The sequence below is a fragment of the Dendrobates tinctorius genome, unplaced genomic scaffold (assembly GCF_039654945.1).
Source record: "Dendrobates tinctorius isolate UK_male_01 unplaced genomic scaffold, ASM3965494v1 ptg000044l, whole genome shotgun sequence".
Taxonomy (NCBI): Eukaryota; Metazoa; Chordata; class Amphibia; order Anura; family Dendrobatidae; genus Dendrobates; species Dendrobates tinctorius.
In genome coordinates, this window is record NW_027361712.1 from 34,887,804 (window position 1) to 34,959,892 (window position 72,089).

The 72,089-nt window shown below is 45.2% G+C and overlaps 1 protein-coding gene across 1 annotated transcript; it reads left to right on the forward strand.

Moving 5' to 3' along the window:
* The first annotated feature begins 33,324 nt into the window (after positions 1-33,324).
* On the forward strand, positions 33,325-34,272 carry LOC141089257 (taste receptor type 2 member 40-like). Its single transcript, XM_073575563.1, has one exon. The coding sequence runs from the start codon at positions 33,325-33,327 to the stop codon at positions 34,270-34,272; it is 948 nt and encodes a 315-aa protein (XP_073431664.1).
* Positions 34,273-72,089: the final 37,817 nt, after the last annotated feature.

Sequence of the window (72,089 nt, forward strand, 5' to 3'; positions counted from 1 at the left end):
AGGTCCTTCTCCAGCTCGGATTGGACCATCAGGAAGGTCCCGGAAAGACGCTGCTGTAAAAGGTTTGCAGGTTTGCAATTGTATCTTGTGTGAGTGATGATGGACGCAGGAAACTGGTGACTGACTCATTATGACTCCCCTCCCTTGGATACGCATGTTATAGGGCTATAGAGTTAGAGTCAGCGCCTGTCAGTGGCTTGGTCTGCGCCATGGTGCTTCCACATCTCAGCACCTCACTCAGCGCCATATGGTGCCATCTAGCTCTGGGCACTTTCAGTATCGCAGTTAGCAGCTGCATTCACCAGTGCAACACCATGCGCAAGTCTAATGCTTTCCCACCTTGTCCAGGTGGTTAGTGGCATCCGCCAGAGCGGTGCAGTTCGCACATAGTGCGCTTTATTTATTAATTTAGGTTCTTCTTGGCACCACAGTTGTGGTGCCGAGCACTAGTGTGACTAGAGGGACTCTAACCCAGTGTCTCAGGGGTAGAGTTCTGTGTCTATACACCAGTGCTCACATTGCCGAGCTCCGTGAGCATAAACAGGCTGCGGCATTTGTGTTTGGCAGTCGGACGGCTCTGTGAGGTAACAATCCGCCTCTGTACACACTAGGTGGAGTTAACCCCATGTGTTTTTCTATTGTACCACCATATAACGTCCACCATTACCGAGCAGCAGTTGCCATCTCTGCATGGTGGACCCCGGGATGTGAACGCACCTTATATATTGCTTCAAAATCGGATCACTAGTCAAAATAGACCAGTGTTTAGAGAGAATTTCCTGCATCAACTGCCACTAAGAATGATATTCAGTGATGAGTCTCACCTTATTATCCACTTTAGGTGCCTAATTTGTAAAAATTAAATTACTATATTACTATATATACTCGTGTATAAGCCGAGTTTTTCAGCCCCTTTTTTGGGCTGAAAAATACCCTTTCGGCTTATACACGAGTCATACACCTGAAAGCCAGCGTGGGAGGGGGAGCAGGAGAAGTGATACTCATCCTCCAGGCATCTGTATATCCGGCTCTGCTACATCTCAGTCCCGGCTGTCTGCATCTCCCTTCCTGTCTTCTTCCCATAGGGGTGGAGCCGCATATTCATGACTTTAATGAGCGGTACCATGTGACCGCACAGGAAGAACACAGGAAGGGAGATGCAGACAGCCGGGACTGAGATGCAGCAGAGCCGGATATACAGACACCGGGAGGTAGAGTAGAATTGGGGGAGGGTGAGCCAGCCATGCCATATTCACCTCTCAGTCTCCCGGGTCCTACAGAGAGCCGGCAAAGCTGAGGAACAGCGGGCAGCTGATGAGAGGTGAGTATGTCATTTTTTTCCTAATAGCAGCAGCATCAGGAGCATTATATGGAGCATATATATTAACATGGAGCATGTTATGGGCCACCAATAACCTTTGTGCAGCATTATTATATGGGGCATATATATTAACATGGAGCATTTTATGGGCCATCAATAACCTTTGTGCAGCATTATATGGGGCGTATTTTACTATGGAGCATCTTATGGGGCCACCAGTTTACTTTTATTAATATTTATTTTTATTTTTGAAATTTACCAGTAGCTGCTGCATTTTCCATCCTAGGCTTATACGCGAGTCAATAAGTTTTCCCAGTTTTTTGTGGCATAATTAGGGGGGTCGGCTTATACACGGGTCGGCTTATACACGAGTATATACGGTATGTCTCTCTGGTTTTAAAGCCCGATTAAAAGCCTTTTTAATACATCTGTGGTTGTAAACATGTTCCAGGAACCTTTTTTCATTTCATTGGACCTCATTTTTAAATCATCAATAGAGGAACACAAAGTTTGGAGTCTTAAAAATTGACCAACTGGTATCGCTCCAATGACATTACCAGGATGAGAAGATGAAGCGTGTAAGAGAGAATTGACAGACTTTTTTGCGAAAGAGGTCTGTCTGTAAAGTACCAAAATTATCTCGTCTAATGATAACATCCAAAAAGTCAACACTATGGATATCATGATGACAAGTCAATTTGAGGTTGAGTTGGTTATTATTTAAAAATTTGATAAAATCTAAAAGTTCCACAGAATTACCACAGCACTTTTTATAGTGTTTATGTTTACCACGGCTTATCATGGTTTGTTGCACTGTTGCACTTTTTTATAGTGTTGATTAACCCTTTGCACTCCAGCAGTTTATATTATGGTTATATAAAAAAAATTAAATTTTGGAGTTTTTTTTGCTTTTTATATATTAATCAATTTTGCACGTCAGCATGTTTTTGGTAATTTGTTAGTAATTATAGATTTATTAATTTAATGGTGCATATAATTGTTTATTAACATTAATGGCAATAATTATGTTATTATATTGCTGTGCAGGTACCGTAATTATATAAAATTTCTTTGGGCAATTTTACTTGGATGTTAGAGTATATTTCTGTATGAATTTTATGAAACAATACTATTTTAAACGTGCTCCGTTTCATTCAGCTACTTTTATTTTTGCATTATTATCATATTTTCTATATCTAATAAAATATTTATATATTATTATATCTTTTATTGTCTTTAATGCAAATTTTTTTTATAGGATTTTATTTGAATTAGTGCTTGACAAAGTATTTTATATACAATTTGTTCCATTTCTGATAATTGTACTTTGCTGTGTTTTTCTCAAAGATTTTGTGAATTTAATTGTATAATGGACTATAAGGCCAGAGAAGCCACCTGGCAAACTCAGCTGACTGGCGTTTTTAGTCAGGAACAGGGTAACACAGGTTCTGATTAGAGTTGAGCGAAACGGGTCGAAAAATTTCAAAAGTCGCTGACTTTTGGTAAAGTAGGGTTTCATGAAACGAAACCCGACCCTAGGGTGAGGTCGGTCACGGGCTCGGTGACTTTAGCGCCAAAGTCGCGTTTCAAAAGTTTGTTTTCCACCCTTTTTCAGCCAATCAGGATCCACGGACACTGTGGGCAACGTGATGACATAGGCAGGGGTCACCACCATCTTTGAGAAGGGCATGCAAGTGATTGGCTTGCTTTGGGGGGCGTCACAGGGGGTATAAAAGGGCGTGCACGCCAACCGCCATGTTACTCATGCTGATCTCAGAATAGGGAGAGCTGCTGCTGCTGCTGATTCTGTAGGGAGAGCGTTCGGCAGGGAAGAAGACACCAAAAACTGCTTCTGCTAGCGATTTTGTCTGTACAACACACGAGGCACTGTGTGTGCAGTGCAAGTGGAGGCTATATTTTGCTGGATCAGCTGTGTTGGTTGTTAGGCTGCCTTATAAGGCTTCCTGATAGCTGCATTGCTGTTTTCCCACTGCTCTGCAAACTGCTTTTTTAAAAGCAATCCAAATTTTTTTTTTGTTCTGGTGAGGTACTGAGCGTGCATTTTTTCACACCATACAGCGGTGTACGCTCCTCTCTCAGTACCGTGTAACGGCTGTTATCACGGCCACAGTGAAGCTATCTGTGTGTGACTCTGTAAGAATAAGTCGAGGACATGTTCCGCTCTTACAGACCTCCACCTTCTAGTTTTGTCTGTTTTTCGAACAGTTAAGTATATTTGCTGTTTGATCACATTCAAAACTATAGAGAGACAGCGTGTGTCAGTCCGTATACTTAAAAAACACAGAGCTTGACAATTTTACGGACACCGGACAGCGGTGTATGTGCACGCTCCTCTCTCAGTACCGTGTAACGGCTGTTATCACGGCCACAGTGACGCTATCTGTGTGTGACTCTGTAAGAATAAGTCGAAGACATGTTCCGTTCTTACAGACCTACACTCTAGGGAGATTCCTATTCTGCCCAATTCTATATACATCTTGTAGTTTGTCATACACTAGCCAATTTCTGCCTGTGACATAGCGGTGTGATATTCACTGGGCCTCACACAATCCAACAGTGTCCACAAGTGTGTTCAGAAATTCTACATCTCCCTTGTCCTATAGTGACATTTTTCACACCTACGACATTGAGCCTGTGACATAGAGGTGAGATATTCACTGGGCCTCACACAATCCAACAGTGTCCACAAGTGTGTTCAGAAATTCTACATCTCCCCTGTCCTATAGTGACATTTTTCACACCTGCGACATTGAGCCTGTGACATAGCGGTGTGATATTCACTGGGCCTCACACAATCCAGCAGTGTCCACAAGTGTGTTCAGAAATTCTACATCTCCCCTGTCCTATAGTGACATTTTTCACACCTGCGACATTGAGCCTGTGACATAGCGGTGTGATATTCACTGGGCCTCACACAATCCAACAGTGTCCACAAGTGTGTTCAGAAATTCTACATCTCCCCTGTCCTATATACACCTTGTACCTTGTTTTACATTACTATATAGTTTGTGGGATTTTGTGTACATTTTTACCAAAAATGAGGAAGGCTGGTGGAAGAGGCCGTGGAATTGGGCGGGGGTTGCCAGCTGGTAATGATGGTGTTGGTGGTGGATCTGATGGTAGTGGCAAAAGCAAAATAGGACCGAATGCAGGAGGTGCTGAGCCTGCGTCATCGTCTGGCTCCACAAGACCGCGAAGGCTTAGTTTTCTAGAGTTGGCAAACCGCTTTTAAAGCCAGAGCTTCAGGAAAAAGTTTTGGCTTACATTGCTGACTTAGCCTCCAGCTCTATCGCCTCCTCTTCTGAAGTTGTAAAAAATAAAAGCACTGAGTCGTCATTGGAGGCTCATGTTCATGAACCACACCTTTCCTTGTGTCCTTCAACCCAACCAAGATTGAAGGATGACGCAGGCCATACAACTGATTACTCCATGGAGCTGTTTTCACATACCATGCCTGGGTTATCAAGTGAAATGGTGAATTACCCAGGCCAAGATGAATCTGACATGGAGTGCACTGATGCACAGCCACTGATAGATGATTCTGCTGGTACATTCACTCAGAGCACTACATTGTCCTTGCAGTGTAATGAGCCAGATTCTGACCCTGATGAGACTCAGGTGCCCCTTCCCGCATACTATACCACCATACACGGTGACACAGAGGAAGGTTCACATGACATTGAAGAGGAGGTGATGGATGACCCAGTTGTTGACCCAGATTGGCATCCATTGGGGGAAGAGGGTGCTGCTTCCAATAGCTAAGATGAGGAGGAGGAGCATCCACAGCAGACATCGACATCGCAACAGCTGTTATCTGGCAGGCCCGGAGCACTCCAAAGACAGGTTCCAAAAATCAAAAGAGTTGCTGGACAGCTTGTCCAGACGGTCAAAATAGCACAGCGTGCTAGGCCGCAAAATGTCTTCCAAAGTAGGAAGAGTGCAGTGTGGCACTTTTTTGAACAAAATCCTCATGATCAGGCCAAGGTTATCTGTAAGAAATGCGCAAAGACCTTTACCCGAGGGAAAAATCTGAAAAATTTGAATACCAGTTGCATGCTTAGACATTTAACCAGCATGCACTTGCAAGCATGGACACAACACCAAACCTCAAGTACCACATGTGCAACTGATCACAAAGAAGGTAGTCAGCAAAGCTACATTGTTTCCCCCACTGTAAGCCCACCGGTTAGCACAGCAGCAAATGTTGAGATGTCATTGCAAGGCCAAAGCAGTCAGGGAATCCCACTGTTATATCAACGAAAGACTGAATCTAGGCCATCAGAAACAACACCAACTCCATCACCATCATCAACCCTCTCTCAGTCCGCCCTGTCCACCGCTAGTTCCACCATATGCAGCTCTCAAGTCCAGCTCACCCTCCCAGAGACTATGAGTAGGTCAAGAAAGTACTCAGTCTCTCATCCGCGTACACTGGGTCTGAACGCCCACATTGCCAAACTAATCTCATTAGAGATGATGCCCTATCGGTTGGTGGAAAGCGCAGCTTTTCGCGAACTCATGGCCTATGCAGTACCATGCTATGACCTACCCAGTCGCCACTTCTCTCGCAAAGCCATCCCAGCCCTCCACCATCATGTGAAAGACCGCATTGTCCATGCACTCAAGCAGTCAGTGAGTGGAAAGGTGCACCTCACAACAGATGCATGGTCCAGTCGGCATGGCCAGGGCCGTTACGTGTCCAGCACTGCGCACTGGGTTAATGTGGTGGATGCAGGGTCCACAGGGGACAGCGGTGGTGGGACAGTGCTGCCTAGCCCACAGTATAGGAAACAGTTGGCTGTAGGCGTTCGACCCTCCTCCTCCTCCTCCTCCTCCAGAAGCGAAAGCTCGTCCACAGAGCGCAGTCGTACGAGCACTCCATCTGCAGCTACCACTGTTGCACACGAGGTGTCCCCCTATCGAGCAGCTAGTGGAAAGCGTCAGCAGGCTGTGTTGCAGATGATGTGTTTGGGCGACAGACACACAGCGGAGGTGCTGGCCGAGTACTTTCAGCGACAAACTGAGTCAAGGCTGGGCAGTATACATCTTGAGACAGGCAAGGTAGTTAGTGATAATGGCCATAATTTTGTGGCAGCCATAGCCCTTTCAAAACTCAGCCACATACCTTGCTTGGCTCACACCTTGAACCTGGTGGTGCAGTGCTTCCTCAACAATTATCCAGAGTTAACAGCCCTGCTCCAGAAGGTGCGAAGACTGTGCGCGCACATCCGCCGGTCGCCTGTACACTCCATTCGTATGCAGAAGCTGCAGCGATTGCTCCACCTTCCCAACCACCGCCTCATTGTCGACATTGCAACAAGGTGGACCTCCACCCTGCACATGGTTGAGCGGCTGTGCGAACAGAGGCAGGCCATAATGCATTTGTGGGAGGATACACGGCCAGGCACTTTGAGAGCAGACATGGAGTTGACAGGTGTGCAGTGGTCGAAGCTGAAAGACCTCTGTAAAGTCCTTCAGTGTTTTGAGGAATGCACACGGCTGGTAAGCGCAGACGACGCCATCCTAAGCATGAGCATCCCACTTAAGCGTCTGCTCATGCAAACTTTGATGCACCTTAAGGAGCAGGCGTCTGCAGCCAATGTTGATGAGGAGGAAGAGGAGGAGGGAATCCTTGATGACATTCAGCCATTGTCTGCTCAGGGACCTCTCCTGGACGAGGTGGAGGAAGAAGAGGAGGAGGAGGATGATGATGGGGATGATTACTTAGGGGAGGAGGGTGCATCTCGTGGGGCAAGTGAAAATGTTGGCGTGGCAAGGTCTGGTACAGGGTTTGTGCGTGACTGGAGGGATGTGGATTTGCCAGAAAGTGCTCCTCCACCCAGCACTCGCAGTGCATCATTGACACCGGGAACATTGGCCCACATGTCAGATTATGCCTTGCAGATCCTAAAAAGGGACCCCCCGCATTGCCAAAATGATGAACGATGACGACTACTGGTTGGCCAGCATCCTGGATCCTGGATAAAGGCAAATTACAAAACATCATGCCACACGAGAACCTTGACCTAATATTGGCTAATAAACAAGCAACTCTGGTAAACCGGTTGGTTGAGGCATTCCCAGCACACAGCAGCGGTGATGGTTCTCACACAAGGGGCAGCTTGGCAGAGGTGTTTGTGGTGCACACAGCAGAAGTGGCGTTGGAGACAGGGGTTTCATGACAATGTTGTGGACTGATTTTTCAAGTACCGCTCACACGACTGGTAATACTGCATCGATTGAAAGTGACAGGAGACAGCAGTTGTCAACTATGGTTACAAACTACTTAGAATCATAGAATCATAGAATCGTAGAGTTGGAAGGGACCTCCTGGGCCATCTGGTCCAACCCCCTGCTCAAAGCAGGATTCGCTAAATCATCCCAGTCAGATGTCTGTCCTGCCTCTGTTTGAAGACTTCCATTGAAGGAGAACTCACCACTTCTCGTGGCAGCCTGTTCCACTCATTGATCACTCTGTCAAAAAGTTTTTTCTAATATCTGTGTCTCCTCCCATTCAGTTTCATCCCATTGCTTCTAGTCTTTCCTTGTGCAAATGAGGTCATTCACATCTGACTATTGGGCCGCTAAACTGGACACCTGGCCTGAATTGGCACAATATGCCTTACAGGAGCTCGCGTGCCCAGCTGCAAGTGTGCTATCGGAAAGAGTCTACAGTGCAGCTGGATCAATCCTGACATAAAAAAGGACTCGTCTGTCAACCCAAAATGTGGATGATCTAACCTTCATTAAAATGAACCATGCATGGGTTTCCAAGGATTTTGTCCCACCTTACCTTGATGACACATAGGTTGCCAGAAAAATGGTTTGCTTTGGTCCTCCTCTTCCTCGGAGTTGACCAATTTCGCCTTTAGCAGCAGGTGAATGTCCCACATCAACATATGCCATTTTGTAAACCTCCCTAACTGGGCTACCACCCCCCCCATGGCCGGGGTCACTACCTAGCACACGCAACGTACGAGTGCCGTTGCCCTGGACAGGTGGGTAGGCCAACTCTTGGGTGCGGGCTCTGGCACAGGGTCCCTCATAGTGCAATCAAGTGTCTCTGACGGTGGTGGTGCACACCCGCCGTCAGACACACCGCCGTACTATGAGGGGCCCAGTGCCAGTACCGACGCCCATGAGTGTGCCCCCCTTGCTTGGGCAGGGCCACAGCATTTGCAATGTTTACCTCTCCCTGCTCCTCCGCTGTGTAGTCTGGGCTGTCAAATCCTTCACTGGGACTGCCACTACAAATTTGTTGAACTGATAAATGATGGTTAAGACGTAGCTATGCCCTGTCCCGCTGGCCGGGCTCTAGCTTCAGATTATCAATGGCTTCCATTTCTTATGGACGTTGACTCACAATGACATGCAGTGGTGGTTTATCATCAGCTTTCAGTTTCCTACTCACAGACGTGTGACATTCCGGCGCACATTTTTAAATGTGCCCTCTCATGCCAATCCCATAGAATCGCCTACGGCCTGTGGCTTCTGTCTTTTGCACTCCAAAGTTACGTGACAGATCATGATAGGCAATGAGCACCATGTTTACATCTCTCCCTGTGATAAAAATTTGATGGAGATAAGTAACGGTGATGGGATCAATGGTACTGCGATACAGCAACACTTTCTTCACAAAGAAATATTTTCGCTGTCTCCACACACAAATTAATTGAAGGTCAGCATCGCCTTTGAGAATTGTGATGGAAGTTTTTCCCATGATTAGTAATTCCTAGATTTCTGCAATCACTAGACTTTATGTCAGTAATTGTATGCATCTCATTTCCTATTGTGGAGAGGCTGGACTGTCTTACTGAGACAGAAATATATATGAAGATTTAAAAATACCACCAAAAGTGTATACTGGTGTACGCTTCAAATACATTTCCTTTTTTCTACTTTTTAGATTGTTGTCTAATCCATACTGAGAACACGGACATTTTACATGTTTAAACTATGCTATATATACCTGCTATCCAGTGATAATGTACCCTTTCTCAACTTTGTACAATCTGGTCAAATCCATACTGGGCCTGAGAACGTCTGAGTCTGCCTCCTGATCTATAGACATATATTTTTAATGTGTAAACTATGCTATACATACCTGTAATCCGGTGATACGTTACCCTTTCTCACCTTTGTCCAATCACGTCTAATTCATACTGGGCCTGAGACCGTCTGAGCCTACCTCCTGATATATAGACATAGGTTTTTAATGTGTAAACCATGCTACATATATACATGTTATCCGGTGTAACTGTACCCTTTATCAACTTTCTACAATGTTGTCGAATCCATACTGGGCCTGAGAACGGCTGCCGAGCTGTTAAGCAAGCTACAGCACCTGTGGTTTGGACTCGTAATTTTTTCATTTTTTCAGGAATGCCGGTTAGGCCTAATTCCGGAATTGCGTTTGACCTGCACTTACTGGGAAATCACCATTCGCGGGGAATAATTGGAATCCCAGATCCCCATCACTAACGGTGTTCAACGGGTTTTCTGCACCTGTAAGCGACAAAAGCTGATCCTTTCAGTGTAGCGCGCATGCAGCCCCGGACATGTAAGGGCATGATAGACCTGTTATTGCTCGATTTCGCATGCCAGAGCCTCGCGTATCCCTCTAGTAAGCTTGTCGCGTACCATGGGGGCATGCCGGAGTCTCGGTCGTTAACAGAATAAAGCTGAGAAATCGCTAGCACAACTACAAACGGACATACCACACCACACACAGAATCGACAAAGCTTTCAATGTGTGCATCTTTTCCTTAGGTGGCATGGTTGTGGTTTCCCAGGTGGAGTCCAATTAAGCCACAGGCTCCACTCCTGGTGGTGCCCTTTTGGACATTCCTTTAAGATTCAGCTTTGCAATCATACTGCCCCTGGAAACCAAACACTTTGCCTTCATGGACGCTGTTTGGAGGTTCGTGGGAAGAACGCCACCCGATCGGCAGTTGGCATAATTTATTGGTGGGAAGTCCGACGGTATATGATCGTGTTCGAGTTCAGAAATTTTTTTTTTTGTGTTTGTATTTTACATTTTTATTCCAGCCTTTCTTGACTTCATAAGGGCATGACAAGCCTATATCTGTGTCTCCTCCACCTCCTCCTTTTACTCCTCCACCTCTTTTCTAAATGTAGTTGCCCTTTTCCATATGTTATTTTTGTCTTCTGAGCATTTTGTCTGCTTTGGGTCACCTTTGAAGGTGTTTTGTAATTGTTTTCTATGTGTTTGTATGTGTTTGTGCTTGCCTGCCATTGTTTTCAATGGGGTTCGACGGTGTTCGTTGAACGTTCGACAAACATTCGACGAACTTGCCTCCTGTGCGACGTACCAAAACACTAGCGAGGTGGCTCAACACTACTCCTGATATATAGACGTACATTGTTAATGTTTAAACTATGCTATATGTACCTGGTATCTGGTGATACTGTACCCTTTCTGCCAGGAAGTCCTCCTCCAACCAATGCTCTAAGTGTATCATTGACACCTGTAACATTGTCCCACATGTGTGATTATTTCTTGCGGATCTTCTTGTTATATTGTGGTGTGATCCATCCTGAGCATGTGAGTGTCTATGGGTTACTCCTGCAATTTAGATGTACATTTAAAAATTACCCCAACACTGTATACAGCTCTATGCTTGTGATACATTACCCATTTACTGATTGTTATATTCTGGTCTAATCCAAACTGACCAAGTGAGAGTTATTTTCTGACTGTGGAAATAAATACTGAGATTGACAACTGACACCTACACTGTGTACAGCTGTACTCTTGAGATCCATTACCGTTTTATGGCTTTTTAGATTGTGTTGTAATCCAATACTGAGCCTGAGAGTGTCTGTGTGTGCCTCCTCAAATATCTACGGAGATTTAGAATGTTTAAACTATACTATATATACCTGCTATCTGATGATACTGTACACTTTGTCTAATTTTTATATTCTTGTCTAATCCATACTGAGCCTGTGAGCGTCTCTGTGTGACTGATAGAATATATAGGGAGATTGACAATTATCCTCTGACTGAATAGAGCTTTACACTTCTGATACAGTGCCATATATCTGATGTTATTTTGGGTCTATTTTCTGCAAAATTTTGAAGTTTGGTGGAAGAGGCCGCGGACGTGGGGGGCCAGCTGGTGCTGATGGTGGTGGTGCATCTGCTGGTAGTGGCAAAAGCACAATAGCAGCTAAAGCAGGAGGTGTTGAGCCTGTGTCATGGTCTGGCTCCAGAACGCCTGGAAGGCTATCTTTTCTGGGAGTAGGCTAACTGCTTTTAAAGGCAGAGCATGAGGAACTGGTTTTGGCTTACATTGCCGAAACAGACTCCAGCAAATATGCCCTTCTCTTCTGAAGTTTCAAAAAATGCAAGCACTGAGTCATCAAGTGCTGGCTCCTGGTCAAGAAGAACCCCTTTCCTTGTGTCCTTCACCCCCACCAAAAGTGAATGATGCAGCAGGCCACACTTCACATTAGTCCATGTAGCTCTTTCTATCATACCATGCCTGGGTTTTCAAGTTAAATCGTGAATTCCCAAGTCCAAGATGAATCTGACATGGAGTGTGGGTGGCCAGCCAGGGCAGTGGGGTTAATCAGTACCGGGCCGGTGTCTCACAGGGATGTGTCACGGTGGTGGTGACCCGTTCCGTGGCCCTGGGCGTCCATGCAAAGGGGTGAATTACATTTATAGGTGAATGATATGTGATGCCACCTGTGGTTTCTGATTAGTTTGACCAGCGCTGCAGTGTCACTTCTCTGGGACAGATATTGTGGTGCAGTTAAGATGAAGAAGCCCTGCACAGGTAGGGCTGTAGTTGCTGGGCAGATGAAAGAGTTGGTAGATGGTGTGCAGTGCAGGATGTAGCAGAGCCAGGCGCAGGAGAAAGATGACAGACACAGTCGTGCAGTTCCTTTACCTGTACTTGGTAAGTGCCGTCCAGGACCCAGAGTACAGATGGAGAAGGAGTTGGTCAGCCTGGAAGCCAATTTCGAATTCTCTCTCTGCAGACAGGTAGTGTGGCCTCCGTTCTAGCGCTTATCTGAGGTACTCGCAGTGCTGAGTTCAATGAAGTTCCCACTGTTGACTCTCTTTTGGAACTTTCTCGTATGGCAGGCAGCCGTAGCCTTTTCCTTCTGGCTCCCACACGTCGATGCTGGGGCCTCCGAGCCTTAGTTGGGTACAGAGCATTTACAGCTGCTACTTCTTCCGGTTTCTGCTGCAGGAACGTCAGTGTCCCTACAAACTCGGAGACCGGAATCTGGACCATGCGCTCCAGCTAGGAGTGAGCCTTAACTCTGCTCAACCTCCAGCCCCCCTTCTCACGTCCACACACTTCCCCTTCCCTGCACAGAATGGCCTAACTTACCTCCTCCCGACCACAGAGAGCAGCTCCTCAGCAGTCTGGTTCAGAGGTCTCCCTGCTGGCCTGGAGTGGGAAATGTGTTGTGTGTTGGTTTAACTGCTAGAGAGATCCTTCTTTGCTCCCATGCATGACATCACACTCCCTAGGAGGAAGGTAATGCCACTGTGGCGACCGTACTCCGGGGGACGCCAAAAGTGAACTGATGCCCAGCCACTGCTAGATGATTCTGCTGGTACATTGACCCAGACCACTACATTCCCCTCACACTCTACACAGCCAGAATCTGACCCTGAGGAAATTCAGGTTCCCCTTCCCACATACTATACCACCTTACACGGCACAGGGCCCCTCACAGTACAGAAAAGTGTCTCTGCCGGTGGGAGGGGGAGGGGGAGGGGGAGGGCCCACCCGCCGTCAGACACACTGCCGTACTATGAGGGGCCCTGTGCCAGTGCCATCGCCCATGAGTATGCCCCCCCACCTGCTCAAGGAACCTGCATTTTCATCTTCACCTTCCTCTTTGTTATCGTGTGAGTGGGCCCCCCTGCTTGCTCAGGATCACAGCACTTGCAAAGTTGAAATACTTACCTCTCCCTGCTCCACCGCCGTGACGTCTTCCGCGTTTCCTGACAGTGACATTCTGGTCAGAGAGCGCAATGACATCACGTCTGTACGCCATCTGCCTAAACAGTCCAAGTGCAGAGAGATGGAAGATGGGGACGACGAGGAGTCCAGACCAGTACAGGGATTCCCTAGCAAGGAGACTTATTTAATTGTTTTAAAGGTTGGGAGCAATTTTTGGGGAGCACTATACTCTGGAGAATGATATATGGGGTCCACCATTCACTGGAGCATTCCAAAAGGTGGACATCAGGCACTGGAGCAGCATTTACAGGGCCCATGATACACTGGAGCATTAGAAATGGGGCCAATTATATATGGAGCATTATTTGGGCCCATAAGACAGTGGAGCTTCATCCATTGGGACTAACATATACTGTAACATTATGTGGAGCTCATCATATACTGTATTGAACATTATATAGGACCAATGATTCTGTATGGAGAAATATATGGGCCTCATTACTCTGTATGGCGCACTATGCGGTGGCCATAATACTGTATGGCGCGATATACTGTCCATTTTTGGAGCTATTGGAGAATTTAAAATGGATATCAGTCATGTGATGTAAGAAGTTAAGTATTTTTCATTCTATACCGCTATTTCTCTGCCATATCAGAGGATCATGAATTGTGGCATGTGTTAAAGGAGCCCATTGACACTCTTTGGCCCTGGGCCCACGAAATTCTGAAGCCAGCCCTACCCCCCCCCCCACAACTTTAGCCAAATAACCCCCAGTTTTCAATGCCTAACTATTATTATAAAGTAAATTAAGGTTGACAAGCTTAAGTAATAAGAATTGATGTTTTTGGCATTAAAATGGGCACTGTAGGTGTGCTTCCTGTCCTCCACTCACTGCCGACTTTTCTTCCCCTTTGACTTGCATTGGGTTTCGTGTTTTAGTCGGCCTTCGACTTTTCATGATAATCGGCCGATTTCGTTCGACCCGACTTTTGCGAAAGTCGCGTTTCATGAAACCCGACTCGACCCGAAAAAAGGCAAAGTCGCTCATCTCTAGTCTAGAAGAAATCTTTAATAAAAATGTGAAGTTTTGAATAAAAGTTTGAATCAGGTGATGAACCCAGAGCAACGGTTGTCACCTATGGGTCTAGAAGAGTAGAAGTAACAGCAGAATGTGATAATGTGAATGGCAAAGGAAAAATATGTTGAAGTAAAGATAGTAGGCCCTGATCTGGCAGAGAACTTCTTGGTAACGGTTACTGCCAATAGCACTTTAAAATAGGTCAAATGATAAATTGTAGGTAGTCTGTTAACTTGTTCTGCAACGTTCAAGAGTCAGTGCCTCCCATATTGGGAAGTTTAGTTTAAAATTGCTTACTTGTTAAAATGCATTTTTAAAATTTTTGTATGTTCCTTATGTAACATCTTAATTATCTGTTTACAGCCCGCGGACATGCTGTGGTTAATGGAGGAGGTATGTGGCGCCCCTGAGGGTTCAGTCACCACAGAGGTACTGCACCTCCTCCTAAGGTGTAGTATCCCACTCTCCAGGTAAGATGGTAACACCTGACCAGCCTCCAACACCTGCATCCCACACACACCAGTAGTGTAGCAGAGCAACCTTTGTGGCTCCCTGCTTGGAACGCGAAGAGTGCTGGGCGGTGGGTGGAGCTTAGACTGCACAAGAGAGCTGGAGAATGTTAGGAAGTAGTCAGTTGGTGAGAGAAGATCCCCAGAGAGGGATGGATGAAAGCAAGTGCTGCAGCAGACTCCTGTGACCTGGAGCTGCTGGCACGGGAAAGAGCAATAGAAAGCCTGATTCTTCAGAAGAAACATAGTTTAGTATGGAACATAAGGAGAAATGAACTAAGGACTAGGGTCAGAGCAGAGCCCTTCCTCAAGTTCAGAGCGCATGGCCGTGGTCTGGTCCCTGAGGCTGTTTGTGAAGCTGATGTTCCTGTAGCAGATACTGGAGGAATAGGAGTTGTGACCACTCTATTCCCCTTTGAGATTCGAAGACACGGTGGCAACCTAAGCCGGGACATGACGGATGGAGTCCCTGAAGCAGTCTACAATCACTTGTCATGCAAGTGGAGATTGAATAATATCAAGAAGGAGGAACTTCAGTCTAACTCAGTACTGCAAGTACCTCAAATAAGTGCTAGAAAGGAGACGTTCAGAACAGGCACACGAAAGGGAGAGCTGGAAAGGTTAATTCCATCTGCCTGGGAGTTGGCTGAGCCCCTGATCTGGAGACCGCGGCATTGAAGCGGGCACCGGTTTGTGCTGAGAACGTGAGTAAAAGAACTGGAACTGCACTTAGCTGTTTCATTGCCTTCTTCCTGTGCCATCCCCCTCAGCACTGCTACATCTCTGTGCCTCACACTGCACCCTCTTCATCCACACTCTACTGCCCTGGGACTACAGCTCTACCTGTGGGGAGCTATTACATCTTGCTGCCTTATAACATCTGTCCCAGAGAAGCAGCCCTGCAGCACTGGTCAAACTGACCAGGAACCACAGGTGGCGTCACGAATCAGCTCAGTCACTTTATCCCCACCACTCTACCCCTTTTACATTGACCGCCTGAGGCGAAGGACCGGGTCTCTGCCACTGCGACATCTCCCATTGAAATCAATGGGCCCAGCATCGAGTACCCCACTGCCTCTGGGGCGAGCCATATGCATATGTAAGGAGGAAGACCAGGCTGCAGGTACCTGTGCAATGCCAAAACTGTTGAGGTGGAGTCCAGTGTTGCCGGGGGAAAAGAATGGGGAACCGGACAGGGCTCATGACCTGGTGAGAGGGGGCATGGTGAGACCAGGGAGAGAGTAGGAAGGAGGGGAAAAGAGTTCAGTTTCCCGCCGGCAGGGAGAGGATGCAGAGGTGTACCGTACTCCGCAACGAGAGAGAGAGTGCGGAGCCACTTCCTGGGACAGGTTATGTGAGGACCCCGATAGTCAGTGAGTGTGCAGGGTGTCGGGCACTCAGCCAAACATTGTGCGGTGCATTGAGAAGCGTGTGCCAAGTGCAGGATCATGAGGTGTGTTCCCCCTCCTTAGCAGGCGTCCAGTGGAGAACGCACCGGGCAGAGACTTCTATGGCACTTCCCATCTCGGCGTTACAGATTGATTTACTAGGGGCTCAACAGGGAAAACAGGTGACCGCCCGTTGCCGCCAGAAACTGGACTGTTTGTTGACAAGTTGAGCCTGATGACGCCGTGCCGACCACTGACAGTATTACAGCTCTAATCGAACTGCATGCGGTTAAGGACAGAGAAGTCATGATAAGTGAAGTTTAATAATAAGACTAGTATCATAATTCTATTGTTAATTAACTGTTATTTCCCTGCGAGTAGTTCACTATTGTTATAAATTAAACCGCACTGTGTTAGACTTTGTTCTGCATTCCCTGCGTTACTGTATCCATGCACCTGCTTAATCATAAACAGAGCAGCATTTGCAATTTAACATCAGTGATCTGTCTGCAGCAGGCAACAAACACAACCCCGCATTGCTGTTGTGGAGGAGTGCTGGACCGACGAGCTCAGTGATTAGCAAATTTGGATGGCAGAAAATAAAATTGGTTAGACAGAAGAATATACAGCAGCAGCGAGTACACAGAAGAATAAGGTGAATTGTATACTTTGATTAACTTAATAAACCAGAAAGGTGGGGATTGTCATGAGCACACAGGAGAGGGGTTGGATTAGAAAAATCACAAAGTCAAAACCGCAGTTGAGGTAAGATTTTAAGGTAAAGGTCTCACCCATTTTCATGAACGAAAATACTTTTATTTTGTGGCCAATGCTGGACAGCATTCACATCTTTTTGTCTACAGCTATAAAAAAAACAATTAGGAAGGTGAAGACGTGTTTCACTCTTAGGTTTTCTCCTGAGGTGCCAATCATCCTGAGGTGCACTGGGAATCTATGTTTAATGAAACATGCAATTAACCTTGAAGCATTGTCCCTCCTCTCCATAATGACATGAGAATAGACTGACATATATATATATATATTTGCCTTTTGTCCAGATCCTGAAAAAACAGAGAAAATTTCTGGAGATTACAAAGTTGGCAAATACTGCAAAGGAAATCACCAATGTGTATTTTATAGCCAACGTTAATGTTCTACGATCTGCTACTAAACAGAAGTTGTGATGGCGCCATCATGTTTTGCCCTTTTAAACATTTTCAGAAGGTAAGAAATGATAATGACAATGCTGTACTAAAACTCAGGCAAGTCTCATCGCTAATTGCGGATATGACTGGCTCTGTGCGCCGCTCCGTGTGCAGGACCTGGCTGCTATCTTTACACATCTGTATGCTGCAATTTTTTACCACACAGACTGTTGGTCTGTTTGGAAAATCGGCCATGTGCATTGGCAAATTAGATGTAGTGAGTGCTCGTGCTTTCGGGGTGCGCTCCATGGAGCACACATCCATGTAATATGCTCGTCTGAACAAGCCCTAATAGTCACATGATTTCTTTGACCTATAGCGGGGCCTTTTGGGTTTCTATCAGGGTGAGTGTTTTAAATTGCAATTATAGTACTGTTGACTGCTCTGTACCTGCTATAAAAAGATAGTCAGAAACCCTCGGAAACTGTATAATGCATTAGACAGTAGAGACTATTGGTCATTAACCCCTTCACGACCTTTGACGTATAGTTACGTCATAGTTGTAGTGCAAGTACAGGAGCTGTGCCCGCACGATCGCTGCCGGGAGCTACAGTAGGCAGCGATCGCAACTGTCATAGCAAAGCCCCCAGCTGTTTAACCCCTTAAATGTCATAATCCTAGCAATTGGGAAGCTAGGATAGAGAAGTGCCTCCCTCTAGGTCTGATCGGCGCCCCCTGCCATGTCATCACAAGGACCCAATCGTTGTCATGGCAACTTGAGCTCATCATGATGACCTCCAGGTCTGCCAGCTACAGAAGCCTGTTTAGACAAATGTTAGCAGCATGGTCTAAGTGGCTTCTGCCAGTGTAATACTGACAGGTATAATGCATTGCAGAGCTGGTGCATTATACTAGCGATCAGAGCAATAAAAGTTAAAATACCATAAAGGAACTAAGTAAAAAAGTAACAACAAACTTTTTTTTTTTTAAAAATATCACAAAATACATGTAAAAAAGAAAAATATTATACCAATAAATAGATATGTTTATGTAAAAACAAAAAAAATACACAGCTTTGGTATTGCCATGTTCGTAAAAATGTCACACTATTTAACCCCTTTAGTGAGCACCGTATAAAAAATAAAGAAAAAGCGTGGCAAAAAAACTATGCCTTTTCATCATATTTGCCAGCAAAACGCAATCAAAAAGTGGAATGGAAATAAAGATGATATAGATGAAAATGTCATCTAATACCGCAAATAAACAAGCTGCTATACAGCATCATAAGCAGAGAAATACCACTTAGAATAGAGCGATGCAAAAACAATTCTTTTTTCTATAGAATAGTTTTTATTGTGCAAAAAAAGAGACAAAACGTAAAAACATTATATGAATGTGGTATCGCTGTAATTGTACTGACCCGAAGAATAAAACTGCCTTATCAATTTTACCACACACGAAACAGCATAAAAAAACTATTCCTGAATTACAGGTTTTTGCTCATTCGGCCTCCCTAAAATCGGAATAGAAAGCGATCAAAACATGTCATGTGCCTGAAAATTGTACCAATAAAAACGTCAACTCATCCTGCATAAAACAAGCTCTCACAGGACTGTCAACTGAAATCTAGAAAAATTATAGCTCTCAAAATATGGGGTTTTGCTTAAAAAAAAGCGTTTTTCAGTGTGTGATAGTAGCCAAGCATAAAAAACTATATACCATATATACTCGCATATGAGCTGAGATTTTCAGCCCATTTTTTGGTGCTGAAAGTCCCCTTCTCAGCTTATACGTGAGTCATATAGCCAGAGGGTAGGTGGGGGAGGAGGAGCAGGGGTGTCAGATCATACTGACCCCCCCTTGTGTGTCTCTGCAGCCCCCCTGCTTGTCCCACGGTCTCCTTTGCTTCCTACAGCAGTCACATGGTACCGCTCATTAAAGTAATGAATATGCACATATTTATGACTTTAATGAACGGTACCATGTGACCGCTGAAGGAAGGGAGGGAGACCGTAGGAGAACAGGGCTGCAGAGACGCGCCAGGGGGAGGTAAGTATATGCTATATTCACCTGTCCCGGTTCCAATGCTTCTCGCCGCTGTCTGCCCGCTGGGTCCCTCTGTCAGTGACGTCCACGCAGCAGAGGGTGCAATGACGTAGTCAGTGCTCGCCCTCTGCCTGAACAGTCACTGACAGAGGGACCTGGCGGGCAGACAGCGACGAGGAGCGTTGGAACCAGGACAGGTGAATATCTCAGGTGCCGAGTCCTGAGCCAGTGGCGATACCTGTCCCCCATAGCGCGCCGGTGTCTCCGTCTGCTCAACACACCGGCACCTGGCCCCCAGGGACAAGGGGTGAGTATGTCTTTTTATTTTCTTTAATATCAGCAGTAGCGGCAGCAGCAATATCTGGGGGCATAATCTATGGGGCATCTTATGGGGGCAGCATATGGGGGCATAATCTATGGGGCATCTTATGGGGGCAGCATATGGGGGTATATTCAATGAAGCATCTTATGGGGCAGCATATGGGGGTATATTCAATGGAGCATCTTATGGGGGCAGCATATGGGGCATATTCAATGGAGCAACTTATGGGGGCAGCATATGGAGGCAGCATATGGGGGCATATTCAATGGAGCATTTTATGGGGGCAGCAGATGGGGGTATATTCAATGGAGCATGTTTTGGGGGCAACGTATGGGGGCATATTCAATGGAGCATCTTATGGGGGCAGCATATGGGGGTATATTCAATGGAGCACCTAATGAGGGCAGTATATGGAAGCATTTTCAATGGAGCATCTTATGGGGCAGCATATGAGGGTATTATTCAATGGAGCATCTTATGGGGGCAGCATATGGAAGCATTTTCAATGGAGCTTTTTATGGGGCAGCATATGAGGGTATATTCAATGGAGCATCTTATGGGGGCAGCATATGGAAGCATTTTCAATGGAGCATCTTATGGGGCAGCATATGGGGGCATATTCAATGGAGCATCTTATGGGGCAGCATATGGGGGCATATTCAATGGAGTATCTTATGGGGCAGCATATGGGGTCATAGTCTATGGAGCATCTTATGAGGCAGCATATGGGGGCATATTCTATGGATCATCTTATGGGGGCAGCATATGGGGGCATATTCTATGGAGCATCTAATGGGGCAGCATATAGGGCATAATCTATGGAGCACTTTATGGGGTCTATTCTATGGAACATTTTATGGGGCAGCTTATGGGGCATAATCTATGGAACGTCTTATGGGGCCCCAGGGCATATTATTCTATGGAGCATCTTATGGGGCCATTATTAACCTTTGTCCAGCATTATATGGGGCGTATTTTGTATGGAGCATTTTATGGGGCCCATCATGAACTGTATGGAGCATTATATGGGGCTCCTGATTCAATATGGCTATTCAAAAACATTTAACCTACTGATGTCTCAATTAATTTTACTTTTGCTGGTATCTTTTTTATTTTTGAAATTTACCAGTAGCTGCTGCATTTTCCACCCTCGGCTTATACACGAGTCAATAAGTTTTCCCAGTTTTTTGTGGCAAAATTAATGGGGTTGGCTTGTACACAGGTCGGCTTATATGCGAGTATATACGATAAATCTGGTATCACTGTAATTGTAGCTAACTGAAGAATAAAGGCATCTAATCACTTATACCACAGGAGCAATGGCGTAAAAAAATAAATAAAACCAATTCTTCAGGGTTTCTGTGTGAATCTCTGAAATATGTGATTTAGACGGAACCTCCGGTGGAAGATTCCCTATAATGAGGCAGATGGAGGCATTGTGGACTCTGTCCGGCCTATGATTCAGTGATATCCGTGTATTTAAGCGTGCATAAAAGTGAGGATACTTACAATTTTGTGCACCTCTGAAAAGAAGGACACCGCTGAACGGAGACCAGAAGGAGTCCAGAGTAATGCTGTTGCCTCATTATAGTGAATGGATCCCTGATTTAGATGGAGAATCACTGATGTAAGCGCTCAGATAAGAGCGCAGGATAAATGTGATGCAAATTGTTATTTAAAGTATTCCCAATAAAAGGTTCAACTCAATCCACAAAAAAGCAATTCCCCACTCAGGTTCATCTGTCAATGGAAATATAGGGGACTTCCACCTTACTGGTAGTACAAAAGGTCTATGTCTCCTCACTCCCCCCAAAAGCATCCAGTGAATTCTGAGCTCCCAAATCCAGATGCCCCCTCCTTCTGTAATGTAATTAGTTTTTCATCATTGCCCAATGGTATAAATTTCTGAGACACATCAGTGGTGTCAATATGATCACTGCACCCAGGTCACTTGTGGGGATTTCTGCTTCTTTGGCATGTCAGGCGCTCTTCAAATGTAACATGGACTCCGCAATCTGTTCCAGCAAAAATTGCGCTCCATAATTCAATTGGCACTCACTCAGCTTACTAAGTGTAAACATATATTCCCATAAAAGCATAAAACTTTATTAGATATTTTATATAAAATTCACCACCCAGTGCAAAAAAAGTGTATATACCACAAAAATAAGTTGATAACATTAACCTGATGCCCTATTATCCCTACCTGACTGTGCAGGTTGGCACCCTAGAAGAGACAATTTTTTGGCGCCCCCACTCCGCGATGGCTGTCCCAAACTGTCCTTAATGGGCCTTAATATAATGCAGGTGGGAAAACAATAAGCAATAAAAAGAGATGAAAGGATATAACTTATTGCCTATACAATTAATAAGGACCTCAGGTTAGTAAGATACAACAGTGCTCATATAAATCAAAAAATGGTCCTTCCCTGAAAAAAGTGTATACCTCTAAAAATATTGCAAAAAGGTAAGATCACATAGCAAATTATTTAAATCATCAGTATAGCCATGTGTAGCTCTGAAAGTAAGAGCCAACAACAGGGATAGGACCACATAAAAGATTTTTACATCATAAATATGGCCAAAGAAGCTGTTTTGATAACAAAACATAACTCTACTCTCTCAGCGTACATAACCTACTCTCTCAGCGTACTAAGCAGAAATCGCACAACAACCAGGGCTGCTGAGTGGAGATGGAAAAGATCCCTCTCCAATGAGGACTTCATCGCATTCAAACAGTCCCTCACTACTTTCAAGGACACACTTGCTGCAGCAAAACAAACCTACTTCTCATCTCTCATATCATCCCTGTATCATAACCCTAAACAGTTATTCAACACCTTCAATTCTCTCCTCTGCCCCCCAGCACCTCCTCCCTCCCCACTCATCTCAGCTGAAGACTTTGCCTCATTTTTCAAGGAGAAGATTGATAACATCAGAGACAGTTTTGGTCAACAACCCCCAGAGCCCTTCCTCCTAACTACCCTGCCCTCCTCCTCCAAAACCAACTTCTCCACCATTACAGAAGATCGACTCTCCACTCTACTCTCAAGATCACATCTCACTACCTGTGCACTTGACCCGATACCATCCCACTTCACCTCAAATCTCACCACAGTCTTCATCCCAACCCTAACCCACCTCTTCAACCTATCACTAACAACTGGTGTTTTTCCCTCAAGCTTTAAACTTGCCTCAATCACACCTATCCTCAAAAAGCCCTCTCTTGACCCATCCTCTGTATCTAGCTATCACCCTATGTCCCTTCTCCCCTATGCCTCAAAACTACTGGAACAACACATCCATCTTGAACTGTCCTCCCACCTCTCTTCTTGCTCCCTCCTTGACCGATTACAATCAGGCTTCCAGCCACACGACTCCACTGAAACTGCCCTAACTAAGGTCACCAATGACCTACCAGCCACCAAGGCCAAGCGACACTACTCTGTCCTCCTCCTCCTGGACCTGTCCTCTGCCTTTGACACAGTGGACCATTCCCTTTTACTACAGGCCCTCTCATCTCTTGGCATCACAGACTTGGCCCTATCTTGGATTGCGTCATACCTAACAGACCGGACATTCAGCGTCTCCCACTCACACACCACCTCCTCACCACGCCCCCTATCTGTCGGATTCCTGCAAGGTTCAGTTCTAGGGCCCCTGCTCTTCTCCATTTACACCTTCGGCCTCGGACAGCTCATAGAATCTCATGGCTTTCAGTATCACCTCTATGCTGATGACACACAGATCTACATCTCTGGACCAGATATCACCTCCCTACTAAACAAAATCCCTCAATGTCTGTCTATTTCATCCTTCTTCTCCGCTAGATTTCTAACACTTAATATGGACAAAACCGAATTAATCATCTTTACCCCATCTCACGTGACCACCCCAATGGACCTATCCATTAAAGTGAATGGCTGCCCACTCTCTCCAGTCCCACAAGCTCGCTGCCTTGGGGTTATCCTTGACACTGATCTCTCTTTCAAACCGCATATCCAAGCCCTTTCCACTTCCTTCCGACTTCAACTCAAAAATATTTCACGGATCCGTACATTCCTCAACCAAGAATCTGCAAAACCCCTAGTCCATGCCCTCATTGTCTCCCGCCTTGACTACTGCAACCTCCTGCTCTGTGGCCTCCCCTCTAACACTCTCGCACCCCTCCAATCTATTCTAAACTCTGCTGACCGACTAATCCACCTGTCCCCCCGCTATTCCCCAGCCTCTCCCCTCTGTCAATCCCTGCACTGGCTCCACATTACCCAGAGACTCCAGTTCAAAACCCTAACCATGACATACAAAGCCATCCACAACCTGAGTCCTCCATACAACTGTGAACTCATCTCCCGGTACTTACCTGCACGAAACCTCCGATCCTCACAAGATCTCCTCCTGTACTCCCCTCATATCTCCTCTTTCCACAATTGCATACAAGATTTCTCCCGCGCATCCCCCCTACTCTGGAACTCTCTACCACAACATATCAGACTCTTGCCTACCATGGAAACCTTCAAAAAGAACCTGAAGACCTACCTCTTCCTACAAGCCTACAACCTGCAGTAACCACCGATCCACCAAACCGCTGCATCACCAGCTCTACCCTCGCCTACTGTATCCTCACCCATCCCCTGTAGATTGGAGCCCTCGTGGGCAGGGTCCTCTCTCATCCTGTGCCAGTCGTGACTTGTATTGTTTAAGATTGCTGTACTTGTATGTATTATGTATACCCCTCCTTACATGTAAAGCGCCATGGAATAAATGGTGCTATAATAATAAATAATAATAATAATAAAAAAATATTTTCAGGTCCATTTTCTCCTGTTACCCTTTGGAAATTGCAAAATTTGGCGCTAAAGCAATATTTTTATGGGAAAAAGTAAAATTTTCATTTTTTCCTTCCACATTGCTTTAATTCCTGTGAAACCCCCAAAGGGTTAATAAATTTCTTGAATGTGGTTTTGAGCACTTTGTGTGGTGCAGTTTTTAAAATGGTATCACTTTTGGTATTTTTTATCACACAGGCCCTTAAATTCACTTCAAATGGAAAACTGAGAAATTGATAATAAACTTTAATCCTTTTAACTTCCTAGCAAAAAAGAATATGTTTCACAAAATTATTCTGATGTGAAGTAGACATGTGTTCAATGTTATTTATTAACTATTTTGTGTGATATAATTAAATGTTTTAAAGGCATAAAAATTAAAAGTTTGAAAATTGCAAAATTTTCACTTTTTTTTATCAAATTTTCTGTTTTCATAAATAAAAGCAAATCATATCAACCAAAATGTACCACTAACATGTAGTACAACATCTCACAAAAAAAAAACAGTCTACGAATTACTACCTTTTAAAGCAGAATATTCAGAATTGAGAGTTCTCAGTGGTTGATACCTTTTAATGGCTAACTGAAAAGATGGTAACAAATTGCAAGCTTTTGAGACTACTCAGGTCTCTTCATCAGGCATAGGCTAATACAACATCTGAAGAGTCACATATTTATTCACAACAGAGCACAGAAAAGATGCAATAGATAAGACAGGTGACGTGAAGCAGAACTATCATTGTGGGAGAGGAAGAAACATAAATATTGGACCAGTTCATAGATAAGGAGTGAATGTTTTATTGTCCTCTGATTGGGGTCTCCTAATGTGTTGTGATGCCCCCACAAGGTCTTAGGAGCAAATTCCTTAATTGATGTAAAAGACATAAATCCATGCGACACATTCATTCCTGTATTGAGAGTCTCAAGGGTAATCATGAGCTTGTACTACCAGACTTTTCTGTCTCTCTGAGATGTAAAGTTACCTTTCAATACCAGTAATTTCATATCAATGGTGCTGTGATCAGGCATACAAAAATGTTTTGCAACACGTAGATCCATTCTTTTTTCTCTTATTGTGTGGCGATGAGAATTCATCCTTGTTCTCAGATTTTGCCCTGTCTCCCCCATATACAGACCCCCAGTTGGACACTTAGTACAAATTATTAAGTACACCACATTAGATGTGACGCAGCTGAATGTACCTGGGATCTTGTAGTCCTGATGTGAATTGGGGATTTTTATCTTGTCCATAGTCATTATATAAGGACAGGTTTTACATTTTTTCTGGTTGCAAGGAAAGGTTCCTGCAGCTGTTGGAGAGAACAGGGAGCTTCTGACAATGATGCTTCTTAGATTTGGGGGCTACCTAAAACACAGTAGTGGGGGGTCTGGAAAAATGGATTGTAATCGGGCATTTTTTTTGTAGTAAAGGTTTTAATTTCCGTGCAGCTCCCCTTAGCACCTCCTTTGGATTGTAGGTGATCTACTGGCTAACACGGTACAAAGATACACATCTTTCCTGAACCTCTTAAAGTGACACTGATCATAATTTTTTAAAAAATGGTCTTGTTAAGAAGGTAAAAACAGGCTGGGGGAAGAAGGTATTACAATACAAATTCTACAATACTTTGACTCATTGTAACAGTTAAAAAAGAGAACCTTTTCTTAAATGTTTGACCTTTTTTAACTTGTTTGAAAATCATAGCGGGTGATATTCTACTACTTGAGGATTTGAGATGAAACTAAGTCTAAGTATTAGCCATTGCCATTAGAAGAATCAAAATAAGTCAATGGAACAATTAGTTAGAAATAGTTGCCAGAAATGTAAAATATTAGTATGAGCAGAGCTTAAATAGTTTTGTAGGCACAATTTCTAGAAAGTTGTAGTAGTGACACACAAGGTATCATAGAAAATTAGTCGCTTAAAAAATAATTTAAAAAAGTACTAAGATCCTTTAAGCTAGCAGCCACCTCACTCAAATAATATTTTCTAAGACGTTGATCAGAATTAATTGAAATATATATTTTTTTTTTTGCAAGGACGTCTTTTTTAAGGATAACATCAGAAATATGCCAGACATAACTCCCTGCTGTAGATGCTTCACTATTATGATTACTATGCTTCACTGTTGCTATCAATCTGACAATCGATCTGCTTCCTCCTCAGGTATGTCCACTGGCTGCTGCAATACCATAGCCCATCTTTCCTGATCCCAATCACCCTGCATCTTTGTATTACTGATTTGTCCACTGGCTGCTGCAATACCATAACCCATCTTTCCTGATCCCAATCACCCTGCATCTCTCTATTACTGGTATGTCCAATGGCTGCTGCAATACCGTAACCCATCTTTCCTGCTCCCAATCACCCTGTATCTCTCTATTACTGGAATGTCCACTGGCTGCTGCAATACTGTAACCCATCTTTCCTGATCCCAATCACCCTGCATCTTTGTATTACTGATTTGTCCACTGGCTGCTTTCTCACCTTATTTCCTTGATTCTAACACACAATTTGGCCTTATCTGTCCATTCGAATCTATCTCCTTTTGCATTTTCTCTTCTGACTTCTAATTAATGGTCTCCTGTGTCTGTGGCCAGTCTTCCTGCTGCTCCTCCCTTCTGATCACACCTGGGACTTTTCATGTGCTGTTAAGTTGCTATAAATTCAGAGGCACAGGGCTGTCTAGACCTTGGTCTGTCTTTTGCAAGGATGTCTTTTTTAAAGATAACATCAGAAATATGCCAGAAATGAGCCAGAAGTGACCAGAAGGTACGACTACCCGCTGTGTTTACATGTACTAAATTTCTTTTGCCTTCAAACTTACTCTCACCATGCTGACATACGCTCTAACAGTTTTGGCTCCATTACTCCTCACTCTCCTCCGCTATCCGCAAACCCCTGCACCCACTGCCCAAATAATAATCTCTCCTTCCCTCTTGCCTCCCCACCTGACCTCCTCTGCTGACCTGCTCCTTGACTTCAGAGCTCTCCTAATAAAAATCAAAACAAGCCACCCACCCTCCCTCTCTCTGCTTCTCCTCACTGCTGGCAACATATCTCCCATCCCTGGACCCCCACAGCTCATACCTCCCATTATTACACCCTTCTATCAATACAAATACAAACACAAATACAATACAAATACAAACACCAGAAATCTTTCCCACCTCAAATCTGTGCCCTTGACAACCACCACCCTGCTCCCACTCTCTGGATCACTCTGGAATGCCCGCTCCGTCTGCTATAAACTCCATGTTAATCACGACCTCTTTACGTCTCGTAATTTCCCCTTCCTTGGCCTCACCAAAACATGGCTGACACCCTCCCACACCACCTCCCCTGCTAAGCTATGTTATGGTGGCCTCCACTTCACCCACACTCCTCGCCCTGGCAACAGACATGGTGGAGGAGTGGGCCTTCTCCTTTCTTCCAACTGCACCTTCAACCCAATCCCACCTCTTCCCTCCCTAATCCTCCCCTCTTTTGAAATCCACTTTGTCTGCATCTACTCCCCCTCCAATCTCCAAGTGGCCGTCATATACCGACCTCCGGGCCCAACCACTGCCTTTATTGACCAATTCTCCACCTTGCTCCTTCACTTTCTCTCTGCTTACATCCCACCATCATCATGGGCGACTTCAACATCCCCATTGACACCCATCAGTCAGCAACCTCCAAACTCCTATCCCTTACTTCATCTTTTTTACTTACTCAGTGGTCCTCCTCAGCCACCCACACAGACGGACACACATTATACCTGGTCTTCACCCGTCTCTGCTCCCTATCTAACTTCACAACCTCCCCTCTCCCTCTATCTGACCATCACCTACTCACTTTCTCATCACTGTCCTCCTCACCTGTCACCCATGTCCAGCAACATGCACACCCCCGCTGAAACTTCACACTCTCTGACTCTATTCTTCCACTGTCCTCCATAGCTTCACTTCACGACACTGACACTGCCACTAGTTTCTACAATGCCACGCTTGCATCAGCCATCGACTCGGTCGCCCCTGTCATGCATAACAGAATGAAACAAATCAATAGACAACCCTGGCACAATAGCATCACTAAAAAGCTTCGTTAAGCATCCAGAATTGCAGAACGGCGCTGGAAGAAAACACATTCGCAAGACGACTTCACGGCACTCAAACAAGCAACACTCGCATTCAAATCTGTCCTCACCTTTGGTAAACAGGCCTACTTTACATCCCTTTTATCTTCCTTATCCCACAACCCCAAACAGTTGTTCAATACTTTTAACTCCCTCCTCCGCCCACCACTGCCCCCTCCGACTTCCCTAATCTCTGCCGAGGACTTTGCCGCACACTTCAAAAGCAAGATAGACCAAACACGGCAAGTCTTTATTGCTCAACCACCACAACCCCTTTGCATGCCAGACCAATGCCCAAGACCCATAACCTCCCTACCTAACATCACTGAAGGGGAGCTTGCTCATCTTCTCTCCAAATCGCACCTTACCACTTGTGCACTTGACCCTATCCCATCCCACCTCATCCCCAACATCACCACCACTCTTATCCCATCTCTAACCCACCTCTTCAACCTATCACTAACTTCCGGTACCTTCCCTTCTGCTTTCAAGCATGCCAGAATCACGCCTATCCTTAAAAAGCCAACCCTCAACCCAACAGCCATGTCCAACTATCACCAAATATCGCAGCTCCCTTTCGCTTCTAAACTCCTGGAACAGCATGTCCACACTGAATTTTCCTCCCACCTTTCATCTAACTTGCTCTTTGACAATCTACAAACTGGTTTCCGTCCCCATCATTCCTTTGAGACAGCCCTGACCAAAATTACCAACAACCTACTTACAGCCAAAGAGAACAGACAATACTCTATTCTCCTCCTTCTAGACCTGTCCTCTGCTTTCCACACAGTTTACCACTTCCTCCTACTACAGATCCTCTCCTCCTTTGGCATCAAAGACCTCGCCCTATCCTGGATCTCCTCACACCTTTCCAACCGCACATTCAGCGTCTCCCACTCCCACACTACCTCCCATCCCACCCCCTCTCTCTTGGAGTCCCCTAAGGCTCTGTTCTAGGACCCCTACTCTGCTCAATCTATACACTTGGCCTGGAGCAACTCATAAAGTCCCATGGATTCCAGTACCATCTTTATGCCGATGATACTCAGATCTACCTCTCTGGCCCAGACGTCACCTCTCTGCTGTCCAGAATCCCGGAGTGTCTACCAGCCATATCCTCCTTCTTCTCCTCCAGCTTCCTCAAACTCAATGTGGACGAATCTGAACTGATCATCTTTCCCCATCTCACAGATCTTCCTTACCCGACCTATTTATAACAATTGACGACATCACGCTTTCCCCTGTCCACTGCATCGGAGTAACCCTTGACTCTGGCCTGTCCTTCAAACCGCACATCCAAGCTCTCTCCACCTCCTGTCTCCTCCAGCTCAAAAATATTTCCAGAATCCGTCCCTTCTTCGACCCTCATTCTACTAAAATGCTGGTACATGCCCTCATCATCTCCAGCCTCAACTATTGCAACATCCTTTTCTGTGGCCTCCCTGCTAACACCCTCGCACCTCTCCAGTCCATCCTTAACTCTGCCGCCCAATTAATTCATCTCTCTCCTCGCTACTCCTCTGCTTCTCCCCTCTGCAAATCTCTTTACTGGCTCCCACTCCCTCAGCGTATCCAATTCAAATTACCGTACTAATGCTGACCTACAAGGCCATCTATAACCTGTCTTCGCCATATATCTCTGAACTAATCTCCCGATATCTTCTCTCACGTAATCTCCGGTCGTCTCAAGACCTCCTTCCCTTCTCCTCACTTATTCGCTCCTCACCCAACTGCCTCCAAGACTTTTCCCGAATGGCCCCCATCCTCTGGAATTCTTTGCCCCAACACGTCCGACTATCAACCACAATCGGATCCTTCAGACGGAACCTGAAAGAGATCTTCAGGAAAGCTTATAGACTGCAATGATCCCCGCTGCCTCCTCACCACTACTGGAGCTACCGCCGCACCATCACTGGAGCTGCTGCAACCCCCCAACCTACTGTCTCCTTCCCACCATCCTGTAGAATGTAAGCCCGAAAGGGCAGGGTCCTCTCTCCCCTCTATATCAGTCTGTGATTGTTAGTTTGTTTACTGTAAGTGATATCTGCACTTTGTATGTTACCCCTTCTCATGTACAGCACCATGGAATCAATGGTGCTATATAAATAAATAATAATATTTTGTGTTTAGCTACTTTAATGTAGCACACGTCACCTTTTTAAAACTTTAATTATTATCTATTTTAACATTAAAAGAAAAAAACAGACTTAATAAGTAGAATAAAATAAAAAAACAAGATGTATAAACAGCATTTCCTGGGTCCAGTTGCAAAAACTTTAACTGGGCCGCCACCTCATTGCCAATGATTTTACAGACCACTGCATGATATGATGACTTGCTATATAGAATCCGTATGATCATCTCTATATATAAATCTGAATGTGTGTGTTTGTGTGTGCATCACCAACCAATAACAAAGCAGCAGAGTGGGACACCAACCAATCACGAAGCAGCAGAGTGGGACGCGGTTGGAGAGCAGGGCTGAGGACAGATACAGCAGGACAGTGCATGGGGAGCGGGGCTGTGAGCAAGACAGTCATCAGGACAGGGGCCAAATAGTTCCGGCACCCTCCCAGCCCTGTCCCGGCTCGGTCGGTGCTCCCCGTCGCCAACTGCGCTATCCCCCCTCTCCCCTGCAGCATCCCGGCCTAAATTTAGTCCCCGGCTTCTACTGCGGCCTACTACAGCGCTAGGCCATGCCCCCCACAGGCCGCCCAATCACACGCGCTGCAGCTCTGCTCTAGCTCCGCCCAGCTCCGCCCGAACAAACAATCTGCGCACCTCTCTCTCCTGGCCCTGGCATCACCGCATGTGGTGCATAGAGAGCGGGCCTGTGGAGGAAGGAAGACAGCGGGGCTGTAGAGCAGGGGTCTCAAACACGCGGGCCGTATGCGGCCCCTGAGGCAGGAATCTGCAGCCTGCGGTGCACCACATGTCTCACTCCCTGAAGCAGGGGGAAGGCACGCATTCCGGAGCGGCAATGGCATTAGCTATTCTGTGTGCACACACTGCACAGGACCTGTGATGAGGTCACAGGAGGGGGAGGAGTCAGGAGTCACATGATCAGGGGCCGCAGTGTGTGCAGGAGGGACGCTGCTGTCTGTGTGCTGGTTGTCATGGTACTGGATGAAGGTAAGTTTATGCGTGGGGTCAGGAGGGGTTAACAGGGTGGATGGAGCAGGGCCCTGTGTGTTCGAGATGTATGGTGTGGAGCCCTGTGTGTACGAGGTGTATGGAGCGGAACCCTGTGTGTACGAGGTGTACAGAATGGAGCCCTGTGTGTGCGAGGTGCAAGGAGCAGAGCCATGTGTTTACGAAGTGTACGGAGCCCTGTGTGTTTGAGGTGTATGGAGCGGAGCCCTGTGTGTACGAGGTGTACGGAGCAGAGCCCTGTGTGTTCGAAGTGTACGGAGCGGAGCCCTGTGTGTATGAGGTGTACGGAGCAGAGCCCTCTGTGTACGAGGTGTAAGGAGCGGAGCCCTGTGTGTACGAGGTGTTCGGAGTCCTGTGTGTATGAGATGTATGGAGCAGAGCCCTGTATGTATGAGTTGTATGGAGCAGAGCAGTGTGTGCTCGAGGTGTACGGAGCCCTGTTTGTATGAGGTGTACGGAGCAGAGCCCTGTGTGTTTGAGGTGTACGGAGCGGAGCCCTGTGTGTACAAGGTGTACGGAGCTGAGCCGCGTGTGGACGAGGTGTGCAGAGCCGCACATATACGAGGTGTATTAAGTTTGAAAGGAATGCGGCCCCCCCAGCTCAAATTTTTTTTTTTATGTGCGGCCCATTTACTTTGCCGAGTTTGAGACCCCTGCTGTAGAGAGAGAGCGCGGGAGAGCAGGGCTGTGAAGTAAGAGAACGGGGCTGTGGACAGAGAGAGCGGGAGAGCAGGGCTGTGAAGGAAGAGAACGGGGCTGTGGACGGGGAGAGCAGGGCTGTGAAGGAAGAAAACGGGACTGTGGACGGAGAGAGCGGGAGAGCAGGGCTGTGAAGGAAGAAAACAGGGCTGTGGGCGGGGAGAGCAGGGCTGTGGAGGGAGAGAGCGGGAGAGCAGGGCTGTGGACGAAGAGACCGGGCTGTGGTAGAAGAGAGCTGGGCTGTGGAGGGACACCGGGACATGGATGTAGAGCGCGGCTGCGGAGGGATAGAACGGGACAGCGGGTGGAGAGCGGGGATGTTAAGGAAGACAGCGGGACCCACAGTTAGGTACTATGCCCGGGCAACGCTGGCCTCTTCAGCTAGTATATGAATATTTTAATGAGCTATAGCGTCATATAGTATCAATGTCTATTTAAAAGATCTTATTGCACCATTGTTCAAACTCCTTTCTATGCATCTCGGACAACTACGTTCAGTCAAAGTTTTGGGGCCATGATGCTTTTGCTATCTCTGCAACCAGGTTATCTGAGTTTGAATAAAGAGCTTTATTTAATGGGATTACTTATGCAATTTACTAAATTGGTAACAATTTTAATTTTGTTCTAATTTCTTTATTTTTTCAGAAGCCCTACTATTGCTTCTCTGATGGATAGCAATTTGCAATTTTTTGCTACATTATGAACAGCATGTTGTTCGCCAGACAATAGTGAATCAGAGACAGATGCCTCCTACTTTTATTATAGCATCTATGACTATTTTGGGAGCTAGCACAATATTTGGGGTGTTCTCCAACTTACTGATTGTCACTGTGAATTTTGTTGACAAGGTCAGAGGCAGGAAGCTCAATCCATCAGATCTCATCATGGTCACCCTTGGTTCATTTAATGTATTTTTCCAGTTTATCATGCTGATTAATGACTATATGAGTTTCTTGGACCGTGATCTCTACAGTTCTGAACAAATTTATACTTTATTTACCGTTTTGCTTATTCTGCCTATATTTTCCAGTTTCTGGTTCACAGTTTGTCTTTCTGTCTACTACTACTTGCAGATTATGATTTTCACTCACCCAGCTTTAATTAGGCTTAAACTGGGAATTTCTCAGCTGATACCAAAACTGCTGATGGCTTCCGTCTTTACTTCAGTGGCTAATGGCATACCAGCTGCCTGGTATCGGTACAAGGATCACCTTAGCTTAAACATATCTAGTAATCAGGGTTTAGAACTAACTGTGCCCAAAGTAAATGTTGTGTATATGCTCCCCAGTACTATCATTTGTAGTTCCCTTCCACTGACTCTCATTGGAATTGTCAATGGCATTATCATCAAGTCATTGCTTTCACACAGCCACAAGGAGGACAGGAATGCAAATGGAGACCTTCGTCAAAGAGCAGAAGCTCGTGTACGTGCCGCTAGGACCATTGGCAGCCTCCTTCTTCTTTATATTGCTTTTTATGTATCTGAGATTCTTCTTTTCACAGACACTTTTCCTAGGAATAGTCCTGGATTCTGTGCTTGTCTGATGGTAATTTATATCTATCCTCCGGCACAATCTATGGTTCTGATAATGGGAAGCCCTAAGCTGAAACAAATCTCTATTGCTTTACTACGGTATTTATTGGGTAAAAAGCAGACAAAAACTATAGAGGTCTTAGTTATCAAGCTCTGACGCCATCCTGAGCTCATCATCACTCAGGGTGGCTCTTATGAACATTTAATTTTATTAATATATAATTTTATTATTTTTATGTTAAAAGTGCAATACTACTAAATGATCTCCCAACTCTTTTTTGAAAACTTCTTTGCCTCTCTGCTGCTACGCTTATTCCATACCACACATGATCCAAAATAAATGAAAACTCTGTAAACCAAAGCCTACGACACCTATAGATCAATGACCTTCTACAATGAAATGGTACCTCTGTACCTACCTCTAATTGAAGCTACTGATTATTAAAAATGGCTACTCTACATTGATTTACTTGTTGATATTGTTTTTTTGTTGTCCACATACATTAAAATGTGTTTGTCCAGTCAACAGCTATCTCCTACAACTACTTCTAAATATGTTGAAGCTTATGTTACATGAAAACAAAATATATAAAGGGTTGAAATACTACCTGTCTCCCCAAACTGGAAACTTTTAGGCTTCTCCCTATGCATATTGGAACCCCTTAGATCTGTACAGAGCAATGGCTGTGAATGCATTGTGCAGGTATTGCAACTCATATTCTTTCTGAAAAAGGGTTGGCTGGGGAAAACAAGCTATCACGTATCCACAGGATAGGAATGGAACGGCAATGTGCATGCTTGACTATAGCTCCATTCATTCCCTTTGGGAAAGTCAAATGCTGTGCAAGGAGGTGGCAGGGAACCTCAGTTGCCTCCTCTCCCCTACACACTGCTCCCATGCGGCATCCTAATGATTCCCTCAAGTTTTATGTGTATGTATTGTTTTATGTGTAATGTGTTTTATATGACATGTACCTACCTATGTCTATAGTTTGTCCAGGGATAGCAAGAGTTAAAAAGTGGGCCGGTCCAACAGGCTGACATGGCAGGAATTTCCTGTTCCTGGAGCAGAGTCCAGGCAGGCTTCCCTGGGGCAGGACGCTCTTCACTGTGAGGAGCAGAGGGTACCACGGTTGAGGGGGACATAAGCTGTCAAGGACTGTCGGGCAGTGCGGATGCGGGACTAGCGGAGCCCGAACTGGAACCCGAAAAGGCCTGGAAGACCTTGGAGGCTGTCCTGAGAGGGGTCATTGTGACAATGGTTCCCGCAGCCACCGGAGAAAATCGCCACCGGACATAGCAGCAGTTAGTAGGGAACCGGAATCCAATCAGACGGCCACACCAGCTCCCACTTCCTCACCTTCTTCGGCCCCGCCATCGTCGACAACTCCCGCTGCCTCGTCAGGCGCATGTCTGGAGGAGGACCAGTGGATCGAGGGAGTAATTAAGGAAAAGAAGCATCGAGAGAGCGACATTGTGAAGGAGCAAGGGCCCCAAGGGCCATATGTGGTGGCTGTGAAAATGGCCTCCAGTCTGGAGGAAGGACGACCGCAGGAGGTCCAGAATTGAGAGCGACTGACTGCAGCGGTCACAGCTCCTGCAGCTAGATAGGAGGAAGTGGTACCCGTACAGAGTGTGGCAGCTGCAGGTACACCACCAGAGCTGAAAGCTCTGGGAGCCATGGGGCCACCACTGGAGGGTGCACGGAGTATGTTATGCAGTGGAGACTCCTCCTTAGAGGATCCTAGGCCCATACATACATTGCTGTGCAAGGTCCAAATGCGGCCCACTATTCTAATCAACGGCTGTACATTGACTTATACGGTCCCTTTAATAAAGTTGTGCTGGTTGCACTGAAGAAGAAAATGTGAGTGAAGAGACTGTTCCGCATCTCTTGAGGGCAAGGAGCCCTGTATGGCACCCACCATGGTCACAGTTGAAAGACTTTGATTTCCCCCTCCTCCAAATTTCTTTGGGCATGGCTGCGCATCCCCTGCTGGATTACGGGGCTGAAACCCTACGAGGGTTGGTTGCTATGAACTGTGCATGTAGCTGCTATAAGGATTGAACTATTTTAACCTTGAACTTTACCCATTTTTAACCCTGAACTATTCCCCCATTAAAAACAGTGCTCCAAAGTGTTAATGAGTTCGTAATCTAGAAAGGGGAGGGGGAGAAACTGTGCAGGAGGACCCAAAGAGCAAGCCGGGTGAGGACTGTGTGGCCATCGGACCAGTATGTTTGAGCGGGTCCCAGAAGCCAAGGTACTGGGGTCAGTCAGGCCCATTTTAAGAGAAACTGGGACTCTTTTGTTTCCTAGGTTTTACCTCAGCTGAGCCGAGGTCATGTTTGACCCATCAGCGACATCAGACAGAGACTGTGTGCGTTTTATAAACTGTGTTGAGTTTACAGGAGCCATTATGGTCAGAGATGACCATATTTTAGGAGGGAGGAGTTTAAGGAGGTGGCAGGGAATCTCATTTGCCTCATCTCCCCTACACACTGCACCAAGCAGCACCCTAATGGTTCCCTCAAGTTTTATGTGTAATGTTTTACATGTACGGTTTTATGTGTAATGTGTTGTATATGACATGTAACTGCCTATGTCTATAGTTAGTTCATGGATAGCAAGAGTTAAAAAGTGGGCTGATCCAACAGGCTGACAGGGGAGGAATTTCCTGTTCCTGGAGCAAAGCCCGGGCAGTCTTGCCCAGGGCAGGACGTTCTTCACTGCAAGGACCAGAAAGTTTAGCAAACCTGTCCACCACCACCCAGATAGCAGTATTACCCTTGGAGGGAGGAAGATTGGTGATAAAGTCCATGGATAAATGTGTCCATAGTCTATCAGGAACTGGCAAAGGTACCAATTCCCTGACTGGCCGGTTATGAGAGCTCTTAGTGCAGGCACAAGCTTCACAGGCAGACACAAACTTCCTCACATCGGATGTGAGACCCACCAAAACACCCTCGCGATGGCCCCACGTGTAGCCGAAATCCCTGGATATCCACTCAGCACCGAATCATGGAACTCCTGGAGGACTCTGAGTCGAAGTTGAACCGGAACAAACAATTTTCCCACCAGCTTGGACTGAGACTGGGCTTCCCGAATCCCCTGTTCCAAACCTGCAGACACATCAGCCACCACCACCCTGGGTTGAAGAATGGAGGATGGAGGCCCGGGGGGAGAAACTGGGTCCAGACTACGAGACAAGGCATCAGCCTTCACATTCTTGGATCCCGGACGAAAAGTGACCGAGGACTGGAATCTGGGAAAAAAAAGTGACCATCTGGCTTGCCTGGGGGTCTATCTTTTAGCAGACTAAATATATGCCAGGTTCTTGTGATCAGTAACTACAGTAATGGGATGAACCGTCCCTTCCAAAAATTGCCTCTATTCTTCAAAGGCAAACTTAATCGCAAGAAGTTCCCGATTACCTACGTCATAATTTCTTTCCGCCGGTGAGTTCTTGGAAAAGAAGGCGCAAAGTCTCAAATCGGTCAAGGTGGCGGGCCCCTGGGACAACACTGCCCCACCCCCACTTCTGAGGTGTCAGCCTCCACCACAAAAGGTTCAGATGGATCAGGTTGAACCAGAACCAGGGCAGTCATAAAGCATTTTTTCAGAGTGAGAAACACCGCTATCTCTGAGGCAGACAAGTTCTTAACATCAGTACCCTTCTGTGTTAAGTCAGTGAGGGGCTTGACCACCTGAGAGAACCCTCTAATAAACCTCTGATAGTAATTGGCGAATCCCAAGAAGGCTGAAAGCCCTTCAGGTTCCGGGGTTCAATCCAATCTATAATGGCCTGCACTTTTGGGATCCATACTAAACCCTTCACTAGAGACAATGAACCACAAGAAAGGTAGTTACTGGATGAAAAACGAGCATTTCTCTAGCTTAGTGAAAATTTGGCTCTCCCTGAGACTCTGAAGAACCGCCCGAAGGTGACCAATATGTGTCTGCTTGTCAAGTGAATAAACTAGAATGTAATTCAAATATAAGACTTCAAACCGCCCAATAAAATCAGAGAACACATGATTGATGAAGCTTTGGAAAACCGCAGGGGTATTGGTCAGAACAAACGGCATAACTAAATTTTCAAACAGCCCTTCTGAAGTGAGAAACGCAGATTTCCACTCATCCCCCTCCCGCACTCGGATGAAATTATATGCCCCCACAAGTCTAGTTTTGAAAACCAATTGGTTACACAAATCAGGAATGAGTGCGAGGGGATATGTGTTTCTTACTGTAATCTTATTCAGTTCCAGAAAGTCAAGGCATGGGCGGAGACCACGGTTTGTTTTTTTTTACAAAAAAAACCTGCAGCAACAGGAGACATGGGCGGGCGGATATGCCCTTTGCGGAGACTCCCAGATATGTACTCCTTCATGGCGACCCACTCGGGACCAGAAAGGTTAAACATTCGGGCCTTAGGCAATTTACCCCCAGAAATTAGGTCAATGGCACAATCAAAGGGCGGGGCGGTGGTAACCCCTCAGTCTGACTTTCGGAGAACACGTCCTCGAAGTCCTTCAGGTACTCCGGAATATCCTCCAGACCGACGGATGTCACAGACACAGAATTCAGACATTTATTTTCACAGTTGGATCCCCATTTAACAATCTCCCGGGCTTCCCAGTCAATGACTGGATTATGACATTGTAGCCAAGAAAACCCCAAAACCAAAAGAGCAGGGAGATTGTCTGTGATGAACAGCCCACCGCTACCACCAATATGTGGTGAACAGCCCACCGCTGCCACCAATATGTGACGAACGGGGGTTCCGCTGACACCAAAGCGCGACGGACAGCGGACCCTGTGTCACCACTATGTCACAATCCCACCACTGACACGGGTGTATCAGCGTACAGAGGGATACGACACACTGCCGGCACACGGCTATCACAGGCACAGTGGGGGCTTATCTTAGTTATCCCACCACTGGCACCATGTGACAAAAATGCAGCAAGCTAACCTTGCTCTAACAATTTACCGCGGGGGGGTTATTTTGGATACCACACCACTGCTAACAACCTTCCAAGAACTGTGGGGATTTATGTATATCCCACTTTCTCAGTTCCACTTTGGAACATGCAGCTCTCCGGCACCCCCCTTTACCCTCAGGTCAGTCAGGGAACTGCACCTCAGATAATTAGTCGCCGGACGGGCTGCTTGTTGTGCATGGGCAATTAGGCTACCGCAGTAAGGGAATTATCAATGCTGTGGCCGCAGCCCCCCTTTAGCAATATAAGACCCTTCTCTCCTGCCAACTAGCCTAATCAATCGCACACACCACGCTGCCACCATCTACGCTTTTCTTAATTCACAGTGATAAATTAAGAGGGTCCGTGGCAAACCCCACAAATTAGTAGCGATTATCTAAACAAGGCGTATAGTTCGTTTCTTAGAGCATGGAGACAAACTGATAATTTTACGATTTATTCCCAAAATGTGGGCAGTGATTATACAGATAAAATTTGCTATAAAGTTGAGACATAAAATATGTACAATACAAGTATAAAATAAAAGTGGATGAAAACAGAAAGTACACTCACGGTTGTTTATGAATCTTTAGGCATCCCATGTGGCTGGGGGGGAAGGGGCCAGACGTCCCAAGACATGGGAGTAGGTCTGTTCAGCATCAAAACTCAGCTCCAATTGACTGGGATATGGTATGGAATGACTCTAGACTAGGGCTTGTGACCTCATGAAAGGGGCAGTCTGGAGAGGTCCAACCTCCCTCTCTCCAAGTTATGATTTGGCTACAAAACTTAGAAGAACTATATCTCGTAGGAGGAAGTTTGCACAAACACGCACATGGTATCGTTCTTTGTAGTTTGTTGATTACAATAATTCAAGCCCAAATAGGCGGCATTTCGGACACACAGTTTAGAAGGAACCCATATCTCATTTTCTAGAAGTCCGAGAATCGTGAAACTTAGGGGCTAAGAAAGCTGGTTTCGTGCCCTTCGCAGAAATGTGGGTTTTATATCTCTGCTGCCTAGGGTTTTTACAATATGACGCGTTTAATATTTCCCATATACTGGCATACAGCCTGTGTTTTCAGATAAAGAGATCTTTTCACTTAGCTAATTTACATTCCTAGCTCACACGAAATGGACGGTTTCAGGTTACCAGCAAGCAGGAAGCTGATAAGACTTGGGGGAAAAGGCTGCTGGGAGCTGACAGTGTACAATGTAATTCAGCTGGAAAGGGGAGATTCTGGAAGGTTCCAACAGTAAACATCATATTTTGCAGACATTACATTACATTGTCCAGAACAAAACAGGCTATATGCTCCAGATGTACAAACCCCACCTTAAGGACAAATTCTTTAGTAACAGAGCGGATCCCATCCTTGGTGAACGGGGTTGAGTCAATAGCCACCACTCTCATGGGTTTGTCCAAACTGACTGTCCCTATCTCACAGTGGGCCACCAACCTCGAGTCAATCAAGTTCCCTGAAGACCAGCAATCCACAAAAGCACTCATTACCATAATCATAAAGCACAACATCACACCATGGCCAAGAGTCAAAAATAAATACTCTCCTGAAATAACAACTCGAAAACAATGAATTATATGGACAACTCCAGACAATGAAGCAAACAAGAAAATGGAGCAATAATGTCCCTTGAGGCATAATAAAATTATATCTGCCAAATTTGTATTATTATAAAAATCACATGAAATATAAAAATCAACAATACATAGAATATTCACAGTGTACATACATCAGGAGGTAAAACGGAGGAGACATGAAGGCATGCATGGTGTGATGTTGTGCTTTATGATTATGGTAATTAGTGTAATTTTTCTGTGTTTTCCACAACATCCAATCTAAAACAAATGGATTTTTGTACTCAAGATCAAACCTGGTTATCTCGTTTGCAGAAAGTTTTAAAAGAGGAGTCTGTTCGTATTTTAACTACAAATGGTGGTGACTCAAGAGAGAGAATTGTGAGACTAAAATCGGTATTACAGAAGCGGGCGAAGTTGTAGTGGAATAGGGCATCTTTGGGGCAATACCTGACTCGTGACTTGATTCCAAGAGGCTTACGAATTCAGATATTTCCGTCTTTTCCAGTTGTGGATGAGACATTTAAGAAGGTGTGGGAGGAGATTGCCACTAAATGCTCCAGAGGTTTCATTGAGTTACTTATGAAGTTAGATGAAACAAAATTGGGAGATATTGAAAAGGAAATTGATAACATCCAGGTAATAATTAAAGATGAGTTGACACCTGAAGCCCTTCAAAAATTGAATGGAGATTTAGAGAAGGACTTTTCTAAATGGGAACAGGAGATCAGTGGTATAAAAACGAAAAAATTACAAAGGTATAATTCCGATTACCAGGACAATAGAGTATATTGCTGGAGGACGAATAAGATTAAATCACGCCCTCGTTCTCAAATAAGGTCAGGATTTTTTTCATCAGTGACATCTTTGGATGAATCTAGTGTGGCATCAGATCAAGACAGTGAATGAGGGTGGGACAAGAAAAGTGCAACCTGGCAGAGCTGCTTAGGGACGGAATACTGCCATTAAAAGGAAACCCATCCCACCACCTGTCTATGATCGGAAGGCAAAAAATACAAATTTGGAGGTGATTAATTTATCTTCATACCCCCTTTCTGAAACACAATCTGATTTGTTAAAACTTGATCTTAATTTTGCCCCATGTAACCGTTTACATTTTTTTACAGTTTTGAAGGATACACACTTGTTTTGACGTAAATTGATCCTAAAGAAGTTGCATGGTCAAAAAGACTCTGACCACAGGTTATCCAATCATGTGGAATGCCTGGCCTTGACAGCGTTGGAGGATTTGTTGAAGGAGCAACAGCCAGATTTTATAGGTAGTTTTCCATCTGCAATTGTGTCCAGATCGTCCACGTTCCCTCTTTTGTCCCTGTGACCCTGTGTCCACAGGTTGAGATCTTTTGTAAATTAGTTACTGAAGATCTGATGAAGATACAAAAGAATCTGTGGGATGATAATTTGACAACCGCTCAAAGGAGGGGTTTGAGGGAACTACAGTCACTTGAATCGGTTGTCATTAAACCAGCGGACAAGGGTGGGAATGTGGTCATCTGGCCAATTGAGCAATATGAAAAAGAGGCTTTCTAACAGCTTAAGAATAAAGAGACGTATCAAGTGCTACATCAAAATCCCACCCAGTCCTTTTCTAACAAATTGGAATAAATTTTATCCTTGGCTAGCAAGTCGGGTGTTGTCCCGAAGAATGGACTTTTACCAAAATTTCCAAAAATTGCCACCTTCTATCTTCTGCCCAAGGTGCACAAAGATACTGTAAATCCCCTGGTCGTCCGATTGTCTCTGGCATAGGAGGGTTATGTGATAATGTCTGTAAATTTATTGATTTTTATCTCAAACCCCTAGTGGAAACACTCCCCTCCTATGTCAGGGACACAACGGACATATTGCAAAAGTTGATGATCTGTTTCTCGAGGCGGGTATGATTTTGGTTACCATCGATATTGAATCTCTATATATATCTATTAGAAATGATGATGGTCTGAGGGCAGCCCGCTTTTTCCTTGAGACTACCAACTGAGATGGTCATCTCTCGGATTTTGTTTTGGATTTAATTGAGTTTATTTTAACTCACAATTATTTTGTCTTTAAGGATAGATTTTATTTGCAGACACAAGGTACTGCGATGGGCGTGGCATGTTCTCCGCTGAGTGCAAATCTGTTCCTAGGTTACTGGGAAAGGCAGATTTTCCAGGGCGACGGAGCGCAGGCCTCGGACCCGGTGGTGGGCTGTTTTCGTTACATCGATGAGATTTTGATGATTTGGAACGGTGGCGAAGCCAACCTATCCAGATTCTTGCAGGAACTTAATAACAATCTTTTTAATTTGAAATTCACATATATATGGCACCGAAACAAAATTGATTTTCTTGATATCACTTTACATGTTGCTGAGGATGGTTCCATTGAGACTGATTTATATCATAAAGAAACATCTGTAAATTCTTTGTTACATGTCTACTCGGCACATAGTTATTCTGTTATTAAAGCCATCCCAGTTGGACAATTCCTGAGGAACAGGCGGGTTTGCTCTACGGAGACCCGCTTCGAGAGACAGTCCACCATTCTTGCTGAACATTTTAAGGCCAGGGGTTACAGTCGTCGGTAAATCAGGGCAGGATATGGACTTGCCAAGTCGACATGGAGAGAGGATTTGTTGATGAAACCCAAGAAAGTCAAACCTGATGACAGATCTGTGGTTAGTTTCATTTCCACTTCCAATTGTCATTGGAATCGGATCCTTGAAATTTTGTGTAGGCACTGGCCTATTTTGCATGCTGATAACATTTTGGCAGCACATTTGACTCCTGCTCCATTAATGACACAACACAGGGGAAGAAACCTGAAGACAGCCTTGTGAGGAGTCACTATGTGGCCAAAAAAAGACCATTTTTAATTTTGGTGGCCCCTAACAAGGCTGTTTACCCTGTGGTTCTTGTGTCACGTGTCCTAACATTCTGAGATGTGGGACCTTCAAGTCATCTGATGGGAGCGGAGAATATACATTTCGAGAATTCATCTCTTATAATACCACTTTTGTGGTTTACTATGTTATCTGTCCTTGCTCCCTTATCTATGTTGGTCTCACGTCCAGAGGACTAAAAGTTAGGACACGTGAACACGTATGGGACATCTTGACTGCCAGAGAGGCAATGGATGTGTCTGCATTGAAAACGCTGCCAAAACATTTTCGGCTCTATCACGGATCTGATCTCAGTGGCTTGAAGGTGAGGGGTATCGACAGAATCCATGGAGGTGTTAGGGGTGGCAATCTGGCCAAATTGTTGGCACAGCGGGAGTGTAGGTGGATTGTCACCCTTGACACCCTCACTCCTAAAGGACTCAAGGAGAAGTTGAGTTTTGCCCCCTTCCTGTGACTGGCCCTTTCTATGCCACATAGGCGATATGTATTGTATTCTGTTTCCACCACTTCTTCGTCCCTTGTGGTTTATGAAATTTAAAATCTAAAATATAATATGTAACCTTTGCGGTTTTTGGTCTCCTTTCTCTCTCTATACGAGTCTGTTCCCCATTGTTTTTATGTTTTATTTATTATTTATTGTCTGTCTCTTTGTAGTCTTTTTAGTTTGCACGTTCTACTTGTGTCAAGCGGCTATGGTTCCTGGTGCCATGAAAGGTTTTGGATTCATCTTCCTCCATTTGATGCTTTCAGGAATTAAAAAGATCTCTTTTCACTTCGTCACCTTTTAATATATCTGTACTGCATTATCTTATGCATTTTTGTCCTTTTAATTATTGTCGTTTATAATTCATATATATGTATTGCACTATTGTCACTTTATATACTGCTGTATTCTAATGCATTTAATTCCTGCTTTCCCTTGCACTTGTCACTTTATCCTATAATATTAAGACACATAATGATTTCCATCCCTATACTAGCATTTGTTGTAGTTATTTGGCCCTATTATGGGGTTAGTAATTAGTGGGAGGTGTTCCTATTATTATTTAGTTTGTATTATTTATCTTTTTGTAAATGGCCGCTTCCATGGTCTCCATAAACATGGACGCTGAAGGTGCGCACACGCACTTGTATTCCTTTAGTATTCACATCCCCTGCAGCTATCTTTAGAGGCGGTGTGCGCATGTCACATGACGTCACTCGGCGGATTTCCGCCTACATGCGCACGCTGTATTGACGGCTGTGGGAGTGGTGGATCTCAGGTGCAGGTGCGCGCCGCTAATCAGCTATACTTCCGCTTGGTCTATACTTAAACACACGAGACTGGCAGATTGTAAACCCCTTTGAGAAAGTTGGACACCGAAATGTGCATCAAAGGGCTGCAGGGCGAGGTGGGGGAGTCTCCTTTATGATATGGGTAAGCATGATTCAATGATTTAAGTAGGAGGGCTTGTAGTTAGACCCCACCTTTTGGTACTGTGACTATCCCTCTGGCTCTCCTAAGCCACTGAGCTTTATGTTTGTATCCTCATTGTACACCTGCTTCCTTAGGATGAATTGTGCCTCCTCTTCTGACCCCTGCATACCTTCATTTCTCCTCCATTTTACCTCCTGTGCACATTCTATGTATTGTTGATTTTATTAATAATAATTATAATAATAATAATAATAATAATAAAAATAAAAATTTGGGATATATATATTTTATTATGCCTCACGGGACATTATTGCTCCATTTTCTTGTTTGCTTAATCCACAAAAGCAGAAGAGGGAAAAAACAATTGTTCACCCCAACTTCTACTTTCAACAATAGTTTGAAGACTGGGGAAAAAAGTAACTGTGGGTCTGGATAACCTCCTCGGCAGTTACCCAGACCTAGTCGTTTCCTGAGACCTTGGAATCCAGGGGACAGGAGGGACAGCCCTTTATCCAATTACCTGGCTCTCCACAATAGAAGCAGAGTTTTTTCTCTCTGTGGTGTCTCCTCTCCTTTTCCTTCATGGAGCCAGCCCCCACCTCCATGAGCTCAACCGATGATGAAGACTCCAGTTTCCCTGGCAACAGAAGAGCATCTCATTGTACAACATCTCTCTCTCTCAGCCTGTGGTCCATACCGATAGCCCTTGTCATGGCCTCCTTCAGAGAGTCGGGCGGTAGGTGCAGGGTCAAGGCATCCTTTAAATGCTCAGAGATACCTCGTTGGAATAACCCCTGAGTGCCTAGTCGTTCCAGGAGACTTCAGCTGAGCGCTTTCCCTGGCTAAGGCCGCTTTCACACTTCAGGCTTTCGGTATGCGGCATGGTGCTGCGAAAAACCGGACTGCCGGATCCGGCGCCTGTTACGATCAGATCCGGCTTTTTCCCCGTGCCGTTTCATTGCTGCTGCATTGCGCCAGATGGCAATGCGGCGCGTCCGTTTTTTTCCGGATCCAGAGAAAACAGCCGGTCCGGCGTCTGGAAAAAACGTTGCATGCAACGTTTTTTTCCCAACGCCGGACCGGTTTTTCGCACTGTGCATGCCCGGAAACCTCTGCCAGGAATATATCCGGCAGAAAGAAGGATCCGGTGTCTGCGTTTGCGGCCGGATCCGGTAGTCCGGTTTCGCCAATCTCACTCGAGTATGTTCATAATAAATAAGACCCAAGGCCTCGAAGAACCGATCAACAGACATTCTCTCAGGGGAGGTAGGAGATAGGGAGAAAGCCCAGGATTGCAGCCCCTCAGGTAACAGGGAAATAACTATCCCCACCCTTTGACTCTCATCACCTGAGGACGCAGGGAAAAAAGAAATTTACACTATCTTTAAATACCTGGAATTTTTTTCTTATCCCCAGAAAATATTAATTAATATTAAAAGTTAATGAACCAATTTAACAGCAAAAAGTCATATATCAGGTGCCTCTAAATTTAAAGGAAACAGAACCACCATGCAATGTATACATATAAAGATGAATAGACCATCCAATATAGATTACATAGAAAAAAACCTTTTTGTACTATAGTTGAGAAAGGTAATTAAATTAATAATTTATCTTCATATTGGATATCTTTCAAAGGTCTATGCAAAGATGAAATCACAAATCAATGTGCAAAGTACATATAAATTGTCTTTTTGTGCTAAGAATTATCACTCAAGAACATCTACTATAAAAGAAATATATGCACAAAATCCCTAAGGCTGTGTTCACACACAGCGTTTTTTTAGCGGTTTTTACCGCGGTTTTCACTATAAAACCGCTAAAAATAAGCTGCACAGTCATTTCTATGCATTTTGCACTTTTTGTGCACATTGATGCGTTTTTTACCGCGAAAAAAACGCATCGCGGTAAAAAACGCAGCATGCTCATTAATTTTGCGGATTTTTCTGTGGTTTTGGCTTCTCCCATGTGTTTAGAAACCGCTGCGGTAAAAAACGCATCAAAAACGCATCAAAACCGCGCAAAAAACGCGCAAAACCGCCACGGAAAAATAGGTGCGGTTTCTGGGAAGGGATTCAGGTTTTTGTGCAGAAATTTTCTGCAACGTGTGCACTTAGCCTTAAGATAAAGTTTTACCTGTTAGGAAGGAAAAAGTAGGCAGGTAATATAAGGTCACTATAGAGATATCTAATAAGCCAAATATAAGCGCTATTATATAAAATCCCCTATTAATAATTGTAAAAGAGAGTATACACAAATTATTCATATCAAAATAAGTGTAAATGGAAAGTGGATACAGTGACTCTCTATGGGGAACAAAGTATTAGCGCTATTGCACAGAGTGTATACAATGGATCTCTATGGGAAACAAAGTGTGAGCGCTATTACACAGAGTGTATACAATGAATCTCTATGAGGAATAGAGTGTAAGCGTTATTGCACAGAGTGTATCAATAAAATTACTATAAAAAACAGAGTATAAGTGCTATTGCACAGAGTGTATACAATAGATCTCTATGGGGAACAGAGTGTGAGTGCTATTGCACAGAGTGTATATAATGAATCTCTATGAGGAACAGAGTATAAGCGCTATTGCACAAAGTGTATACAATGGATCTCTATGAGGAACAGAGTATAAGCGCTATTGCACTGAGTGTATACAATGAATCTCTATAAACAACAGAGTATAGGCGCTATTACACAGAGTGTATATAATGGATCTCTATGGGGAACAAAGTGTGAGCGCTATAGCACAGAGTGTATACAATGGATCTCTATGGGGAACAGAGTATAAGCAATATTGCACAAAGTGTATACAATGGATTCTCTATGAGGAACAGAGTATAAGCGCTATTGCACAGAGTGTATACAATGGATCTCTATAGGTAACAAAGTGTGAGCACTATTACACAGAGTGTAAACAATGGATCTCTATGGGAAACAAAGTGTGAGCGCTATTACACAGAGTGTATATAATGAATCTCTATGAGGAGCAGAGTGTAAGCGCTATTGCACAGAGTGTATACAATGGATCTCTATGAGGAACAGAATATAAGCGCTATTGCACAGAGTGTATAAAATAAATCTCTATAAACAACAGAGTATAAGCGCTATTACACAGAGTGTATATAATGGATCTCTATGGGGAATAGCGTGTGAGCGCTATTGCACAGAGTGTATACAATGGATCACTATGGGAAGCAAAGTGTGAGCGCTAGTACACAGAGTGTATACAATGGATCTCTATGGGAAACAAAGTGTGAGCGCTATTACACAGAGTGTATATAATGAATCTCTATGAGGAACAGAGTATAAGTGCTATTGCACAGAGTGTATAAAATAAATCTCTATAAAGAACAGAGTATAAGCGCTATTACACAGAGTGTATATAATGGATCTCTATGGGGAACAGAGTATAAACACTATTGCACAGAGTGTATAAAATAAATCTCTATGAGGAACAGAGTATAAACACTATTGCACAGAGTATATAAAATAAATCTCTATAAAAAACAGAGTATAAGCGCTATTGCACAGAGTGTATACAATGGATCTCTATGGGAAACAGAGTATAAGCGCTATTACACAGAGTGTATATAATGAATCTCTATGCGGAACAGAGTATAAGCGCTATTGCACAGAGTGCATAAAATAAATCTCTATAAACAACAGAGTATAAGCGCTATTACACAGAGTGTATATAATGGATCTCTATGGGGAACAGAGTGTGAGCGCTATTGCACAGAGTGTATATAATGAATCTCTATGAGGAACAGAGTATAAGCGCTATTACACAGAGTGTATACAATGGATCTCTATGGGGAATAGCATGTGAGCGCTATTACACAGAGTGTATACAATGGATCACTATGGGAAGCAAAGTGTGAGCGCTATTACACAGAGTGTATACAATGGATCTCTATGAGGAACAGAGTGTGAGCGCTATTACACAGAGTGTATACAATGAATCTCTATGAGGAATAGAGTGTAAGCGCTATTACACAGAGTGTATACAATGGATCTCTATGGGGAATAGCGTGTGAGCGCTATTACACAGAGTGTATACAATGGATCACTATGGGAAGCAAAGTGTGAGCGCTATTACACAGAGTATATACAATGAATCTCTATAAGGAATAGAGTATAAGCGCTATTGCACAGAGTGTATACAATAGATCTCTATGGGGAACAGAGTGTGAGCGCTATTGCACAGAGTGTATACAATGAATCTCTACGAGGAATAGAGTGTAAGCGCTATTACACAGAGTGTATACAATGAATCTCTACGAGGAACAGAGTGTAAGCGCTATTGCACAGAGTGTATAAAATAAATCTCTATAGAAAACAGAGTATAAGCGCTATTGCACAGAGTTTATACAATAGATCTCTATGGGGAACAGAGTGTGAGCGCTATTGCACAGAGTGTATACAATGGATCTCTATGAGGAATAGACTATAAGCGCTATTGCACAGCGTGTATAAAATAAATCTCTATAAACAACAGAGTATAAGCGCTATTGCACAGAGTGTATACAATGGATCTCTATGGGAAACAAAGTGTGAGTGCTATTACACAGAGTGTATACAATGAATCTCTATGTGGAATAGAGTGTAAGCGCTATTGCACAGAGTGTATAAAATAAATCTCTATAAACAACAGAGTATAAGCGCTATTGCACAGAGTTTATACAATGGATCTCTATGGGAAACAAAGTGTGAGCGCTATTACACAGTGTGTATATAATGAATCTCTATGAGGAACAGAGTATAAGCGCTATTGCACAGAGTGTATAAAATAAATCTCTATAAACAACAGAGTATAAGCGCTATTACACAGAGTGTATATAATGGATCTCTATGGGGAACAGAGTGTGAGCGCTATTGCACAGAGTGTATACAATGGATCACTATGGGAAGCAAAGTGTGAGCTCTATTACACAGAGTGTATACAATGGATCTCTATGGGAAAAAAAGTGTGAGCGCTAATACACAGAGTGTATATAATGAATCTCTATGAGGAACAGAGTATAAGCGCTATTGCACAGAGTGTATAAAATAAATCTCTATAAACAACAGAGTATAAGCGCTATTACACAGAGTGTATATAATGGATCTCTATGGGGAACAGAGTATAAACACTATTGCACAGAGTGTATAAAATAAATCTCTATGAGGAACAGAGTATAAACACTATTGCACAGAGTGTATAAAATAAATCTCTATAAAAACAGAGTATAAGCGCTATTGCACAGAGTGTATACAATGGATCTCTATGGGAAACAGAGTATAAGCGCTATTACACAGAGTGTATATAATGAATCTCTATGAGGAACAGAGTATAAGCGCTATTGCACAGAGTGCATAAAATAAATCTCTATAAACAACAGAGTATAAGCGCTATTACACAGAGTGTAAATAATGGATCTCTATGGGGAACAGTGTGAGCGCTATTGCACAGAGTGTATATAATGAATCTCTATGAGGAAGAGAGTATAAGCGCTATTACACAGAGTGTATACAATGGATCTCTATGGGGAATAGCGTGTGAGCGCTATTGCACAGAGTGTATACAATGGATCACTATGGGAAGCAAAGTGTGAGCGCTATTGCACAGAGTGTATACAATGGATCTGTATGAGGAACAGAGTGTGAGCGCTATTACACAGAGTGTATTCAATGAATTTCTATGAGGAATAGAGTGTAAGCGCTATTACACAGAGTGTATACAATGGATCTCTATGGGAAACAAAGTGTGAGCGCTATTACACAGAGTATATACAATGAATCTCTATGAGGAATAGAGTGTAAGCGCTATTGCACAGAGTGTATAAAATAAATCTCTTTAAAATACAGAGTATAAGCGCTATTGCACAGAGTGTATACAATAGATCTCTATGGGGAACAGAGTATGAGCGCTATTGCACAGAGTGTATACAATGAATCTCTACGAGGAACAGAGTATAAGTGCTATTGCACAGAGTGTATAAAATAAATCTCTATAAACAACAGAGTATAAGCGCTATTACACAGAGTGTATACAATGGTTCTCTATGGGAAACAAAGTGTGAGCGCTATTACACAGAGTATATACAATGAATCTCTATGAGGAATAGAGTGTAAGCGCTATTGCACAGAGTGTATAAAATAAATCTCTATAGAAAACAGAGTATAAGCGCTATTGCACAGAGTGTATACAATGGATCTCTATGGGAAACAAAATGTGAGTGCTATTACACAGAGTGTATATAATAAATCTCTATGAGGAACAGAGTATAAGTGCTATTGCACAGAGTGTATAAAATAAATCTCTATAAACAACAGAGTATAAGCGCTATTACACAGTGTATATAATGGATCTCTATGGGGAACAGAGTGTGAGCGCTATTGCACAGAGTGTATAAAATAAATCTCTATGAAAAACAGAGTATAAGCGCTATTGCACAGAGTGTATACAATGGATCTCTATGGGAAACAAAGTGTGAGCGCTATTACACAGAGTGTATATAATGAATCTCTATGAGGAACAGAGTGTAAGCGCTATTGCACAGAGTGTATACAATGGATCTCTATGAGGAACAGAGTATAAGCACTATTGCACAGAGGGTATACAATGAATCTCTATAAACAACAGAGTATAGGCGCTATTACACAGAGTATTTATAATGGATCTCTATGGGGAACAAAGTGTGAGCGCTATAGCACAGAGTGTATACAATAGATCTCTATGGGGAACAGAGTATAAGCGCTCTTGCACAAAGTGTATACAATGGATCTCTATGAGGAACAGAGTATAAGCGCTATTGCACAGAGTGTATAAAATAAATCTCTATGAAAAACAGAGTATAAGCGCTATTGCACAGAGTGTATACAATGGATCTCTATGGGAAACAAAGTGTGAGCGCTATTACACAGAGTGTATACAATGAATCTCTATGAGGAATAGAGTGTAAGCGTTATTGCACAGAGTGTATCAATAAAATTACTATAAAAAACAGAGTATAAGTGCTATTGCACAGAGTGTATACAATAGATCTCTATGGGGAACAGAGTGTGAGTGCTATTGCACAGAGTGTATATAATGAATCTCTATGAGGAACAGAGTATAAGCGCTATTGCACAAAGTGTATACAATGGATCTCTATGAGGAACAGAGTATAAGCGCTATTGCACTGAGTGTATACAATGAATCTCTATAAACAACAGAGTATAGGCGCTATTACACAGAGTGTATATAATGGATCTCTATGGGGAACAAAGTGTGAGCGCTATAGCACAGAGTGTATACAATGGATCTCTATGGGGAACAGAGTATAAGCAATATTGCACAAAGTGTATACAATGGATTCTCTATGAGGAACAGAGTATAAGCGCTATTGCACAGAGTGTATACAATGGATCTCTATAGGTAACAAAGTGTGAGCACTATTACACAGAGTGTATACAATGGATCTCTATGGGAAACAAAGTGTGAGCGCTATTACACAGAGTGTATATAATGAATCTCTATGAGGAACAGAGTGTAAGCGCTATTGCACAGAGTGTATACAATGAATCTCTATAAACAACAGATTATAGGCGCTATTACACAGAGTATGTATAATGGATCTCTATGGGGAACAAAGTGTGAGCGCTATAGCACAGAGTGTATACAATGGATCTCTATGGGGAACAGAGTATAAGCGCTCTTGCACAAAGTGTATACAATGGATCTCTATGAGGAACAGAGTATAAGCGCTATTGCACAGAGTGTATATAATGAATCTCTATGAGGAACAGAGTATAAGCGCTATTGCACAAAGTGTATACAATGGATCTCTATGAGGAACAGAGTATAAGCGCTATTGCACAGAGGGTATACAATGAATCTCTATAAACAACAGATTATAGGCGCTATTACACAGAGTATGTATAATGGATCTCTATGGGGAACAAAGTGTGAGCGCTATAGCACAGAGTGTATACAATGGATCTCTATGGGGAACAGAGTATAAGCGCTCTTGCACAAAGTGTATACAATGGATCTCTATGAGGAACAGAGTATAAGCGCTATTGCACAGAGTTTATACAATGGATCTCTATGGGGAACAGAGTGTGAGCGCTATTGCACAGAGTGTATAAAATAAATCTCTATGAAAAACAGAGTATAAGCGCTATTGCACAGAGTGTATACAATGGATCTCTATGGGAAACAAAGTGTGAGCACTATTACACAGAGTGTATACAATGAATCTCTATGAGCAATAGAGTGTAAGCGCTATTGCACAGAGTGTATAAATAAATCTCTATAAAAAACAGAGTAAAAGCACTATTGCACAGAGTGTATACAGAAGATCTCTATGGGGAACAGAGTGTGAGCGCTATTGCACAGAGTGTATATAATGAATCTCTATGAGGAACAGAGTATAAATGCTATTGCACAAAGTGTATACAATGGATCTCTATGAGGAACAGAGTATAAGCGCTATTGCACTGAGTGTATACAATGAATCTCTATAAACAACAGAGTATAGGCGCTATTACACAGAGTGTATATAATGGATCTCTATGGGGAACAAAGTGTGAGCGCTATAGCACAGAGTGTATACAATGGATCTCTATGGGGAACAGAGTATAAGCAATATTGCACAAAGTGTATACAATGGATTCTCTATGAGGAACAGAATATAAGCGCTATTGCACAGAGTGTATACAATGGATCTCTATAGGTAACAAAGTGTGAGCACTATTACACAGAGTGTATACAATGGATCTCTATGGGAAACAAAGTGTGAGCGCTATTACACAGAGTGTATATAATGAATCTCTATGAGGAACAGAGTGTAAGCGCTATTGCACAGAGTGTATACAATGGATCTCTATGAGGAACAGAGTATAAGCGCTATTGCACAGAGGGTATACAATGAATCTCTATAAACAACAGATTATAGGCGCTATTACACAGAGTATGTATAATGGATCTCTATGGGGAACAAAGTGTGAGCGCTATAGCACAGAGTGTATACAATGGATCTCTATGGGGAACAGAGTATAAGCGCTCTTGCACAAAGTGTATACAATGGATCTCTATGAGGAACAGAGTATAAGCGCTATTGCACAGAGTTTATACAATGGATCTCTATGGGGAACAGAGTGTGAGCGCTATTGCACAGAGTGTATAAAATAAATCTCTATGAAAAACAGAGTATAAGCGCTATTGCACAGAGTGTATACAATGGATCTCTATGGGAAACAAAGTGTGAGCGCTATTACACAGAATGTATACAATGAATCTCTATGAGGAATAGAGTGTAAGCGCTATTGCACAGAGTGTATAAATAAATCTCTATAAAAAACAGAGTATAAGCGCTATTGCACAGAGTGTATACAATAGATCTCTATGGGGAACAGAGTGTGAGCGCTATTGCACAGAGTGTATATAATGAATCTCTATGAGGAACAGAGTATAAATGCTATTGCACAAAGTGTATACAATGGATCTCTATGAGGAACAGAGTATAAGCGCTATTGCACTGAGTGTATACAATGAATCTCTATAAACAACAGAGTATAGGCGCTATTACACAGAGTGTATATAATGGATCTCTATGGGGAACAAAGTGTGAGCGCTATAGCAGAGTGTATACAATGGATCTCTATGGGGAACAGAGTATAAGCAATATTGCACAAAGTGTATACAATGGATCTCTATAGGTAACAAAGTGTGAGCACTATTACACAGAGTGTATACAATGGATCTCTATGGGAAACAAAGTGTGAGCGCTATTACACAGAGTGTATATAATGAATCTCTATGAGGAACAGAGTGTAAGCGCTATTGCACAGAGTGTATACAATGGATCTCTATGAGGAACAGAGTATAAGCGCTATTGCACAGAGTGTATACAATGAATCTCTATAAACAACAGAGTATAGGCGCTATTACACAGAGTATGTATAATGGATCTCTATGGGGAACAAAGTGTGAGCGCTATAGCACAGAGTGTATACAATGGATCTCTATGGGGAACAGAGTATAAGCGCTATTGCACAAAGTGTATACAATGGATCTCTATGAGGAACAGAGTATAAGCGCTATTGCACAGAGTTTATACAATGGATCTCTATGGGAAACAAAGTGTGAGCGCTATTACACAGAGTGTATACAATGAATCTCTATGAGGTACAAAATATAAGCGCTATTGCACAAAGTGTATAAAATAAATCTCTATAAACAACAGAATATAAGCGCTATTGCACAGAGTGTATATAATGGATTTCTATGGGGAACAGAGTGAGCGCTATTGCACAGAGTGTATAAATCTCTATAAGAAGCAGAGTATAAGCACTATTGCACAGAGTGTATACAATGAATCTCTATGAGGAACAAAATATAAGCGCTATTGCACAGAGTGTATACAATGGATCTCTATGGGTAACAAAGTGTGAGCGCTATTTCACAGAGTGTATAGAATGGATCTCTATGGGAAACAGAGTATAAGCGCTATTGCACAGAGTGTATAAAATAAATCTCTATAAAACAACAGAGTATAAGCGCTATTACACAGAGTGTATATAATGAATCTCTATGAGGAACAGAGTATAAGCGCTATTGCACAGAGTGTATAAAATAAATCTCTATAAAAAAACAGAGTATGAGCGCTATTGCACAGAGTGTATACAATGGATCTCTATGAGGAACAGAGAATAAGCGCTATTGCACAGAGTGTATAAAATAAATCTCTATAAACAACAGAATATAAGCGCTATTGCACAGAGTGTATATAATGGATTTCTATGGGGAACAGAGTGTATAAATCTCTATAAGAAGCAGAGTATAAGCACTATTGCACAGAGTGTATACAATGGATCTCTATTAGAAACAGAGTATGAGCGCTATTGCACAGAGTGTATACAATGAATCTCTATGAGGAACAAAATATAAGCGTTTTTGCACAAAGTGTATACAATGGATCTCTATGAGGAACAGAGTATAAGTGCTATTGCACAAAGTGTATAAAATAAATCTCTATAAAAAATCAGTATAAGCGCTATTACACAGAGTGTATACAATGGATCTCTATGAGGAACAGAGTATAAGCGTTATTGCACAGAGTGTATACAATGAATCTCTATGGGAAACAGAGTATAAGCGCTATTACACAGAGTGTATACAATGAATCTCTATGAGGAACAGAGTGTAAGCGCTATTGCACAGAGTGTATAAAATAAATCTCTATAAAAAAACAATATAAGCGCTATTACACAGAGTGTATACAATGGATCTCTATGGCTAACAGAGTATAAGCGCTATTACACAGAGTGTATACAATGGATCTCTATGAGGAACAGAGTATAAGCGCTATTACACAGAGTGTATACAATGAATCTCTATGAGGAACAGAGTGTAAGCGCTATTGCACAGAGTGTATAAAATAAATCTCTATAAAAAAACAGAGTATAAGCGCTATTACACAGAGTGTATACAATGGATCTCTATGGGAAACAGGAGGTGCCTGTGCTACAAAGCACTACCAAGGACCAGCAGACGTTGCTGGAACTCGGATACCGAGAAGGAGGCACCTAGGCCAAAGGCACTGCCGAGGACCAGCTGACGGTGTTGGAACCCGGATGGGTAGCAGAAGCTACAAGAGTCAATGGAACTACCGAGAACCTGCTGACGTGCTGGTACCCAGAGTGGCAGCAGAAGGAACAAGAGCCAATGGCACAACCGTGGACCAGCTGACGGTGCTGCAACACGGTTACTAAGCAGGAGGTACCTGTGCTACAAAGCACTACCAAGGACCAGCAGACGTTGCTGGAACTCGGATACCGAGAAGGAGGCACCTATGCCAAAGGCACTGCCGAGAACCAGCTGACGGTGCTGGAACCCGTATGAGTAGCAGAAGCTACCCATGAAAAACAAAGTTGCAAGGCCGCGAGCCAGCCGTAGTTACTGAAACCCACAGTCCTACAGTGGGTGCTTGTCCTATTGGCACTACGAACCAGCCTTTATTACCAGAACCCGCAGCCCACATAGGAAGCACCTAAACTGCAGGCACCATAGACTCGGCTAACCCAACCGCAACATGACAGGACAGCGTATTGGTGGAAAAGTGACGTTGACACTACCCAGAAACAGCAGGCGTACTGGAACCAGGCTGGGCAGGAGGGAGTACCCGTGCCAAAGACACTGTCGAGAACCAGCTGACGGTGCTGGAACCCAGATAGGTAGCAGAAGCTACAAGAGTCAATGCAACTACCGAGAACCAGCTGACGGTGCTGGAACCCGGAGTGGCAGCTGAAGGAACAAGAGCCAATGGCATTACTGAGGACCAGCTGACAGTGCTGGAACACGGTGACTAAGCAGGAGGTACCTGTGCTAGAAAGCACTACCAAGCACCAGCAGACGTTTCTGGAACTCGGATACCGAGATGGAGGCACCTCAGCCAAAGGCATTGCCGAGAACCAGCTGACGGTACTGGAACCCGGATGGGTAGTTCTGCTACCCATGAAAAACAAAGTTGCAAGGCCGCAAGCCAGCCGCAGTTACTGAAACCCACAGTCCTACAGTGGGTGCTTGTCCTATTGGCACTACGAACCAGCCTTTATTACCGGAACCCGCAGCCCACATAGGAAGCACCTAAACTGCAGGCACCATAGACTCGGCTAGCCCAACCGCAACACGACAGGACAACGTATTGGTGGAAAAGTGACGTTGACACTACCCGGAAACAGCTGGAGTGCTGGAACCAGGCTGGGCAGGAGGGAGTACCCGTGCCAAAGACAGTTCTGAGCAGCAACTGGCGATGTTGGAGCCCAGGGTCAAGCATAGAGCAGGCTGAGGCCTAATTGCAGCAAATGTTATATCGGTTGTAGACTACTACTGATTTTAACTGTGCTCCAATTAGGCCTCTGGCTCCACTGTCTCTAGTATTTCCCCAGGCCTCCAACACCGCCAGTTGCTGCTCAGAAGTGGCGTCTGCACAATCAACACTTGTTCCTGTGTAACTGGCACTGAGTAACGTCAGTTGATCCCCTGATGTGTGTCCGGCAATGTCTCCTGCTATGTGCAGATTACCACAACTAGTAATGGGAATGTGGACAGAGCAGAAGACATTGCCGGACACACATCAGGGGATCAACTGACGTTACTGAGCCCCAGTAACACAGGAACAAGTGTTGATTGTGCAGACGCCAGCAGCAACTGGCAGTGTTGGAGGCCTGGGGAAATACTAGAGACAGTGGAGCCAGAGGCCTAATTAGAGCACGGTTAAAAATCAGTAGTAGTGTGATTTTGGAGGGAGCATGAGATATTGCCGTCCACACAGCAGGGATACAGCTGACGTTACTGAACCCCACTAACACAGGAGCTAGTGTTTTTCTCTGTGAAGACGGCACTTCTGAACACCAACTAGCGTTGTTGGAGCCCAGGACCAAGCATGGAGCAGGCTGAGGCCTGATGTAGTGTGATTTTGGAGGCAACAGGAGACATTGCCATCCACACAGCAGGGGAACAGCTGACGTTACTGAACCCCAATAACACAGGAGCTAGTGTTTTTCTCTGTGAAGACGGCACTTCTGAACACCATTTGGCGTTGTTGGAGCCCAGGATCAAGCATGGAGCAAGTTGAGGTCTGATGTGTTTTGAATATGGAGGCAGCAGGAGATATTGCCGTCCACACAGCAGGGGAACAGCAGACGTTACTGAACCCCACTAACACAGGAGCTAGTGTTTTTCTCTGTGAAGATGGCACTTCTGAACACCAACTGGCGTTGTTGGAGCCCAGGATCAAGCATGGAGCAGGCTGAGGCCTGATGTAGTGTGATTTTGGAGGCAGCAGGAGACATTGCCGTCCACACAGTAGGGGAACAGCTGATGTTACTGAGCCCCACTAACACAGGAGCTAGTGTTTTTCTCTGTGAAGACAGCACTTCTGAACACCAACTGGCGTTGTTGGAGCCCAGGATCAAGCATGGAGCAGGCTTAGGCCTGATGTGTTTTGAATATGGAGGCAGCAGGAGATATTGCCATCCACACAGCAGGGGAACAGCAGACGTTACTGAACCCAACTAACACAGGAGCTAGTGTTTTTCTCTGTGAAGACGGCACTTCTGAACACCAACTGGCATTGTTGGAGCCCAGAATCAAGCATGGAGCAGGCTGAGGCCTGATGTGTTTTGAATATGGAGGCAGCAGGAGATATTGCCGTCCACACAGCAGGGGAACAGCAGACGTTACTGAACCCCACTAACACAGGAGCTAGTGTTTTTCTCTGTGAAGACGGCACTTTTGAACACCAACTGGCGTTGTTGGAGCCCAGGAACAATCATGGAGTAGGCTGAGGCCTATTTGCATCAAGTCTAATATCGGCTGTAGACTACTACTGATTGTCAACGTGCTCCAATTAGGCCTCTGTCTCCACTCTGTTTCTAGTATTTACCATGGCCTCCAACACCGCCAGTTGATGCACAGAGTTGCCATCTGCACAATCAACACTTGTTCCTGTGTTACTGGGATTCGGTAATGTCAGCTGATCCCCTGATGTGTGTCCAGCAATGTCTCCTGCTCTGTCCACATTCCCACTACTAGTTATGGGAATGTGGACAGAGCAGGAGACATTGCCGGACACACATCAGGGGATCAGCTGACGTTACTGAACACCTGTAACATAGGAACAAGTGTTGATTGTGCAGATGGCACTTCTGAGCAGCAATTGGTGGTGTTGGAGGCCAGGGGAAATACTAGAGACAGAGTGGAGCCAGATGCCAAATCAGAGAATGTTTTAAATCAGTAGTAGTGTGATTTTGGAGGCAGCAGGAGATTTTGCCATACACACAGCAGGGGAACAGCTGACATTACTGAACCCCACTCACACAGGAGCGAGTGTGTTTTTCTGTGCCTACAGCACTTTTGAGCACCAACTGGCGGTGTTGGAGCCCAGGATCAATCAGAGTGTAGGATGAGGCCTACTTGGAGCAATTTTGATCAGCTGACGTTACTGAACCCCACTTACCCAGGAATGATTGTGTTTTTCTGTGACTACAGCACTTCTGCGCACCAACTGGCGGTGTTGGAGCCCAGGATCAAATCAGGGTGTAGGCTGAGGCCTACTAGGAGCAAGTTTAATATCTGAGGGAGTGTGATTTTGGAGGCAGCAGGAGATATTGCCGCACACACAGCAGGGGATCGGCTGACGTTACTGAACCCCACTTACACAGGAACGATTGTGTTTTTCTGTGCCTACAGCACTTCTGCGCACCAACTGGTGGTGTTGGAGCCCAGGAACAATCAGGGTGTAGGCTGAGGCCTACTAGGAGCAAGTTTAATATCTGAGGGAGTGTAATTTTGGAGGCAGCAGGAGATATTGCCGTACACACAGCAGGGGAACAGCTGACGTTACTGAACCCCACTTAAACAGTAACGATTGTGTTTTTCTGTTCCTACAGCACTTCTGAGCACCAACTGGCGGTGTTGGAGCCCAGGATCAATCAGGGTGTAGGATGAGGCCTACTTGGAGCAATTTTTATGTATGATGTACTTCGAATTTGCAGGGAGCAGGAGATATTGCCTTACACACAGCAGGGGATCAGCTGACGTTACTGAACCCCACTTACACAGGAACGATTGTGTTTTTCTGTGCCTACAGCACTTCTGTGCACCAACTGGTGGTGTTGGAGCCCAGGATCAATCAGGGTGTAGGCTGAGGCCTACTAGGAGCATGTTTAATATCTGAGGGAGTGTGATTTTGGAGGCAGCAGGAGATATTGCCGTACACACAGCAGGGGAACAGCTGACGTTACTGAACCCCACTTACACAGGAACGAGTGTTTTGTTCTGTGAATAAAGCACTTCTGAGCAACAACTGGCTGTGTTGAAGTCCAGGTATTACAGTTCAGGTGGTAGAAACATGAACACAACAGGAGACCTGGATACTTTTGCCAGCCAATTATTTATTCTGGAAGAGAACTGGCAAATTCCGGGGATATCCAGGCCTTGTTCATTTTCAGAAAAGTAAGACGGTCAACGTTATCGGACGATAGTCGCGTGCGACGGTCTGTTAGTACACCACCTGCGGCACTAAAGACGCGTTCCGATAATACACTAACAGCAGGGCAAGCCAGCACCTTCAATGCATACTGGCTAAGCTCTGGCCATGTATCCAGCTTAGAGACCCAAAACTTGAAGGGGGAAGAGCCGTCTGGGAGTACACTGACAGGGCAAGACATGTAGTCTGTCACCATCTGACGGAAACGTTGCCTCCTGCTGACTGGAGCCGTCTGTGATGGTGTAGCCATTTTGGCGGGCACACAAAACTTTGCCACATTTGGGCCATACTGGTCTTGCCTTGTGCTGTGGCGCTGCCTCTGCTCCCTCCTTGTGCAGAGCTTCTTCCACTGCCTCGACGCACAGAGCTGCTTTGAAAAGCACTAGCAGCACTGCTCTCAGGTGGAATGGAGAACATGATGGACTGCACCAGTGTGTCTTGGTACTCCCGCATTTTACGCTCCCGGTTCAACGGTGTTATGAGGCTTTGTAAGTTGTCCCGGTAACGAGGATCTAGGAGGGTGTACACCCAATAATCAGCCGAGTGTAGAATGTGGGCAATGCGGCGGTCGTTTCTCAGGCACTGCAGCATGAAATCAACCATGTGCTGAAGACTCCCAACTGGCCAAGAAACGCTGTCCCCTGCTTGAGGCGTCATCTCTGCCTGCTCTGCATCACCCCACCCTCGCTGTACATACTGACTACTAGAGCCTTGTGTACCTCCCTCCTCTGGAGAGATGTCTTCCTCCTCCATTGACTCCTCTTTATCCTCCTCACAAAGTGTCCCCTGCCTAGGCCTTTGTGAGGAACCACGTTGCGCATACTGTCCAGAAGCAGATGGCATTTGTGACTCCTCATCCTCCATCTCTTCCAAAACCTCCTCCCTTAGTGCTTGCAGTGTTTTTTGAAGCAGGCAGATAAGGGGGACAGTCATGCTGATTAGTGCATCATCTGCACTCGCCATCTGCGTGGAATCATCAAAGGCATGCAAAACGAGGCAGATGTCCTTCATAGAGGCCGAAATCTGCTGAAGTGTGACCGGCGCACAGTGCGACTTGTTTGCGCCTGATGCAGCTGGTACTCCATGACTGCTGCCTGCTGCTCACACAACCGCTCCAACATATGTAACGCTGAATTCCACCTGGTGGGTAGGTCACATACTGTATGATGCGATGTTGCGGAAGGCGTAATCGGCGCTGCAGAGCAGCAAGGCGCGATCTTGCCATGCTGGAACGCCGCAAGTGAGCGCACTCTATGCGGACCTTGTGCAGCAGTGCATCAAGATCCGGATAGTCCCTCAGAAAGCTCTGCACGACCAAGTTCAGCACATGTGCCAGAAATGGGATGTGAGTAAGGTTGCCTAGGCCAAGAGCTACCACCAGATTTCGGCCATTGTCACACACTACCAAGCCTGGCTGGAGATTCGCTGGCACAAACCACACGTCGCTCTCCTGCTTGATGGCATTCCAGAGCTCCTGTGCTGTGTGGCTTCGATTCCCCAAAGAAATTAACTTGAGTACGACCTGTTGACGTTTGGCCACGGCTGTGCTCATATCGGTCGTAACAGGCTCCTGCAGCGCTGTTTCTGAGGAACTTGAGTAGGAGGAGGAGTCAATGTGTAGAGACTGGATTCCTGCAATCCGTGGAGTTGGCAGAACACGTACAGCGCCACTCTCCAGATCTGTACCCGGCTCCACAACATTGACCCAATGGGCAGTGAGGGAAAGGTATCGTCCCTGTCCATGGTTACTGGTCCACGCATCAGTGGTCAGGTGGACCTTGCTACTGACGGCGTTTAGTAGCGCATATTTTATTTTTCCCTCCACATGTTTTTGAAGGGCAGGGATGGCTTGCCTGCTGAAATAAAAGCGGCTGGGCACGGTGTATTGTGGGACTGCCAATGCCATGAAGTTACGGAAGGTGTCAGTCTCCACCAGCCTGAATGAGAGCATTTCAAGGGCCAGTAGTATGGCAATGCCAGCATTCAGAGCCTGTGCTCGGGGATGGTTTGCCGAGTATGGCCGCCTTTTATCCCATGCTTGTGCTACCGATGGCTGTAGAGTGGCCTGGGAGTGTGAGGATGACTGGGAACGTGGTGCTGTGGGTGGAATGTCACTGGGTCTCTGGACAACAGTGCTAGAGGTTCTTCCATGGCGATCCTGTGAGGAAGCCAAACCAGCTGTGTGTGAGCTGGAGGAAGAGGCATCAACACGAGCTGAAGAGGTGGTAGGTGGTGCTGTAGGTTGGCCTACGTCTTCAGTGTGTCTTTGTAACTCCAACACGTGCTTGGCCCGCACATGTTTCCACATATTTGTGGTATTGAGGTTGCTGACACTTTTCCCTCTTTTGACTTTCTGATGACACAGCTAGCATTTGACTAAGCAAATGTCATCTGCAACGGTGTCAAAAAGGACCATGCACTGCAAGTCCTGGGAGCGCCTGTTTTGTGTTTTGGAAGAGGAGTGCTCCTAACGGGTGCCGAAGTGGAGGCTACAGGCAACCAAGTCTGCCCCCTCCCTCTCCCTCCACTTTTGGCCATTCGGGGAATCTCTTCCTCAGAGCTGCTCCCACCACCTCCCTGTTCCTCATGCCATGATGGGTCAAGGACCTCATCATCTACACTCCCCTCTGCAAACACCTGCTTCTCCTGGGTAGACTGGCCCACCCGCCTCTTCAGATTCAGAGGGACAAAGCAGTTGCGCATCACTGCATACTCCCTCTTCTTCACATTCTAGAATGCTGCTTGGCTGGCCCCCTCTTTCCAAGCCAACAGATTCAGAGAACAGAAGTAGAGACTGAGATGGCTCCTGTACAAGGCTCTCTGACTGCCTGGGCAATTTGGCAGGTGGTGAAGAGACAGATGGTTGCTCTTCAGTGCTCTGGCCCTGAGAGGATGTGGAAGTCATTAACGTTGATGCGTTCGCTGCCATCCATCCGACAACGGCTTCAATTTGCTCGTCACGCAGCAGTGGGGTACGGCGAGGTCCTACAAAGCTGCGCATAAAGGACTGTTGCCTGGTAAAACTGGGGGATGCTGGGTCACTGGTGCCCGCAGCAGGCACAGAATCCCCACGTCCTCTCCCTGCTGAATCCCCACGTCCTCTCCCTGCTGCAACTCCACGCCGACGACCACGTGCCTTACTCCCTGCCTTCTTCATCTTGGTAGACTGATAAAGATAGGCAGAAAAGTAATAAAGGGGGCTTAGTGTGCTTATTCCTGAACAGCTACTAACAGGTATAAGAAACACTAATTTTATAAAGTGTTTGGACTACACTTTAATATAAGCTACTGTGGCCTACACAACTGTAAAGTGGAGTGTTTGGTGAACTTTTTTTCCTTTTTTTTTTTAAAAAAAAAAATAAGGATGTGACAGATGTGAAAGGGATAGTATCACAAACTTTTTGGAGCTATTACAATGCAGGAAGCAAACCTACAATGCAATAGATGAGGCTCCAAAAAATAGGGTAATACTAATCTGGCTGGGCCTGCAGGGCACAAGCCAGCAAAAACGCTCCTCTATCTACTCCTATATAGTGTTTGCAAACAACCAATGTAGATGGATACGGATGGAAGCACACTAATATAGGAGATAAAAATCAGGAAAAATGAGCTGCAAAAAATCAAAAAAAGGACTATGTATGAGGCAGTGACGCACGCTGAGCGGACTACAACCAGACGTGGCTGCAGAACACACTACAATGTGAGCTGCACTCACACACAGAGACCTCTGAGACAGCTAAGAACAGTGCAGATAACTTGGCACTAGCACTGAAAGGCTGCAGAGAGGCTCCGCTGTCTACTACTAGTGTTTGCAACCAACATATATGGATACGGATGGAAGCACACTATATAGAATTTATGAAAAATAAGCAGCAATAAAAGAAAAATATGTATGAGGCAGTGACGCACGCTGGGCAGCCTACAACCAGACGTGGCTGAAGGACACACTACACAGCGTGAGCTGCACTCACACAGCCCTTGCAGACAGCTGTGAACAGCGCTGCTAGGCAAAAGAAAGCTACAGTGGTTGATTATGTAGCCTGGGTAAAGCACAAGATTATTTTGACAATCGCTATCTCTAACTGTCCCTCACAGTCTTCAACAGCAGCCTGTCCCTAACTGAATTCACAGCAGCGTGAAACAGAAATGGCGGCTGCGGCGGCTTTTATAGTGCATCATGACATCATTTCAGCAGCCAATCACAGCCATGCCATTAGTTAACATGCCTACATGCCTAATAGGATGTGCCCACACTTCTGAAGATTCCCATTAGCTGAATCAAAATAAACTGGCTCATAGCATTATGGGAACTTCCGATTCCGGTATCAGATATGCTAAAAGTATCGGAACACAGTAACGGAATTCCGATACCGCTAATATCGGCCGATACCCGATATTTGCGGTATCGGAATGCTCAACTCTAGTTGTGACTTCTCACCACCATTCCAGTACTTCTGCCTTAAAGGATATGGAAGATGGAGGCTCGCATAAAGGAGTTGTGCGGAGTGACTGATACAATCCTTGCAGATATACAGACTTTAAAAGCCCACTTTACAAGCCTGCAGGACCTTTCTAATCACAATTTGCAAGTTTTTGGACAAACTACTCAGGATTTACGAGCCAGGATTGAGGCTCTAGAGCAGGGGTGGGGAACATTTTTCCATCTTCCATTTTCCAATTTCTACCATCATTCGAGGGCCACACAAAAATGATCACCTTGAAAATTACCCCGGTATATTTAGTCAAACAATTAATTACGGTAACTCACCCTTAATGTGACGGCTGGAGCTGCTTCTCCATCACTGGGGGCTATACATATCACAGGTGTAGGATATACAGTACTCGGGGGGGATATACAGCACTTTTGGGGTAAATGCAGCACTGGGAAATATACACATCACTTGGGGGGCACATACAGCTGTGGGGGGATATATAGCACTGGGGGGACAGGGATCGTCGGTGAGGCTCATAGATCACCGGGGGCCACAGATCACAGAGGGGTGACACGAAGATCACAGGGGTGGGGCACAGAGATCACAGGCGTGCATATAGCTGGGGTGCACATACAGTAGCTTTGGGTGACAGATCACAGGGGGCACATGGGAGCACAAATATCACAGGGGGTACATAGCAGGGGGGCACATAGATAACAGGGGGCACAAAGCTGGGGGTACAGAGATCACGGAGGGCATATAGCTAGGGGGCACAGATCACGGGAAAAAAATCACAGGGGACGCAAAGCTGGGAGCCAAAGATATCACAGGGGTGCATATAGCTGGAGGGCACAGATCACAGGGAGCATAGATATCACATGGGGAAACAGCTGGGGGGGCACATAGATGGAGGGCACTGAGATCTCAGGGGGGCACATAGCTGGGGTGGCACAGATGACAGGGGGGCACATAACTGGAGGGCACAGACCACAGGGAGTATATATAGGTGGGGGGCTTGGATCAAATTTAAAAAAATGAGGAATAATCCCGGCTATCCGGGTAGGGACAATGGTGGCCACCATGCAGGTAGGGGTCCTCAGGTAGGATTCTGGCTTTTCAGGTCAGGCTCTCCCCACAGGCTGGAGGATGCAACAGTATTCACAAGATAATGTCTTCCTACAGGAGCGGATGAAAGGGATTCCTGCACGTGTGATGGGGGGCTCCCACCAGCACTAGAAGGGACAACTTTCAAAGTAACACTTGTTGGGATTTCGCCCCCCACCTCCAGCCCAGCCTGACCCCCATTCACCACAGAAAATAAAGGGACGTTGACAGCGGTGGGCACCGACACATCATTATGCGCCTCCACAAGAAACAGGCAGAAAGTTGACCTTTTCAGAAGTCTGGAGTCGTGGAAGGGGGAGGGCAGCACAACAAAGGTGGTCAGTCACCTATTGGACAGCACTGGAACCCTGCTGACCTATAGGATGTAGCAGAGCTGCTTCTGTGAGGGCAGCAGAGCCGGGTTTGGCACGTGGCACAGCTGCAGGTAACAGACACACAATCAGATGCTAGCAGCCATCAGAACACTGATGTGTCCCCTACCACTGAGCTGGATCCAGCCTCCAAACAATGGATGGGGTCTGGATCTGTGCACGCAGGAGCCTCCTCCTGTCCCAGGCACAGCAGCGCGCACCCCCGGAGCCCGGGACCGGTGCTAGCCCCTGGCAGGCTGCACAAAGTTTCCCAGGATTGCTCCATCCCTCCGGCTCTGCTGCATCTGTGGGAACCAAGCCGGCTCTCACTTACCCTTTGAGCAACTCCCTCATGGCTGGGGGAAGTGCGGCTCTGGCTGGAGGAGGTGAAGTTCCGGGTTCACACTGAACGGGAGACAGCAGCTTGCACTGCAGTGATCGCAGCACTACACCGGCTGAGGAGAGCGGAGGAGAGCACTTGGGGGTTAAAGGGCCGGCAGCTGACAGGATACAGCTGCCACCCGAGCATTAGGGACTCCAGGGACCTGCCCACGGGCCGCATGGAAAGCCATTGCGGGCCGCATGTGGCCCGCAGGCCGGAGGTTCCCCACCCCTGCTCTAGAGGAAAGAGTTCAGGCTCCAGCCATAATCCCGAGTTCTGGGATCCCCAAGTTGCCCCCTTTCGCTTTGGCGGTGAACGTGAAAAATTCAGGGGATTTATTAACCAATGCAACCTGTTTTTCTCTGCACATGCTTCACAATTTCCCACTGAACGATCCAAAGTACTTACTATAATCATGCTGCTTACCAACAAGGCTCTGATGTGGGCAAACCCTCTGATTGAAACTGAGGATGAATGTTTGAATCATCTTGATTTTGGGGATATGTCAAAAGTAAAAGAAAAGTCAAAGATGCCTTAGGATTTTTACAGGATGAAAATGATGAAATGGTAAGACAGGATGTTGAGAAGGCCGAACTTTTAAATTCCTATTTTGCATCTGTTTTCTCTCAGAAAGGAAATTTAACATCAACTGTTCTTCACTGTACTATTAAGGGAATAGAAGAATCCAGGATATCTATAAACAGAAAGATAGTGAGTAATCACTAAGGCTGGTTTCACATTAGCGCTTTTGTGCGCAGCGCATCGGGCGCACCAGTGCGCATGCGCACTGCGCACCTATATTTAACATGATGTGCGCATGGTCTTGCGCATATTTGCGCTTTCGTGCGCATGCGTTTTTTTGTCTTTCGCGCCAGGCGCGTCAGACGCAACATGTTGCATTTTTGGTTCCGCCCTGTCTCGTTAAAACAACGCATGCGCATGGAATGCGCACGGAATGCGCAAAAACACCACATTGGAGCCTATGGGAGCGCAATACTTGCGCATGGTCTTGCGCACGCTTGCGTTTTTATGCGCATGCGTTTTTTAAGTAAACATGCCTGAAATTTGGTCTAGACAGTAAAAAAAAAAAAAAAAACCAAGGTGATAAAATGGTGTGGGCACTGGGATTCCACAATACTTTAAGGATTGCTCACGAGTGGACACACAGCACAAGCTGCACCAATGTAAGTATGAAAAACCTAATGTCTGGCTGAAATTTCAATACATTTCTATGTACTTATGTCTCTTTTTTTTTTTATTGCAGCATGTCTTCATCTGGTGAGGAATATGTCCCCGGGACAGGGCAAGAGGCAGAAGAAGTGAGTACTATGCTTCCGTATGGATTTGAAAAAATAAACACATGTGATTAATTTTTTTGGTTTAATTTTCAGACCTCATCCTCCATCACGCCACCACCACCGGAGGAACGGCAGGAGCAGCAAGGCCAAGTGCGGGCGGGAAGACGTGATGTAAGTACAGACGGACTGTTTTTTTTTTTTTTTTTACTTATTTTCTAGTCTGGTTTATTTATTTTTTATTTTTTTGGTATTTTTTAATTTTTTTTTAAAAAATTTTCATGGTTGTTTTTTTTCGACGTTTGTTGCTTTTTTTGCATTTATTTTCATTTAAAACAAATAATTTTTTCATGGCTTGTTTATCAATATATAAAGCTCAAAGTGTGTATGTGTGTGTGTGTGTGTGTGTGTGTGTGTATGTTTGTTTGTTTGGGTATATGGGCACGGGACTATGGGATGGAGGATATATATGATGGGTATATGGGCATGGGATAGAGGATATGTATGATGGTATATGGGCACGGGACTATGGGATGGCGAATATGTATGATGGGTATATGGGCACAGGCATATTAGATGGCGAATATGTATGATGGGTATATGGGCACAGGCATATGAGATGGCGAATATGTATGATGGGTATATGGGCACAGGACTATGGGATGGAGGATATGTATGATGGAATATGGGCACGGGACTATGGGATGGAGGATATATATGATGGGTATATGGGCATGGGATGGAGGATATGTATGATGGTATATGGGCACGGGACTATGGGATGGAGGATATATATGATGGGTATATGGGCATGGGATGGAGGATATGTATGATGGTATATGGGCACGGGACTATGGGATGGCGAATATGTATGATGGGTATATGGGCACAGGACTATGGGATGGAGGATATGTATGATGGAATATGGGCACGGGACTATGGGATGGAGGATAATTATAAATATCTATAACTAACCACAGTTAGTTAATATGCCCGGGCAGCGCCGGGCTCTTCAGCTAGTTTTCGATATTTTTGTATTTTAAAATCTTTCAAAGATTAATGTTTGTCTTTCTTTTCTAGGCTCCACAGCGGGAGGAGGACCTCGCCCTGGACAACGACGAGCTCATCCGTCTAGTCCAGGAGCGAGTCCCGTTGTGGGACACCCGTCACCAACTGCACTCGGACAACGTGGTGATCCGGCGGCTCTGGAACGAGGTGGCCGCATCGCTGATGGATGGCTGGGACAACGCCTCTCCCCGGGTCCGCAAGGATTTTCGTAAGTATTTAAATGCAGTGTGATGCAGCAGTGATCTTGGCCGGGATCACCCAACTGTGTGTGATGCTATTAACTCCATGGAGTTTCTATCATCACACACAGTTGGATGATCACAGCCTCTAGTGCATAGTCTTACTTTTTTTCTTTTTTTTTTTTTCCACCACAGTGAACAAAGTCAGAACCCGTTGGCGCTCGATGAAGGACCGCTTCAACAGGGATATCCGTCAGGAGAATAAGGTTCGCAGTGGTGCTGCGGCAAGGACCGGCACGAAGTACCGATACCATCGTGCCTTGGCATTTTTAAGACCGGTCCTTGCCTCCCGAACGTAAGTATTTTCTAGTTGTATTGTGTTTTATTCTGTGCTTTTCTATTCCACAGGAGTTGGCGATTGTTAATTTATAGTAGTAATTTCTTTCTTTTCTTTTCACAGCACCTGGAGCAGCACCCTGCAACCTGGTCCCGAAGCGGTCCTTCATCAAGCTGCCCCGGACCCCTCCCAGCCATCCATCAGCGAGGAAGCACCTTGCAGGTCTGCACCACAGTCATCTGGAGACCAGGAAGCTGGTCGCTTAGGTGTTCCCCTGTCCCAGGTCTCTGCCACTGGTTTTGCGGGCACTTCCCGCCAGCAGCGGCAGAGGACCTTGGACAGGCCTCTCATGCCCGAGTTCGTTGAATTGAGCTCGGTCTTTCAGAGTAGCCTCAAGGCACTCTCCGATAGACTTGAGAGTGGTTTCCTCCTTTTGGACCAACGCTACAAGTCTATCGAGGGTCGCCTTGAGCGCCTGGAAGTCAACCTCGCCAGACCAGCGCATCATTTTTACACCCAAATAGCTCGGGACACGGCGGAACACCTTACCCCTGACCTCCAGTTGACTGTCATGCATGCCTGCAACAATGCTTTTATGCAGGCTATGCAGCAGAGTAGGATTATGCAGCAGTCAGCGGTGGCATTTCCACCGGTGCCACCACTGACTCGTTTTACAGCATTACCTACTTCTGCTGCATATCACTGCACAGCCACCACACTTCCAAGCCTCGCCGGACACCAATATACTGCCCCAAGTCCGAGTGCAGCTGGACACTTACCCGCCAACACCATGCCAAGCGCTGCTCCTGCCTGGCCCACCACTGCTGCCGCCACCACCACTGGATGGCCCGTCGTCACCACCCCTGCCTGTAGCGCCGCCACCACCACCACCAGCGGGAGGACCACCCCGGTATGGACCGCCACAGCCACCACGCCTGCATGGACCGCCACCACCACCACCACCTCGGAGCAGCATCAGCTGGGGGACCCGCATTCAATATTTACGGCCCCTGCCAGGACATCCACCACCACCAGCATGCCACAGCCGGTACAAGATCCTGGCAGGCGGTCCACAAGCGCCAGGCGGTCCCCCAGCTCCAGCCAGTCCACAGCCTCCAGGCGTTCCAGAGGCTCAAGGCGGTCCAGAGGCTCAAGGCGGTCCAGAGGCTCAAGGCGGTCCCCGGGGTCTAGCCAGTCCTCAGGCTCAAGCGAGGACAGCAGGAAGACGACGGGCCACCGTCATAAAAAAACAAAGAGGAGGACTCTTACCCTCCCTCCTCCCTCACCTCCCACTTCACAACTTTCCTTGCCTCGGCTCCCTTCCCCCACTTCTTTGGTTCCTCCTTCCCCTAGAACCCCTTACTCCACCCAAAGCCGTTCCTCATCCCTCCACACCCCCCAGTTTCCAGCAACTAAAAAATAAGTTAAATAAATGTTATATTTTTTTTTCAAAAAAATGTTTGGTTATTGTGTCTTTCGCCGCCTGCACACACTGCGCCCTACACTATGGTTTGTTTTTCTTTACTTTATACCGGATGGTCAGCCATCCAACTCTGAAAGGGATACTATATTTCATTTTTTTTTATATATATATATATACACTCACTGGCCACTTTATTAGGTACACCTGTCCAACTGTGTGTTAAGACTTAATTTCTAATCAGCCAATCACATGGCGGCAACTCAGTGCATTTAGGCATGTAGACATGGTCAAGACAATCTCCTGCAGTTCAAACCGAGCATCAGTATGGGGAAGAAAGGTGATTTGAGTGCCTTTGAACGTGGCATGATTGTTGGTGCCAGAAGGGCTGGTCTGAGTATTTCAGAAACTGCTGATCTACTGGGATTTTCACGCACAACCATCTCTAGGGTTTACAGAGA

What these genes read in the sequence shown, in the direction of transcription:
- LOC141089257 (XM_073575563.1), top strand. Translation starts at nt 33,325, where the DNA reads ATGCCTCCTACTTTTATTATAGCATCTATGACTATTTTGGGAGCTAGC.